This window comes from Nuphar pumila, chromosome 15 (assembly GCF_984573655.1).
Source record: "Nuphar pumila chromosome 15, dmNupPumi1.hap1.1, whole genome shotgun sequence".
Lineage (NCBI taxonomy): Eukaryota > Viridiplantae > Streptophyta > Magnoliopsida > Nymphaeales > Nymphaeaceae > Nuphar > Nuphar pumila.
The window spans coordinates 71,106,274-71,178,362 of NC_143263.1; positions in this window are offsets into that span (position 1 = coordinate 71,106,274).

A 72,089-nucleotide genomic window follows, 5' to 3' on the forward strand; every position below is an offset into this window, starting at 1 on the left:
AGAGTTTATTCCATCTGATTTCTATAAGGCACAAAAATTCTTTTTATCAATGATTTTCCATAAATTCTTCAGAAAATATTTTCTCATATTGCATTCATGCATCATCTAGGTTATATTGCATCATAAAAAGAGTTTTTCACAGGGTTACACGCCCATTCTCATGATCAATTCAAGATTTTAAAACTCAGAAAAAATGATTTTCTCAAAAATCTTCAAAGTTTATTCAAAAATTGATTTTCTCAAAACATCAGGATTTCTTCAGAAATCGATTTTCCTTTTCTTCAAAATATTTTTCCAATGTGATTCATGATTTTTAAAGTGTCTCTCTTCCAATAATTTTCCAATATTCGAAGCATACATCATGTTTTCAATCTGCACATGCCTGATTGTTTGTACATTTAGGAATATAACACCGATTTAAACAAGTTGAGCAAAGCAAAGCACTAGATTGATCATTGGTTTGATTACCCCTGGTTATGGTGCCAGAAACGGTTGAAACTCGTACTGACAAGCGAGTCTCATTCTTCAGAATTATCGTGCATTTTAAAACGGAGGCCAGTTATTTGCAAAATCTTTTTCAAAGGTCAGTTTGACTTGTAAAAGTAAAATTTTGCAATGATAACAGACATGAAACTCATTAACAAAAATAAAAACACAACCTAAATAAATCTACAAATCCTAAAGACAAATCTAATAATATACAACATATGGGTTGCCTCTCATAAAGCACTAAGTTTCACATCCTCAGCCAGACGGATCTTTGGGAAACCTTCATCATTCATGAGATCAATGGACATGAAGTCATGCTCAATCAGGCTCTCTGAGAAAAAGAGTGTCATCTGTGACATTACGCACTGTGTTTCTGCCCACTCTACCCTTATAAGTGATATCATGACTCTCGACGCTGGATGACAGGAGGTTAGTCTCCTCTTGGAGAGTACTCTCAAAAGGAGAGTCAAGAACCGATCAACTATCACAATATCAAGCAAGGGAGAGATGTGATCTTGCTTGACTAGGTCAAGCATCTCGTGAATGTATGCCTCTTGCTTGCTAAAAACAATCAGTTGCCCTAAGGTTTGGGAAACAGGGGCTCGGGAAGTATATGATGAAAACTCAAGCTACGGGCCTTGCCCATTCTCCTGGGGCTTGGTGGAGAAGATCGACTGGTCAGTAGGTATGACAATAGGATCATCAGTCGATTCCTAAATGGGGTGATATGCCTTCCCACTCCAAAGGGATATAACAGATTTGACCTGCTCATGGTGAGAATCTAGGGTATGCAGGCCAAATGACATGGGATCCTTTCCCTTTGGGTTGACAACAGTCTGACTAGGTAGGCTCTCCTTGTTACGCTTGCTCAAGGCCTCAACCAATTGTCTCATTTGAGTCTCTAGCTTCGCTATTGATTGCGTGTGGGAATAAAGAGTGGCCTTAATATCAGAAAAGGCCTCTAACATCTTCTCCTAAAATGATGTGCTCGAAGTGGGCTTGTGAAGAGAAGGCAAACTAAACTGGGGGTGGACCTATGGAAATATGGGACACGTGTAACCTTGTGAAAAGTTACTTTGTCTATGCTATGTCTGGGAGGACTGATGGGGTGGTTTTGCCATCCTGGGTTATATGTAGGTGTAAAAGGATCGTGCACGGGTCTAGCAAAACCTTGGGCAGCATTCTCCTGCTCCTGAATGAATTCAGGATATAGCGGTGATGTCGGGCACTCAAAAACAAAGTGTATAGGGTTAGCGCATAGCTCACACATTTTTTCTACTGGACTTCTCAAAGATGAATTGACTAAGAATTGATCTAACTTCCTAGTCAACATGTCAACTTTGGTTTGCAATTTGCGCTCGGAGCCTACTTTAGAAATCCCAACTTTCCTAGGACCACTAGGCACAGATGTGGTCCTATCGAGTCGTGAAGACAAGGCATGATGCATGATATTTTCACTCAAAGTCTCAAATAAAGTCCATGTCTCATCCTCACTCTTGAGCATGAATGTTCCCCCACACGACGAATCAACAATTTGCATGTCCTTCTCAGTCAGGCCATCATAAAAATACTGCACCAATTGCCAATGGGGCACCTGGGGGTGGGGGCACTTGCGGAGAATATCTTTCATCCTCTCCCAAGTTTCATGGAATTGTTCTCTATCAATCTGAGAAAAACTGGTTATTGCTTTAAGAAACCAATTTGTCTTACCAATTGGGAAATACTTTTTGAGGAACTCGCATTGCATTCCTTCCCAAGTGGTAATCTAAATCGTATCGAGGGCCTTTAGTCAGTGCTTGACTTTATCTTTGAGGGAGAACAAAAACAATGTTAACCTCAATGCATCATCTCCAAAATTATTGATCCGCACTATAGAGCAGATCTCGATAAACTCATCGAGATGATGGTAGGGGTCTTCGTTGCTAAGGCTATAGAAAGATGATAACATTTGGATTACACTGTCCTTGATCTCAAACTGGTTCGCTCCTACATCAGGTCTTGTGATGCAGGAGGCGAGAGTATACTGATTTGGCATGAAATACTCTCTAAGAGGATGAATCAAATGCTGATCATCGGCCACAGTGATGGGATGATGGGCTCTCCTAACGAGAGACTCGAGATCCTCAATAGGCTCAACAAGCTCGGGGTCGAGCGATCCTCGCTCTTGCATGCACCAATAGAGTAGACCGGTGCGGCAAACATCCTAAATTTGGTTTTTCTACCTAACTAATGCACTAAGTGGGTAAACCACGCAACCACAAAGCAAGTAAAATAAAAAGCAATAATTAAAAGCTCAAAACAAACAAAACACCACACAGTTGCACTCAGTAGGGAATTTGCAAAAAATAAACTATAAGCATAGTACCAATCGTGCATAGTCACCTCTAAGGGTATCCTAATAGGTGGGATATGTAGGAAAAGTAAACTGGTCTCTACATTATGCAAACACGTGGTTCTAATCTTAAGTACGAAAAGCAAACTAAGCAATCATAATTAATCAACAAGAAAACAAACTAAGCAATCCTAATTAATGAACTGAAAGTAAACTAACAACCTAAAATATGAGAACAAACACAAGACAATAAAGTGAATACTCGTATTTCACCGTTCCTCGACAACGATGCCAAAATTTGGTGTAAGTTTTGGAAAACCCGTTTTAAAACGATAATTTTCAATTGAAATACAGTGAAAGCGAGACACCAAAAATAAAAACCGGCTCTCATGAGTGATGGAGTCCGTGTTGAACTCAAAGAATGGGTAATACTATGTATTCAACACTCAACTAACTACGCTTTATTGCCAAAATTATAAAAGTATAAGAAAATAACTACTTAACTATTATATCAAATTTTACCCTATATAGGCAGAGGGTTTAAAATGGTTTTATTATAACCCAAAAATTAAATAAAGATCAAATTACTGATTCTAAAAGAAAAGCAATTGTCTTCCGCTTGTATCCTCATGTCGCATATCGAATGCACGCCACCATGTGTCTCGCTTGCTTGCCTCCTGCTCCATGCTTTTCCTGTAAAACACGAAACACACAACAACAACGACAATAGCACTACACTAACAAAATGAAAATGCAAAAATGAAATGAATGCATAAATGTCAAAACAAAATGTGAAATGAAATGCGAAATGCGAATTCACGAAGGGAAAATAAGAAAAGCAAATTGCACGATATAGAAAGAAAACACAAAACTAAAATGCTTATGCAATTGCGTAGCGGAAAAATTTAGAAACAAAAGGGACGGAAATACAATGTAATGCAAGAAAGGAAAACCGCACAAGTAAGAAAATACAGTAGAACGTAATTGAAAAGAGCATAATGGATAATAATAAACAAATGCGCACAGAGTCAAAATCTGTTGCAGGAATGAAATTTGAAATGCAGGAAGTCAATGAAATGCTGGAAATGAAATAAAGAATATGAAACTCAAAAACACAGATTGCAACAACAAATGTAGAGGAAAAAAAACTAATAAATCAAATCGCGAAAATTGCAGCAAATAAGAAAAATCACAAAATTGGAAAATGCTGCAGAAAGTTGTTGAAATCAAAATTTTCAAATGATGCAACACGATGCAAATGAAATGAGCTACTGATTGGAATGAAGATGCAGAATGAGTTTGATGCTGATGATAACAAATACAGAGGTGACGATGATGTGGGAAACCAAAAATTTAAGATGTAAACTCAGAAACGCTAAAAACTAAACCGTAACAATGAAGATCAGAAAAATCTAAAACGCAGAATGAAAACTTAATCTAATTTTTTCGTTTTTATTTTCAATTAGTCAAATCAACTAATCTAACAAGAAATGAAAGGAAGAAAAACCTTACTGGATTGGCTGGAGGGGTTGGGAAGAGAAGGCGATCTCTAGCCCTTCCACCGCCATCGGATCGTGTTTCTCTATCAGAGATGAAGGAGAAGGGAAAGAGAAGAAGAGAGGAGGTGAAAAGAGAGGGAAGAAGGAGAAGAAGAGGAAGAAGGACTTACCAAATTGCTGGAGGGGTTGAAAGGAGTGAAGGGGCCTCTCCCTTGCATCGATGGCACCCAGTGAGAAGATTCAGGACCTCCGGTGGGAAAGAGTTAGAAGAAGAAAGGAGGAAGAAGGAAGGAGAAGAAAAGAGGAGGAAGAAGATAGGGGTTGAGAAGAAGAGGGGTGCGTGTGAGCAAAGAAGGGCCCCTCTCTCAAATCCCTACGTAGGGTATTTAAAGAGGAGGAGTTTTCTACTAACTCCTATTAATTTCTATAAATTCCAAAAAGAGTTTTTCTACAAAAACAAAATGTTTTCTAAAAAACTACATTTTGCCTAAACTATTTCAACTTCTTAAAAACTATAGCGTCGAGTTATTTTTTGGAATCTAATTTAATTAAAAATCTAAATCCTAAAGAAAAATATGAATACTAATTTCTAAACAACCTAATTCACAAAATTAACTTGCAATTTATGCTTTTTTTGAATTTTATCTTTTTCACGCATTTTCTTGAAACTAACGATAAATTTTGGATTTGTATTGGATCATGCATGAATTAATATGAATTAAATGCTAAAATAAATGCATGATCAATACCTCCAAAGCACAACAACAACAAACAACAACAACTACAACTACGCCTTCATCCCAAAACAATTGGGGTCGGCGATATGAACCAAAAAAGAAAATCATTATGGGTCTTCCACATGAATCCTTCTCCTCCAATCATTTCTATCCAATGCCATGTCCTCGGTGAGGTTCAAAGCATTCATATCCTTTCCTATCACCTCCATCCATGTCTTCCTAGGCCGACCCCTACTTCTTTTAACTAATATATTTTTCCATTTCTCCATCCTTCTAACTGGAGCATCATTAGGCCTTCGCCGAATATGTCCAAACCACCGTAAACGATTCTCTCTCATCTTATTTTCAATGGGTGCAACGCCTACCTTCTTACGTATCTCCTCGTTCAGAATCTTATCTTTTATTGTATTTCCACACATCCATCTCAGCATACGCATCTCAGCTACACTTATTTTTTGAATATGATGTCTCTTGGCAGTCCAACACAAAATAATACAATACCAAATTATCTACTTGCCCCTCTCACAAGGAGAGAACGCTACAGCTGCACACACACACACACAACGACCAACTTATTGTCACCCAAACAGACCTTTACGATTGGAGGATACATGTCAGAGGCCCGACGAGATGGATGGAACTTGACTAGTATACGATTGCTCACCGCTACTCCCGCACGAAGAAGGGCAGAAAAGAAAAAGAGGAAGAAAAAAAACACAAAGAAGGGCCAATAAGGAATCCGGTACTGGCCGATGAGAACCGCGATAGTGGAGGGCCTCTGGGTCGGCACTCGTCAGAGAGACGAAGTGCGTCTCGACGACAGCGATGGTGCAGGGTGGATAAAAGAAAATAGGGGAAGAAAAGAGGGGATGGGAGGTCGGCGATGGTCGGCCTGCGACGGATTGGGCGAGACTTGGGGAGGGGGAGGAAGAAGAGGAGGTCGACGATGGCACCGCTCCGGCGGCCTGCAAATGGGGAAGGAAAGAGGTAAAGAGAGGACTCGGGGAGGGGGAGGAAGAAGAGGAGGTTGGCACACGGCAGTGGCACACGGCGGTGAGAGAGATGGAGTGAGGGAAGAAGGAGGAGGTGATGGAGAGAAATCAGGCGGCGGGCGACAATGGCACACTACGGTGGTTGGCGGTGGCACACGGCGACGAGAGAGGAGTGAGGGAAGAAGGAGGAGGTGATAGGCGACAGGCGACGGGCGCCGATGGCACACGGCAATGGCACATGGTGATGAGAGAGGAGTGAGGGAAGAAGGAGGAGGTGACAGGCGGCGGGCAATGTGTGAGGGATGAAACAGTAAGGGAAAGAAAGGGGATCACATTAGGGTTTTACAGAAGAAATTAGTGACAACTTAGCGATGGAAAATTTTCATCTCAAAATCCGTCGCCAATTAGAATGAAGTATCAACAAAAAAATTAGGTCGCTCATCCGTTGCGAAGTTGCGATGGAGTTTGAGCCGGATTACATTTCGTCGCTAATTAGCGACGGATTTTGAGACAGAATTTTCCTGTCACAAATTTTGCAACTAATTCTAATTTTCGGGATGACTAATTTTATCTCGCTAATCCGTCGCAATATTGGGATGGATTATTTCAGTCGTAAATGTCCATCGCTAATTAACATTTTTCTTGTAATGAAATGATATTAAAGAAAAACACAATAGAGAAGAAGTATTCCTTTGTTTTTTATTGATCTTTTACAAATTACAAATATATGTAGTCCAAAATAAGAGATAATAATAACAAGTCACTGACCTCTATCATATCCTTAACTCAAGGGATTTGTGATAATCCTTCTTCTGTCTCCTTAAAATATGTAATCCGAAAATGAAACTTAAGTTAAAAATGAAAAATTATATTTTTTACATTTATCATGTCATATATAGAAAACATAGCAAATAAAATAAATTTAACAAATCTAATAATAAATAAATAATATATAATATATATTCTGATTATACATATATATTATATGCATATATATCTAGCCCAACCCGTCCGGATTCCATGAGATTAGGATTTCTCAATGGGCCGGCCCCAACTAGGACTTAGACTTAGCTCATCAATTGACGGGCCAGGCTTTGACCAGGCTGACCCGGTTGGCCGGTCCATTAGCTGGCCGGGCCAACCCGTTGCCCACCCCTAGGTGGAGACATTTTTTGACATGTTTGATAGCCCCCATGGGACACATCAAAATGGAACAAAAAATCCCCGGAGCATTTTATCCCTGCTATCAAACACACCCTAACTGTTAAACCATAAAATTAACCCAAACTTGATAAACCCTATCATATCTCTAACAAATGCTTTCAACAATTTCTAAACTATTACATTTTATACTAAGCTTTGTTTGACATGACAAAGTGTAAACTATGCCACAGGAACAAGTTATATGCCTCCAGTGTCTACTAACACAAACATGACAAACGTAGATGCCATGTGACACATCATGACATATCCTACATTATTCTAATATTATTTAAATAATTCAATAATAAATACCAAGATTTTTAACTACTAAAATATCAAAAATATACTTTTTTATCAATAAAAATTAAAAATCTATGTCATCTTGTCCAACTTTTCAAAAAAATTGCATATTCATGTCTCACATTCATTTCTAGTCTATGTACATGTCCATGTCCATGTGATATGGTGTAAATAAGTGTTGGTGGCAGTGGGACAAAAGATCTAGTCACACTGAATACATTGTAACAATATCGGCTATTTATCACACAAAAAACTCCATATAGAGTGATATAGAATAAAACTTAGCTGTTACAAAATTCATAGGCAAAAGCTAGTTATCATAAAATATCATTATATACTTTAAAAATAAATCTCTTGCTTTTACCATTTTTTGCTTAGGTTGCTTTATTTTAAGTGCCATGTTATCCAATCTCTTATAGGAATTTTAGTTTAGAAACATATAAAGAAAAGCAACTTTTCAAGTGTCACTAGACTTTGACTCTCATGGTAAGTGAATTCAAACTATGTTTTTCATGGAAATGCTACTTCACTTTTGCATTTGTTATTTTCCCTTGTCAATTTTCAATAGACATTTTTAGACTTGTTACTCTTAAAAAAAAGATCAAGATGAAGAAGAAGCCTCCATATGCATTAAAAACATACATTTTTGGCATGCTTCAACAAAAACAAAAAAAAATTGTTTTGATTCTATATATATTCCTTGTTTTTTAGAGGAACCATAAATTTCTAGCTTCAATTTGAGTCATTGATACGAAAAAGTGAGAGATAAGTGCAAAAATGCATAAATCAAATTACCTTAATAATTTATTATAATTTTGCATCAAATGATATTAAAATATCATAATTAATAGTAGTTGAAGAAGTTTAAAAAAATATGACATAAGGACATAGATTTCCTAATTTATAATAAAAATCAATTTTTTATTTTAAAATGTCCTTATGTCCTATTTTCCAAAAAAAATGCAATCTTGCCAGTCAAACCCACATCACAAGTTCTCGTTTCAACGTCTCATGGTGACATAGAGTGCATTTTTTTGTATTTTTTGAAAGACTGGCTGGGCTTAGGCAGACCCCTACCAGATGTCTCTTAAACCCCATGTGGCAGAGGAATTTAAACCTGGGCCTTCAGCTTGGCACGGGACCCTGCTTACCATATGGGATACCACCTCGATGGTGAGTGCATTTCCTTTTACTCATTGAAAGGAGGCATATTTAAAAAACATAGAAATTTCATACGAGGTGATCATAATTTTTAATATTGTTATAATCACATATGTTAGATTTTTGGCTCAAAACTACCTAAGTATAACCTCTATCTTTCCATTTTTTCCTAAGTATGTGGGTATAGGTTCCCTAGTAAAGTTTAGTCCTATATTGAAAGTTGTAGAAACTTTCTTTGTCCTTATATAGGAGGGTGATGTGTTAGAGGGCATTAGATTTTGGGCTTGAACAAACCTTGGATCTTGGATTACAAACAATTTATATTTAGATTTGGGTTTGCCCTCAAGTATATTTTTGACCTTTGACCAACCATTAAATGGAATTTGACTTTGCTTTTGGATCTTTTTAGATCTTATCCAGATCCATTTTGAACTTTGCTCAACATTTTTGCATAAGCATTAAGAGTCCAAACGATCCATAGCCACCCAACCATGTTACCGTTGACTTATAATCCTATCTTGGATGATCTTGTAACTGGCAGAGTCCTTTCAGATCCTATTCATATCACTTTGGTCTATTTTGGACGCCCCTCTCTGGCTAGCCATTTAGGCCTTTATGGTCGACCATTTGGCCAGCCCAGGCTCATTATGGCTAACCATTTGAGCTCTCTTAATGGCCACTATGATGGTTGGTGGGCTGAGGCCTATATAAACCCAGCTCCCCCTCCTCATTTTTTATCCCTCTAATCTTTGCTTTCTATCTCGAGCTATGCTCTCCTCTCTCTCTAGCTAAAGTTTTGCTCTCTCTAATTTTGGTGCTTCTCTCTCTCTCTCTTGGGTTAGACCCAAATTCAGGTAGAGATCCGATTCTTTTAGAGAGATCTAGATCTAGTTTAGCCCAGATCCAGCATTGGTTTGAATCCATATCTATTTCTTGATCCAATCCAGATTCAATTATAGTTTAGATCCCTATCTAGGATCTAGATCTATTATAGTTTGGATCCCTATCCAAAATCCAAATCTGGTTGCTGATCAAACCTATATCAAGTTATAGTTTGGATTTGACCCAATTACTGTTAGGATCTAGATCCAAACCCAAGATCCAAATCTAATTCAACCTTAGTCAAGAGGTTGTTCAAGGTGGTCTGTGTCGAGGTTGTTAGGCTCACTCAGTGTAGGGCATGGTTCTATCATTCGCGAAAGCTTGATTATATTCTGAAAGCGTAGTTGCATGAATATCCATTGCACTGAGGACTTGATCCTAAGTGGAGCAACTATCGCTTGAAAGATAACACATTTACACATGCCTCTCAGCTCACTGGTTCACTCTCAGTTGCCTGACTCACTAACTAAGGTATAATTTTCAATAATTTTTAAGCGATAATTCTGCAAATAATGACTGTAAAGATTAGAAACCAAGAACTACCCAAGTTGTCCTAGTTCGATGACACCAATTTTAAATGATGGCAACAAAAGGTGTTCATCTTCTTCACGATTGCAAAAGTGGCATATGTGCTCACGGAGGACTATCCAGAAGAACGAGAGGACAAAACTATTGCTAAAACTTGCAGGAGACTAAAGTAGAAACATGATGACTTTGTGTGTCGCCGATACATATTGAATGCACTCTTCAACACCCTGTTCGACCTCTACTTAGAAGTTATCACTACAAAGAAGTTGTGGGAAGCTCTTGAAAGTAAATACAAAATAAAGGATGTAATAAATCATAAGTTTTTGGTTAATAAGTTTATGGATTTCAATTTCTTTGATGATAATCCATTGCTACCTCAAATCCATGAGATACAGATCTTGGCTAATTAGATCAAGTCTACGAGTATGAACCTTGATGAATTATTACAAGTGGTTGCAATCATTGAGAGAGTGCCCCATCTTGGAAAGGTTATCGAAATGAATTAAAACATAAGAATGCAGAGTTTATATTAGAACAACTTCTTTAACATCCTAGAATCGAGGAGGAAGCTCGATCTCGAGATAAGAAAGATGATATAAAAGAAGTTCGAGCTAAGATAAATATGGTTGAACCTAAACCAAGGTTCAAATCCGAACTTAAAAAGAACAATAAATCCAAATTCGATGCTAAAAAGATAACGATTGTTTCCTGCTATACTTGTGAAAAACCAGGTCACTATGCTAGTAAACCCGATAATGACTTAATGGATGTAGTTAGTCAGATATTTATTATTAATTTAAATAAAAAATAATACATAAATTCTGGATCAATAATCCATTCATGCAATAATAGAAGTATGATCAAAACATACAAAACCGTAGGGAAAGACCATATTATATATATGGGAGAAAAACATGAAGATAAAGTTCATGAAAAAGTGCGTGTGAAACTTTACTTCACCTCTAAGAAATGTCTAACCCTAGAAAATATGTATCACGTACCTACCGTCATGAAAAATCTTGTATCTGCCTATCTGCTTACAACTCATGTTCTCAAAGTTGTATTGAAATCTGACAATATTATATTGTCGAAGAACCACAAGTTTGTAGGCAAAGGATACACCACCAATAGATTGTTCAAACTCAATTTGAGTAATAAAGTTGTTTCTTCTTCTGTTTATATGCTTGACTCATGATTTATGACATGCTAGATTAAGACATGTAAATTATAAATCTTTGAGAAACATGGGTAACTTAAGACTTATTCCTAAATGCAAATATGAACATCTTAGAAAATGTGATGTTTGCATTAAAACAAAGTTTGCGAAAAAACTATTTCAGAGTGTTGAAAGAACTTTTAAATTACTAGAGTTAGTACACTGTGATGTATGCGATTAAAAAAAATACTCCAACGCGTGGGGGTACCAATTATTTTATAACCTTTATTGATGATTTAACAAAATATGTTTATGTCTATCTTATGAAAACAAAAAATGAATCATTTGAAAAATTAAAGATTTCTAAAGCAGCGGTTGAAAACTTTCATAATAGCAAAATAAAGTCTTTTAGATCTGATAGAGGTGGTGAATATCTTTCAAATGAGTTCATTGAGTTTTGTAAAATTTGTATAATATATAAACAAAATACTGGTCCATATACTCCTTGTCATAATTGTGTAGCTGAAAGTAAAAGTAGGACTCTATTTGACATGGTTAATCCAATGCTTATTAGTTCTAGTATAGATTATAACCTGTGGGTTGATACATCACTTAGTTTATGTCATATCTTAAATAGAGTTCCATATTCTAAGTCAAACACTACACCTTATGAATTTTGAAAAGGGAGAAAACTAAATTTACGTTATTTAAAAGTTTGGGATTGTATTGCTTTTGTAAAGCTTACTGAATCAAAATTAACCAAACTAGGTAAAAAAAAATTAGAACATTTGTTATCATTGAATATTCTCAAAATAGTAAGATATATAGATTTGTGGATATTGAAACCAAAGTGATTTTAGAAAATATCTAAGCCAAATTTAGAGAAGATTTAAATTTAAAATCACTTGAAACTCTAAAAGTTTTGAAAATAATTCAAGAAAAAAAATTTATGAGACTGAAAATATTGAAATTTGAAGAAGTAAAAGATTGAGAAAACCTAAAGATTTTGGCCCTGATTTTTATCTCTATATAATACAGATTATGTTTCTTTTTTAGAAGCGATGACCTCTTCTGATGCTCCTTCTTGGAAGAAAGCTATATAGAGTGGATTAGATTCTATCATAAAAAATAAAACTTAATTTTTTGTTAATTTATCTGGTTTTAAACCTTTGGGATGCAAATGAATTTTCAAAAAGGGAGCTTTGAACCGATGGCTCTATTGAAAATTTTAAAGCTAGACTATTAGCTAAAGGTTTCAAACAAAAACCCAAACTTGATTGTTTTAATACCTATGCTTATGTACGTAGGAGTGCATATATTAGAACTATGGTTACTTCGACATCATTTATAATTTTGAAATTCATCAAATGGATGCCAAAATTGCCTTTTTGAATGGTGTCTTAGAAGAAGAAATTTATATGTAAAAATCTGAGTGTTATATCACACCAGGTCAACAAAAGAAAGTTTGTAAACTGTTAAGGTCATTATATAATTTAAAATAATCACCTAAACAATGGCATAAAAAATTGATGAAGTAATCATTTTATGTGGTTTTAGAATTCACGTCTTTGATAAATGCATATATAACAAAGTAGAAGATAATCATGTTATAATTGTTTGTCTCTATGTAGATGATATGCTAATCATGAGTAATAATATAGAATGCATAAATAATACCAAAAGTTTTCTTTCATCTAAATTTGACATGAAAGACATGAGATTAGTTGATGTTATAGTTGGTATTAAACTTATTAAACATAAAAATGGTTATGCATTAATTCAATCCCACAACATTAAGAAAATAAAATCATTATAATTGTAAGCCCATTGCTACTCTAATTGATCCTAGTGTTAAGCTATCAATTAACACTGGAAGAAATATATCTCAATTAGACTATATAGGTATTATTGACAGTCTCATATATGCTATGAATGAAACTAGACCAGATAGAGCGTTCAACATGAGCAAGTTAAGCCGATATACAAATAATCCAGGATAAGAACATTGAGATGCAATATATTGAGTCTTGAAGTATTTGAGAGCAACTTTAGAGTTTGAGATATTCTATGAAAGAGAACCCAATGTACTTGAAGGGTACAATGATGCAAACTGAACTTCTCATTTCAATGAATCATTATCCACAAGTGGATATATATTTACCCTTGGATCTAGAGCAATTGCTTGAAGATCCAAGAAGCATACTGTGCTAACCCATTCTATAATGAAAGAAGAGTTGATAGCACTAGCATCAACTAGTATGAAAGTTGAATGACTAAAGAATTTCTTAATGGTGATACCATTAGGCGATAAGCTAGTATCCCTGATAACTATGTGTTGTGATAGTCAAGCAACTATATACAAAGCACAAAGTACTATTTATAGTGAAAAATCTAGACATATCAGTCTAAAGCATAATTTTATGAATAATTTACTCAAACAAGGAGTAATCTCAATTGAATACATGAAATCTTATCAAAACTTAGCGTATCCGTTGATAAAGATACTTTTTCAAGATTGAGGAGAATAATGTTAAAGTCTATAAAAGTAATCACTGCTGACAGAAACCCAACCACATGATAAGGGTCAAACCATGTCGAGTGATTCAATGGGAAGAACAAGTCTCTGAGTGATTGAATTGAGCACTTAATAATTTTTTCATTCTTGATGTCAAGTGCTTGAAACATGTGTACAAAAGTTGAGTTTGAATTAAACTCTTAATAAGATCTATAGGCCTTATGATTGGGGTGTTTCAAACAGGTTTACATCCTTGATGGACTTAACTATGTGAGTGCGAATGTGGGGGTTGTCTTCTATGAGACTTAGACTTTGTATCTAACGTTCTCATGAAACTGAGATACAATACATGACCCTTAATATGTAACTTTTATATATTGGTAGACACACTATGACCACTAAAGTGAAAGTGTGTGTTACGGTATTTGAAAGGTCAATTAAGATTCTCAATTTAAAGCTAATACTATTGAGGTCTCAGACTGACTAAGACTAAGTAACACTAACGTGGGGGTTCAAACCCAAACAATACCTTCACCTATGCACTGAATCTTCGTGAACAACCACTTGAGTTCTCTTCTTATAGTTTTGACCCACATGGGAGATTGTTGGATTTTTTGCTCAAAACTACCTAAATATAACCTCTATCTTTTTATTTTTTCTTAAGTATATAGGTATAGGGTTTCCTACAAAAGTTTAGTCCCATATTGAAAGTTGTAAAACTTTCTTTGTCCTTATATAGAAAGGTGGTGCCTTAGAGGGCATGGCCCTCAAGGGCATTAGATCTTAGATTACAAACAATATATTATATTTATATTTAGATTTGAATTTGGGTTTGGGTTTGAGTTTATGGTTTGTGGTTTCAGATTCGGATTCAGACAAAAACTGGTTTGGTTCAGTTTGATTCGGTTTGGTCTTTGACTTTCTTTTGAATACCTAGGATGGTTTTAATCCTCAAGTATATTTTTGACCTTTAACCAACCATTCAATGGACTTTGACTTTGCTTTAAAACATTCTTGGATCTTTTTGAACTTTGCTCAACGTTTTTGTATGAGAATTAAGAGTCCAAATGATCCATAGCTACCCAACTATGTTGACCATTGACTTAGCCATTTAGGCTCCCTTAATGGCCATTATGATGGCTGGTGGGGCTGGGGCCTGTATAAACCGAGCTCCCCCTCCTCATTTCTCATCCCTCTCTACTCTCTTCTCTTTATCTCGAGCTTTGCTCTCCTCTCTTGCTAGCTGAAGTTTCTCTCTCTCTCTAATTTTGGTGTTTCTCTCTCATGGGTTAGACCCAAATTCAAGTAGAGATCTGATTCTTTCATAGAGATTCAGATTTAGTGTAGCCCAGATCCAGCCTCAATTCGGCTCCAGATTCACTTTCAGATTTAATCAAGATTCGAATATAGTTTGGATCTCTATCCAGAATCTAGATCTGAATATAGTTTGGATCTCTATCCAGAATCTAGATTCGTTATAGTTTGGATATCTATCCAGAATCCAGATTCATTATAGTTTAGATTTCTATCCAACATCCAGATCTGGTTGCTGATCAGACTCATATCCGATTGTAGTTTAGATCTGACCTAGTTACTGTTAAGGTCTATATCCAAACTTAGGATCCATATCTGATTCAACCCTAATCAAGAGGTTGTTTAAGGTAGTTCGTGTTGAGGTTGTTGGGCTCACCCAGTGCAAGACATGGTCCGATCATTTGCAAGAAGGTAAAAGCTCAGTTATATCCTGGGAGCGTAGTTGCATGAATACCCATTGCACCGAGGACTTGATCCTAAGTGGGGCAACTATCGCTTGAAAGATAACGTATTTACACGTGCATCGAGCTCACTGGTTCAATTTGAGTTGCCTGACCCACTAAAGTAAAATTTCTATCAACATCAACATGAGTTTAGAATATGTAAAAGTCAGTGTAGCAAAATTCATGGAATAAATTGAAAATTTGATTTGTCTTATGGTTTTATCAGCAATGATAGTATCATGATATTTTGGCCATTTAAGTAAAATATTATATTTTTTAAAATTTTTGTTCAGAATATCACCGATATTTGTCATTGTCACTATGATTAGAGTACCATGGCATTCTCCAGAAGTCTAGAGGCAAAAACTTTGGAGAAGCAAAAACTTTGGAGAACCTGTTGACTTCAAGTACAAGAGCACATGCACCTGCTCTTGTGTGTGTAAATATGAACCACATAGACGCTCGAGCACACACACACATGTACATGGAGGCGCTTACGTGCACGAACATTAGATGCCACGAGTTTTCATGAAACAGTGAACTTTGCGTTTGCAAAGCTTGCCTTTAGGAGGTAAGACTGAAGTCACATTAATGTTTCGACAATCTTTTCTCTTTCTCTGATTCCTTAAGAGGAAGCAGTTGTCACAGCTTCTCAAAAGTTGCATTTAGGCATAGCTGCAATTGAACATATAGTTTGTGGCTAGAATTTATGCATGAGGCACCAGATTTTGCTGTCATAGTCTTTCATTGTCAATGTGCCCTTAGATTTAAGGTGGGAAAGAGAAGACCCTCCAAGCTCAATCATTAATACCATGAGCTTCCATCTTTAACTATATAGCCCTACTGAAATATCGTTTATTATTAAGAGTTTCTACAGATAGGTAATCATGGATAGTACCTAAAGAAATTTTTTATTGCCAATAAGGTAATGTCTTTAATGTTTCAAAAGAAAATCTGCATAGATTAGTTATAAGAGCAACCTTTTTTTTTGGAAAATTTTCAAATACCCCCCAACATTTCAGCCTAATTCATTCGCACACCAAACATTTTCGGACTTTGCAAATACCCACCAAAGTTTTTACTTGGGTTAATCAAATGACCTCAATCATAAACTAACATTGGGTTGTTCTTGGGTTAACCTAACTCATGTTGTGAAGTTACTATTTTACCTATGTAACTAGAAAAATAAAATTATTGGTTTATCCTTACTCTAAAAGGATGAGCAAAGTAAGTTTGACTGTGTAGGGCTGTCAATTAAATGTATTTAGCAAAAAATTATTGCCTACAATGATAGGTTGATCTCCCTAACAAAAACCACAACTCTAACCACAACACCATAAAGCTTGTTGTTGGTTATTTTTTAAAACAAAATCTATATATTTAGATTGTGATAAGCCAATCAACCCAACATTTACTCGACCCACTAAAATCTGATCATATAGATGTGATCTACATGCTTAATTATATAGGAATAGACTCTTGAATCTTCCGAACGTAGTTAGGTTTTTATAAGATTTAAAAATCAACGGTCTATAATTTTCAAAAATAGTCAATGCTTAAAAATTCATGTTTTTAATCAAAAAATATGATCCAAGTGTCATTTTTAGCAAATCAACCATGCTGAAGGCATCTATAAGGTCTTATTTGAAAATAAATAACATGAAACCCTTATTTACTGGTGATAAGCTTGTGATAGGCTCAAAAAGTGATAGGTAGCTACTACTTTTCCCAAATTTATATAGGCTTAAAATAAAGTGGATTAATTTGTCATATCTAAATGAAAACCTTAAAACTTGCATAGTTACTATCATAGCAATAGCTAATTGATCTTGATTCTTGAATTAGTAAAACTTTTGTCAATTATATATATAACCACATCAGCTTTTGGGTTAAATGAAAGTGCATTTACTTTATCTTCAGATATTTATCGGATCAACTGTTGAGGAACCAAACGGACCCAATTGTGTTATAGTGGGTTGAGCAATTGTTGGGTTGATTGACTTATCACAATCTAAATATATAATTTCTTTTTTTAGAAAATAGCCAACAATAAGCTTTATTGTGTAGTGGTTAGAGTTGTGGTTTTTTTTAAGGAGGGCAATGGTTCATATATCATTGTAGGTAATAATTTTTTTGCTAAATACATTCAGTTGACAAACTTATTTTGCTCATCCTTCTAGAGTAAGGGTGAACTAATAATTTTATTTATCTAATTACAGCGGTAAAATGGTAATTTCACAACATGAGTTACCTTAATCCGATAACAACCCAATGATAGTTTATGATTGAGGTCATTTGATAAAACCAAGTAAAAACTTTAGTGGGCATTTGCAAAGTCTGAAATGTTTGTTGTGCAAATGAATTAGGCCAAAATATTTGGGGGGTATTTGAAGATTTCTCTCTTCTTTTTTTTTTACCGATGACATGCGTATCGTCATTAATCACTAAAGATATTGACCTTTGATTAAGTTAGGTTTTGGATTTGCTTCTGAGTTACATTGAGGGCTTGAAGTACGAGACACATGAATAATCTTTGGTGATTAAAGCAGAGATTGGAGGAAATGAAGCTGCATATTTCAATTCCCGCGTGATGAGAAATGCTTAACAGTGACACATTATATATATAAGCTAATATTTTATATATTTTATTAGCATATGTCTATTAGTGATGGCTTAAGCTGTCATTAATGATCTTCTTTACTTTTTTCTTAATGAAACACCTTTAGCCACAGTCTAAGCTGTCACTATTGATTAAAGAGATCTTGCGACGATGATTAAAGTTGACGCTAAAGGTAACAACTAGTAGCAATAGAAAGTATGCAGATTGAATCTTTTTCAAAGGAACAGTAGGCACTTGGGGAATGTGGGTCTTTACAGATAATGCTTTGTGCAACAGCCAACTGCCACAATCGAAAACTGCACGTTTTGATGTTGAAATTTAAAGTCGGCACAACACTGACGATGGGAAAAATCACGATATGTGGTATGAATTTGGACAGTGATTGTCGATTAACAGAAAGTAGGCCAAACTGTTTCTTGTATGTTATGCACATCAGTCAAAATTGATAGCATGACATTGCTTAGCTTTTTAAATGATAAACCAATTAAGAGGGTTTCATGTGGTTGAAATTAAAGTGGGAAATCCCTCTTGCATATACAACCGCTCTCCCCTCATGCTTTCATCTCATTTTTCAAACTTTTGCTCTATCATTGAAAGATTTTCAGGGTAAAACAAAGAATTGCATATTGTAGATAAATTTCTTGCACATCTGAATTAAAGTACCAAGAAGATAAAACAAAAGAGAGAAAACCGTGTATATATATATATATATATATATATATATATATATATATATATATATATATATATATATATATATATATATATATATATATATATATATATATATATATATATATATATCGTTGCTACCTCTGTAACAAATATCATGAGATTTATAAAAATCTTGTGATAATATCGGGAGAAATTGCCTGAAAGTTTAAAACACAATTTCTCGCAAGATTTTCAAACTGTGTCAAATATTGCGATATTTACAGTTTTAGCAGATATTTATCGCGAGTTTTTTTATTTTTAAATGTGTTTTATTTATATTTTCTTATAATTTTTTTTTTTAATTTATTTCTTATTGCCGAGATTTTGCCCAAAAAAATGCAAGATTTATGAAAAATTTTAAAATCTCCCAAGTTTTTGACTCCGGAGATTTTGCCTTTTTTAACTTTTGTCACTATGGTTGCTACCCTCGTAAGAAATCCTCTAATAAAAAATATAATGTTTTTTATTTTAATGTTTTTTGCATATCTGACCCTCCAAATGTGATCTACATGTTTGGGTTAGTAGCAATTAGTCCTTGGATCATGCTATTCCAATGTATATGTAAGATTTTGCTGGGGTTAAAAAATCAATGGCTTATAATGTATTGACTTTTTAAATCTCATAAAATTTTATTTTTATGTCAAAAATATGATTCACGAGTCTATTACTACTATTTTGACCATGTTGAATACGTTTGTGGGGTTAGATTTGATCAAAATAACCTCTCAAGGTTTCTTACCCATGAGGGTGACCAATACTCTCCCATGGGTAAGGAACTCATGGGATATATCTATGTACTTGGCATTGCAGGCTATGTCATTAGTATCTGTGCATCAATACACTACAAGCCCGAATTGGCTATTTTTTAATAAATATGAAAATACTAAAAATATTATTTTAAGATTAAATAAATGGTTTTAACACATGCCATGTTATGATTGACACATAATAACTTGTTTTATTATTTTTATGCCGATATAGAATGATATGGATAACGGTCCAGCTGTATCTTTAGAAAACCATGTAAACTACATATGTACAGCTTCTTTTACCATATTTCATTTGATTGAACAATCAAAGGTGGGTGCACATCAAAACCTAGAGCACCTCTCTCTCTATGTAGTTGTACAGTACGTCAACAGCATTTTTTTCACTCTATCTAAATACGATAGATGTGTTCAGCATAGTTTTTTTGTTGGGGATCACATGTCGATCATAGAAGAAAAATTCTGATTCACTCTAGTCAAATTTTTTTCTTATTAATGTAGAAGTTTATCTTATTTATTTATTTTTTATTTGTTTGATAGAAAAAAAGAGAGTAATATGATTGTGTATGTTCCCTTGTGACCTAATTTGTACAGGTGTGTCTAGAGTCTATTTTGATTTGGTTGAGTCATGATGTAAGTGTTGAGTCACTTGTAACTTTCTTCGGGCCACTCTTGTACTTTGGTTCAGGTTGATTAATACCTCAAAGGGTTAGCTCGTAGATCTAAATTGTAATGAGCCTGCGGGCAAAATAGTGAATGAATGCAAATGCGTTGAGCTTTCTTTGTTTACCCTCGTTGTGATTACCTTCAAGTGATTTTAATTTCTCTCTCTCTTTTCTTTTGCTCTCTTGCACTCTATATACTCAAAGCTTCTGCAGCGACAAGCGAGCGATCGAAAAAGCTTGTGGCGGTAAAAAATGATTATTGTACTGCACTGGTGTGAACACCTCAAAATTTTCAAAGCTTTTGTAAATATGACCCTTTTGCCCCTGACTCCATCTTCTGAGAAAATCAAAGCGATTTCAAAGATAAATTTAAGTTATTCTTCAGATTTTCTGAATTAAATTCCATATTGATGTATTCAAATTCAATTCCGGATCCGAATCCAGTGTTTTAAATCCGTATTCTCTCAAAACCCGGATCCTAAACTCATTTTCTGAAGAAATTTTCTCAAAAATCGCCTTGAATTGTCAGAAAAACTCCTTTTGTAAATATTTTTGCAAAAACATAAAAAAAAATTTATTATTAGTGTTAATCTTTGTTTTTTTCACAAAATTTAGGATTTTATTCCAAAAATACAAAAAAATAGAGAAATAACATAAAAAACCAAAAAAATGAGAAAAGCTACAAGGAAAACGAATGATTTTCAAGCTTTTGAAGCCATTTTTTACCAAAAACCTCATCTTAAACCACTTTTCAAAAATCTTTCTAAAAGAGGACCACCTTTTTTAAATAGGGAAAAATGCTAACGGATTCTCTCCCGTGCCTATCTCATTCTCTCTCCATCGCACATCTATAACAAAAACCTGGATTCCCCTCCATCCATCTTCAACTGATTTTCCTCTCGAACCCTCTATTTTCCCCTTAAGAAGAGGCCCCCGAGCTTCTGAAAAGGCATCCATTGTCTACTCCTCTTCTAAAGGATTCACTCTCTCGCATCGATTTTCATCCATCACTTCCCCTTTTGCTTCCCTCTTCCGGAGTCCCTGCGAGCAAAGTGAAGCCACTAGACTTCTCTCTGGTTCCCCCTGAAGAAGAATCGACCTCCTCCTTCCTTCAGAAACTCCTGCAAACAAAGAATCGGATTCACTCTCTCCCTCAGAATTCCAGCAATCCTGCTCCCTCTGGGCATGGACTCTTCTCTCAGTGAGGAAATCCCTACAGCAGAAAGAGGGGAAACCTCTCTCTCTCTACAAAAAAAAAGCTCCAGCAAGCACGAGAAATCAACAGAACTGCCCTTCGGGTTCCACTGAAAGAGCATCAACATCCTTCTGCAAAATCTTTGCAGCTCATTGGGCTTCATATCAAGCATTCGTTCCCTTCCTCCAGCATCCCTCGATATCTCTCCACTGTAAAAGGCTGGTAAGAGTCCCTTGCTCACCTCCAACTTTCTGCATTGCTACACTTTGCTTTCCTTCTCCCATTTCCTGGCTTCTGCATTTTGTCTTGTCTTGATTATGCCCCATTGATGCATCATCGAACGTGACGGCTTGCTTGTAGTAATGCCGACCTCTCGTATGCAAAATTAACAGGGATCATGGTGTCCCAACATTCGATTTCTTTTTTTTATTTTCACTCAGATTTTAGTTTATGTCTTAATCTTCGACTGGCATCTGTTTCCTGAGTTTTATTTCCAGTTCTTACTTGCATTCTATTTTTAACTTATCTCGATTTCTATTGCTTTATTCCTATTTTGATTCTATTTTTTTTTTTGGATTTATTTCGAGTTATGCTGAGTTTATTTGTCTCATTTTAACACCCTCTGTAACGCCGAACTGTTTATGGCAGCCTCGACTTATAGGGGTAACATCTGTGGAATTTTCATATTCCCATATCTTCTTCACTGTGGCTCTGCAATTCAGCATAGAACTGCTTTGCTCATGCATAAGTGAACTTTTGTTCACGCGTAATTCCCTCTGAAAGGATGACGGATCCATTGATCTTGACTCCTATCCTCATTCCGTCATATTGTGATTTTCATTTTTATTGGAGGCATAGGAATTCCCTGCATTCGATCGAATAGCCATGCAATGTCTAATCAAGCGAACTTCCAGTAATTAAATACTAGAGGCCCTCCTCTCACTAGTGTTGAACTAGTATTCGGTAAACCCCACCATATCTGGTTGCTCACCTATACCCTCAAAATATCGGTAGGTTAACCCCTATCATTATTTTTTTTTTAGTATTTACCCTTGATCCTTTTTCTTAATATCTGGCTATCATTCTTTTTTTCTCTCTCGATGGTGCTATGTACCCATCAAAATTATGGTGACTATCGCTGAATGTTCAACAGGATTTTGGGTTCTGAAGGTGCTATCGCACTATTACTTTTCTTTTAATTTTTGTTTTTTGGTTTCTATTTTGTTTGATTGTTCTAGTCTTGCCATCACCTTATAACTTTTACATATTTTCTCTTGTATTGTGCCTCTATGTTAGTATGGATTGTAATTTATCCAATGCCTATGTAGTATTAAGCTGTAGTTTTACCCATAATCCTCTGCTCTATATCCCTTTAGTCATGATATGTTCGATTAGGCTTTTCCCCATGGCGTACATCCACCTGGCTCGACATCATTTGTATATCCTTTCGGCAATATGTATTTGATGTTTTGTTCAATTTATCTCTTTCGATTTAGTTCTGAGCTTTATCTGTATATGTTAATCTTCCTTACTGAACTCATCTGAATGTTATCGCTAGGATTTTCTCATTATTTTCTTTAAATCTTGCGTAAACTGTCATTTCCATTTTAACTAATTATCATGTTTGCTTTTATCTGGATATCTCTCGTTTCATCCATTCATTGGTGATCTTTTATCATCAGTATTCTCTTGATGTATATTTCAAAGTTGAGAAGCTTTGTATTTCCCCTTTGGAAGTAAGCCGCCAATATGCTGGTGTAGTCATGCTCTGGAGTGGCTGTCTAATTTGCCTTCAGCTCGGGCCCCTTTGCAGCAGGGTGAAATCCTTCTTGAACACATAAAAAAAAAAGAGAGAAGTCGAATCCCCTTACAGACCTTCCGCTACATGGTTGACCTACCCGCTGGTATAAATATGCATCACGAAGCTGACAAATTTTTTTTTAGCATGTTCAGGGGAAAAGGGAGGTGTTTTGACAGTATCTGATTATTCGATCCAGTTCAAGTGAGAGGTCTAGGCCTGTCCAATCCATTCAAATCAGTTTCTTTTAAAATGCTCATAAGTAGAAAGGATTGATGGTGAGCTTTTAAAAGCTGGGCTAGAGGTTAGAGATAATTTTTGAGATCGATCAAGTAGCAGAGGAAGCCTATGTGCCTGTGATGCGCTGTCAGCAATCTCAATGACATTTAGATGCAATCAACATTACAGGGATGAAGAGATCAAATTGGCATCATATATATTAATAAATTTTTTTTTTTGGTCCTGTTAGCTTGGCATCTCATAGGCACTACTCACCTACAAATAGCACAAGCTTCAATACTTGCACGCCATACACCTCTGTATATCCACTTGTGAAAAGAACACATTTTTTTTTCAACTCCCTGTCTTCATCATACCCCTGTTGCTATAATCTCATTTGCAGCAGCAGGTATATTGTTTTATTATTATGCATACCTTGGCATGGCTACCACCTATCCCACTATCCTCATCATCTGCCGCCGTCAGCATCTTGCAAAAGACTATCTTCTGCTGAAATATCCCTCATCTATACATATCATTTGACCCCTCATGCACAGTATATGTTCAACACTCACCATTTGCATTCTCTGTAAAGTTTACTATTCATCTTTCACTCACAACAATACTCATCATTTTCCATTATACAGTCACCATCTTCCATCTTTGCTCATTGTCACCTTTATAACGCACATGTGTTGCATTGTCTCGAACAGTTCTATGAGCTGATGCGCTTCTGTAAAAATTCTCCTGTCACTCAGCATCTCCGGCTGTAACATCTGCAGCACCATCTGAATACCAAATCCTACTTATTGCCTTCACAATGCATTCATACTTATAGTTGCAACTTTAATTGTTAGCTCATATTTTGTCTTGTAATATCATTTGTATCTGCATAACATTCATGACCCCCCCTGCTGTTGTATTATATACTGTTTTCTTTCTACCATTTCTCGTCTTGTTATGTCTTGCATATTGTCACATGAGTCCATGATAGATCATTACATCTTTTGCCCACATTTATTGACACCTTATCATTTCACTACATATCCAGACATACCACTAGGCTTCCCTTAGATTAAGTATCATCCTTTCAGGTATCTTCCCATTGCAGTTTAGGTTTTACATATATGTTTTCCAATCAGTCTAAGTTTATCACTCCGGTTATGCATATGTATATTTCTAGATTAGCCTAAACATGCCACTCAAGTTTTATGAATATACCTCTCCTATTGTTCACAAGTATCATCCTTAGGCACAATCGTGTATTAGGAGTTTGATATGATATCTTCAACTTTTGCTCATATCTTATATCTTCGTTACCTTGTGCTAAATCCTTGTTTTGCAGGAAATATGTGGAAGATATCATTACTTGGGGTTGTAAAACTGATCTTACATGTTGTAATAGCTAGATCTAAATTGAGAAGTTACATTCTCTGTTTTAGGTAGAATGAATGAGTATTGTAAACATCAGGAATTGCTCATTTTCATGCATTCCTTTCCTTTATTTCTCAAATTCTCACAAATGGCAACACGAATGGCACGTGCACCATTTCGTAAGAGGTAATTAATCCTAAGTTGATGATTTACATCAACGACCATAGTCAGGATGTAAACAAAACTTAGTATTTTTATCTTTTATGAAATAACACTGGATCCACACTGGATCCTTTTCCAAAAATCATCATATTTTCAAATATTTAATCTTTTATCAGAGTTTAACTTAGAATTAATTCAATATATATACCAATGGCCATAGTCAGGGTACATTGAGAGTTAATTTCATTTTAAACTCTATAAAAGCACAAAAAAATATGTTTCATTCTTCACCCGAATTTAAATATAGATTATTATATAATACATTCAATGACCATAGTCAAGGATGTATTATATCTTTAATCTTATTTTAATTCATTTAAAGAATGGAATAGCTTTTCAAAATCCAATTTCAAGTTATTTAAATTCATTCATCATTTAGGATAGAATTGCATCAATATTTCCAAAACATCATTTCAAAAACCCAAGTGATTTTGAAACATCTTTCCTCAAGCTTCTATTTCTATTCCAATTATATCTCAAATTCAAAGTCCAATTTGACTTTGGAATTTCAAAACCATTTTATTCAAACTCCAAAATTCCAATTCAAATCAAAAATTCAATTTCAAAGTTCCATTTAAACTTTGAAATTCTTGATTCATTCTCAAAATCAAGTTCATCTTCTTATCTTCAAAATTCAAAAACCACAGTTTGAGATTGATTCTGAATCTCAAAAACATGACCTTTCCTAAATTTTAAATTCAATCTGGGTTTTCAAAACCCAGATCCATATTCAAAAGTCCCATTTGGACTTTCAAAGCCCAAATTCGAAGTTAAATCTCAACTTGGATCCAGATTTCCAAGTATAAATCCAATTTCCCCTTTGGATCTAAGACCTCGGATCCATATTTCATCTTGGATTCCAAATCTCAGATCCAAATCCATTCTAGGATCCAGAACCCAATTTCACCTTGGATCTCAAATTTTAGATCCGATTCCACCTTAGGATCTAGAACCCAATTCTACTTTGGATCTCAGGCTTCAGATCCAAATCCATTCTAGGATCCAGAACCCAATTCTACTTTGGATCTCAGGCTTCAGATCCAAATCCATTTAGGATCCAGATCCCCATTCTACTTGGGATCTCAACTTACAGATCCAAATTCCATTTAGGATCCAGATTTCCATTTTACTTTGGATCTCAGACTTTAGATACAATTTCATCTTAGGGTCCGGGGTCCAATTCTACCTTGGATCTCAGATTTCAGATCCAAATTCCATCTTAGATTCCAAATCTTGAATCCAATTCCATTCAAAATTTCAGATCCAAATTCCATCTTGGATCCCGATTCTAAAATCCAAATCCATTTCACCCCAAAATTCAAGTTGCCCCATTTTCAAATCCAGAATTCAAAATTTTGATCTCGATTTAAAATCAAACTTTGGATTCAAATTCTACCTTGAATTCACAATTTTCAAATCAATCTTACTTCTCAAATCTACTTTGATTTCTCACGTTTTATTCTAATTTCAAAGCTTCAAAAGCTAGAATTCAATTCAATTTTCAAATATTCACCCAAAATTCTAAATTCAAAGTCTATTTATGACCTTGAAAATCCCTTTCTCCTTTCTTCTCAAACTTCCAAAATCATCTCTTTCTAAATCCAGATTTATTTTCCCGGAGTTCTTGATTATTCTAAAAAATTAGAATTTTAAATCTTAGGTTCTAAGTTAAAAATCATTTCTTCACTTTATCAGATTCATCTCAGAAACACTTGGAAATTCTTCAAAACACTTTCAAAAAAAGCATACATCTTTGCATTTGCACAAGCATGATTCTTTGTGCATTTAGACTTAGGATAAATTCTTAGATAATTTCTTAGCAAAAACAAAAGGCATAAATTCAACCCTTGGTTCGATTACCCCTGGTAAAGGCGCCAGGAACGGTCGAACTTCGTATCGACGAGCGGATCCCGTCTCCCAGTATTCCCGCAAACATTTCAAAAACGGAGGGGAGTTATTTTCTTAAACATTTTTTTTTCAAAATTAAGGTCAAGTGAGACCCCGAAAGAGAATTCCTCTTCTTTCCTTTTCTCTTTCTTTCTGCCCTTTTTATTTTCTCCCTTCAAAAAGGAGGAAATAGAGGTTAGAAAGGAAAAGAGAAAGAAGTGAGAGAATATTTATGAACACCCCAAAATTTTCAAAAACTTTTAAATATTCCCTTTTTGCCCCTAATATCATTTTCTGAGCAAATGGGTCATTTCAAATCTAAATTCCAGTCCATTTCTCTAGTTTTATTGAAATTAAATTCATTTCATATGTTTAAATTGATTTTGGATCTGGATCCATTGTCCAGATCCAAATCTGAGCCTCGTTGTCCAAATTTTAAATTAAAATTACAGAAAATACCAAAAATAGTTTTTAAATAAGCTTGGACAGTTCCTCCGACATCTGTTTTGATCCGTTGCATTATATTCCTCGATTCGAGTGTCAAAACTCGAACATTTTCTCAAAAACTGGGTCCAAACCCACTCTTCTGAAGAAATTTCCCCGAAATGGTCGGAAATTCTCAGAAAAATACTTTTGTAAATATTTCCCACAAAAATACAAAAAAATTAATGTTTAGTCTTAGTTTTCTCGTAAAATCTTAGATTTCTACTCCAAAAATACAAAAAAAATAAAAATAAAACACAAAAAAAAACCAAAAAATTCGGAAAGACTACAAAGAAAAATGAAGGATTTTAAGCTTTTTTGAAACCTTTTTGCCAAAAACCTCATTTCTTAACCATTTTTTTAAAAATTTCCTAAAAAGGAAACCTCTTTTTGGAAAAAGGGAAAATCCACAACGGATCATCTCCCGCGCACTCCTCCCTCTATTTTCCACCATCGATCTCCAACCATCTCCTGGATTTTCCTCCCTCCATCTCCAACAAATCCCCTCTCGAAGGCTCTTCTTCATCTTTAAGAGGAGTTCACGCAGGGGAAGAAAAGGGTCGTCTTCTATCCCTCCACTTTCTTTTCCTTCACGGACTCGTCTCCTGCCATTGTCATCCATCTTCATCCCTCCTGGCTCAGCCAACATCAGTTCGTCTTCTACAACACCATCAAATTTCTACTTATTCCTCGGTAGTTGCCTTCAACTCCTCCCTCACAACGCTTCTTCCCTAGAACCCCTGCAAACTACAAGTAAGTGCTCTTTCTTCCTTCTGTAATTTCTCTTTCTTTCTTCTGTTTTTTTTTTATTTTTATTTATTTTATTTTTTTTTATTTTTATCTGTTTTCAGTCTCCTTCACGCATTAGTGGTGGTGTTGAATTGCTCCTGCAATATCCACCCACCTCCATGCAACATCGATGGAATCATTCGATTCCAACATATTTTTCGATATCTTTCTTTTACATTTTTTGTTTCATTTACGATTTAGTCTGTAGCCAATTTTACTTTCCAATTTTCTGCCCATTCTGATTTTAATTCACGTCTTAATTTCCTATTTACATTCATTTCCTTTTCTTTGAGTTGTTTCTTTCATGTTGTAGTTTATTTTCAATCTCTGCTTGATGCTCTATTTTAAATTCATTTAGGCTTTTGTTCCATTCTTATTTTGATCTATGCTTTTGCTTCTTGTTTCAAATCATATTTTGCTTCTTAGTTATTTTTCTTACTTCTGTTTTGACTTCTGTTTGCCTTCTGATTTTTATTCCTATTAGTCTTGATTCCTACTGGTAATCTCTCGTTGATTTCCTAATTTTTTTCAATTCATAGCATTTCAAGTTTCTATTTCAGTTTGTTAGATCGTTGTTTATCCTGCAACTACAATACCATCAGTTCTCATTTCGATCCTCTGTATGCATTTTTTCTTTACTTTTCTCCTTCTTTGTATTGCACATCGGTACCACAGTTTAATTCACGACATCAACCCTTTGTCCTTCATATTGGGCTACATTCCTCTCCGTTCATACCTCACACCCAAGTGTAATTGGGCATCCCAATGGATCCAAGGCCATCAAGTTTGTATAAAAGACATCTTAGCATCCAATTTGGGTATACAATATCTTCCAAAACCTCTTGCCTGAAAATAACATTTAGTGAATCCATTTCCGAATAGTGGTTCTGGTGAACTAAGTTCAGCACAGGGTTTACCTTGGTGATGATCTATGAGGGAGTCTTGGAAGATATTGGTGCAGAAGTGACATTCCAGAACTTCGAACCTGTTATCAAAAGTGATGAGGTAAAAGAAATAAAGGAAGAAAAGGCAAGCTTATGTTCTGCAGAGGTATTGTCAATTCCTGGAAAGAAACTGTCTGCTAGTAAATTCTAATTCACAGCAATCCGTCCCTCATAGTGTCACACATGACACCTTAGGACACTTGGTTTCTGCACCTCCATCTATAGGTACGTTTTTTTTTTTTTTTTCTCTTTCCAGTCTAAACTGTGTATTTCGTTTTCATATTTATGTAAAAACTTGCTATTAGGACTTGTCATGGCATTTATCCCCGGTATATACCCAGTTTATTGTCTTCATCCCTAGCTCAAACTCCATCGCATTCACTTCATCCATGTTCTGCACTTTCATTTACTCACAACCATGATGCCTATATCATTTACCCACCACAGCCTACACTAAGCTTCCACCATGGCACAACCACTCTCCAGTATATCCATTATACACAGGAAGCTTTGCTTTTTCCCCTCTTCAATTGAAGCCTTACAATCTGGTGGTGCTGGATCATTAAAGGCTACATTGAAGAAGAGGAAAAGCTCTGTAATGAGCAAACCACTGTCTCCCATCTAAGAGGTTTCAACTCGAAGCTCACAGAGTTTTCAAAGAACGTGTTTAAGACATTGCAGATGAGAAGGGCATCAAATTATAGTTCTGCAGCCTTAAGGGATGCGTAAATGCTCCTGACAACCCTTGCATGAACATATGTGCTGAGCTTGGCTGACCACAAGGTGTTCCGTCTATCTATCCTCATGACCTCCCCAACAAGGCAAAGGTTGAATTTCTGTAAGTATATGGATTTGGCTGGGCCACCTCACGAGACATGGAGTTAAGTTTGATAAAAAAAATAAAAAATAAAACTGGACAGGCTATGTCAAACTGCAGCTAATTGAAGCAATCATGGTAAGCTTTGATATTTCCAGCCTGTGAGCTGACAAAACAGGGTGAGGAACTTGATCTCATGAATCCTCAAGCAGACCACAGTTGGCAGCCCACTATGTCTTATTCCCACTCCTCACTGCTTGTCATCACTATCAGCATATTAAGACCACTTTGTGACCAATCATCTCCCAGCCCTTAATAGCACAACACCTTATGCTCCATCCTTACATTACATATTATTACAACCTCTTCCATATATCCTCCCATTGCATGTATTCTTCTTCATTCCACACTCACGTCTTATCACTGCACTACAGCACCACCACTTCAGCCCTCTCTCAATTATGAGTTTTACAGTAAGCTTACAGCTGCTGTAATTTACCTTTTCAACCACCCAAGTGCTGCCCACTATGGTCACCCTTCGCGGCTAGCTTCCCCTTCAATCCACTTCATAACATCAGTCCCAGCCATTCCCTTAAAATCCACTGTTTTCAGCCACCTTGTAAATGTCTACATCATGGTCATGACAGGAATCGGTTCATTTTCTGTCTCAATCTTCCATCTCATTTTTTGGGTTCATCATATTGTTAAATTATTTAGATAGTGTTATCTGTTGACTCAATACCATTTAAATCTTTATGTTTATTCCTTGGATACACGATTGACATCATCACTCCATGTATCCTTTTCATCAGCGTCCTTACTTACCTGTTGCCACAACCTTCTTATCTTTCATAAACCTTCCTTACTGATGTGCAGTTCATGCTAAAACCCTATCTTCACTTGTTGTTGTTATAACCCCATCCTTCATTACACTACAGCCATCTCCATGATGATCCCAGCTACACTTCCACCTTATCCACCCAACATTGACATAGTTACTTGTTAGAACTATATATACCATTTTTTTTTTTTACCACCTGTACATTTGCTCCCTTAAGTCCCAGCAGTAAGATTCATGTGTGCTCTGCATGTGTCCTTTTCTTCTTACAGTTTAAAACCTTACACTTTTAGTTATTATTCATACCCTTTCTGGTTGCATACTGCCAGATACTCACCATGGTTCATCATAACCTTAACATCAGTCATCTAGTAAATGTGCCCAAACAGTCAATATGTCTTCCATTAGTTATTTTTGTGGACTCACCGTAGTACCCCTGCTGTCATCTATGACATTTCCTACTATCATCTGATGCTCATACGATTCTCTCTTTCTTTATATTACTGTCATGCTGCACAGCAATAAGATACATACCATTCCAGCACCTTCATCTTCCACAGTACATCACCAACACCAGTCACCATGACACTATACATTGTGCTTCATTTTTTATCACCTTACATCCATGCATTTACCTTGGTCGCTTCTCTGCATATTGCACCCCACTCACTTCATCACCTAAACACCTTACAGTGCACTGCATTTTCATAGTGCTTATAACGGTGATAAGCATTGTTGTGGTAACAAAGCCCGACTTCTGCTATGACTTCCTATATCAAACTGCATAGCCTCTCAGTTCACCTCTACATTTTTACCTGAATTACCACTTCATCCACATCTAGCTATGAGGTTAGTGGAGTTTTGCTATAAAACTGGGATTCATCGGTTTGTATGTTAGTTTCTGGATAAAACAAGAAGCAGTTGGTATGCTAATTCAAAATCAGTATTTGATTTGCTGCAAAAGGTGTAATCTTGGTCCAATATTTCACATGATATCATTGTCTATGCCTTCTCAAATTAGGTTTCTTTAGTTTTAGAGTGTATATACGTTCATGTATAGATCTTCTCATATCTATTTTCTCATTAAATTAGGATATTAGGCATGCATTTTAGCATCCATTTTCCTTCTTAGTTTAAAGTATCCCTTAGGTACTCAGATATATGATCTCTCATCAGCATGATATATTATATTTCTTTAACATAAGGCATATGCATGAATATTTTATCATTTGGTGTTTGCAATATCTTTTTATAGTTGTTTGTTGTATTTGGCTAACTCTGCCCTTTTTGCAGGAAATATGTGGAACATATCATCATTAGGAGTTATAAATTCAATTTTGGTGTGTTGTAATAGTTAGAGCTTAATGAAAATTTATATTTCCAGTTTTAGCTAGAATGAATGAGCATTGAAGATATCATGAATTACTCGTTTTTCATGAATCTTTACCTTTATTTTTCAAAATTCTCACAATGGTGAAACACGAATGGCACGTGCACCGTTTCGTAAGAGGTAAATCAATCCTAAGTTGATGATCCACATCAATGGCCATAGTCAGGGTGTGGACAAAACTTAGGATTTTTATCTTTTACGAAATAACACCGGATCCACACTGGATCTATTTTCAAAATTCATCATATTTCCTTAAATATTTTCTCCTTTTATTAGAATTTAACTTAAAATTAATTCAAAATATATACCAATGGCCATAGTCAGGGTATATTGAGAGTTAATTTCATTTTAAATTCTATAAAAGCACCAAATGTATTTTATTCTTCACTTGAATTTAAATATAGATTATTATATAATACATTCAATGACCATAGTCGGGGATGTATTATATCTTTAATCTTATTTTAATTCATTTAAAGAATGGAATAGCTTTTCAAAATCCAATTTCAAAGATTCTTTAAATTCATTCATCACATAGGATAGAATTGCATCATATTTTCAAAATTTCCTTTTTAAAATTCCAAGTGATTCTTCTCCTTCATTTCTCAGGTCAAGTCTTATTCAAATCCAATTCTATCTCATTTCAAGATTCAAAATTCCAATTTCAAAGTCCAATTTGACTTTGAAATTCCAAAAATCATTTTTTATATTCAAACTTCAAAGTTCCAACTCAAATTCAAATCAGATTTCAAAGTTCAAATTGACTTTGAAGTTCCAAATTCATTTTATATTCAAAACTCCAATCAAAATCAAAGTTCAATTTAACTTTGAGATTCTCTTTATCTTCTAAATTTCAAAATTCAAAACATCAAATTCAAAGTCCAATTTGACTTCGAAATTCATTTGTATATTCGAGAATCAAAATCAAAATCTCATTTTCCAAAGTTCAATTCAAACTTGGAAATTCTTGATTCATCTTCTGAATTTAACTCCAAATACATTTTTAGGATCCGGGATTCAACATTCATATTGGATCTCAGACTTCAGATCTGATTCACCTTAGGATCCAGAATTCAATTCTACTTTGGATCTCAGATTTCAGATCTAATTTCCTTATAGGATCCAGAATCCAATTTCACCTTGGATCTCAGACTTCAGATCCAAAATTTCCTTTAGGATATAGGGTCCAATTTCACTTTGGATCTCAGACTTCAAATCCAAAATTTCCTTTAGGGTCCAGAGTCCAACTCCACTTTTGGATCTAAGACTTCAGATCCAAATCCACTTTAGGATCTAGAATCCAATTCTACTCTGGATCTCAAACTTTAGATCCAAATCCATCCTAGGATCCAGAACCCAATTTTACATCGGACCTCAGATCCCAGATTTTAAATCCATTATCCAATTCCATTCCCAATTCTAAATTTCAAATCCAATTCCATTTTCAGATCTCATATGAACTCCCTAAATCCATTTCTATTCTTAAATACCATTTGAGTTTCTCAATCCATTCCAATTTCAAACTTCAAAATCTAAATTCAATTCCAGCTCAAGTATTCATTTTCTTTCTTAAATTCAAATTCAAAATTCAAAATCCATTTCTGACTTTGAAACTTCATTTCCTTTCATTTCAAAGCTTCAAATCATTCTTTCTCAAAATCAAGATTTTATTTTCCAACTCTGATTTATTTCAAAGACCTAGAATTTCTCTGATCTATCTCAAGTTTTAAAGTTAGATTCAATCATTTTCTTCACTCCCTTATCAAAGTTCATCTCAGAATACTTGGAAATTTCCAAAACATCTTTCAAAAGGAGCATACATTCTTGCATTGCACAAGCATGATTCTATATGCATTTAGATCTTTTAGGATAAATTCTTAGATTATATTTAGGCAAAGCAAAAAGGCATAGATTCGATCCTTGGTTCGATTACCCCTGGTAAAGGCGCCAGGAACGGTCGAACCTCGTACCGACGAGCGAATCCCGTCTCCCCTTTTTCCGCAAATATTTTCAAAACAGAGGCGAGTTAAATTTCTAAATTCTTTTCAAATCAAGGTCAAGTGAAAACCGCGCAAAATAGTTCCACTTCTCTCTTTTTTTCTTTCTTTTCTCTTCTCTCTTTCTTTTCTTTCTTTTATTTCACTCCCTTCAAAAAGGAGGAGAATAGAGGTTAGAAAAGGAAAAGAGAAGGAAGAAAGGGAAACCAACGGGAGAGGAAAAATTTTTGCGATGATCACAGTTTTGGTGACCGTGATGGGACTTCGTCTTCGTCCGGTCGAATTTGTGCCTTTGCTTTGCTTTTATATAATCTAAGTCTTTATTCTAACATATGTCAGCTACATTTTCATGCAAACCTTAGGAGCTTAAACTCTGTCCTAAAGCTGACATCATTGCATATAGGATCTAAGTATGGTTTGGTAGGACCATATTGAGGAGAATATTCCATGTTCACATTAGACTTAGGTCTTAAATACAACTCTCCTCAATTTTAGGGATTGAATGTAAACAATGTATGCAAGTGTATGCTTCTTTTCATTTAAATCTATCTCTTTAGGACTTGCATTAGAGCCTTCTGATTTTATTGCATGTTGATCATATTTTGAAAACATCCCTACCTATATTGTCCCGGTCTTCACGTTGCTGGGCTGTCTCACTGAACCATAGTTCGGGAGAGAGTCTCACAACTGGACCACTTATTTGGGCTCGCGCCCTCCTACCACGTACCTAAGGGACATAGTCCGAGGTATATCGGTAGGTGCTCAAGGATGTTGGAAAGCCATTACCTTAGAACCGAAGAGATATCTTATATGCCACGTACTTCGAGCTTCAGCTTGAGTATATCGGCGTACCTCGATTGGAATCAAATGATATAAATCTTAGAGTTAGGATTAAGGTCCTATCAGCTATTTCAAATATTGCATATAGAGTCAGCTTTAGGGAGTGTTGTTTGTATATCTGTGATTATATGATATTTTATATATATATCTTCCTTATATTTTCCAAAACCCTAGGTATATATTATTCAAAATTTCCTCTTTTAAAAACCCAGGTGTATTGCCTTTTCTTTCTGATTTCTTCAAAATCTTTTGATCCTGCTTGCTATTTTTCAAACATTTTAAATCCTTGTCATCTATTTTCAAAATTTGTTTTCCTCCATCATGAGAGAAATGATATTGCCTATGAGGATTTTCAAAATCATAAAATCTCAAAAGTTTCTGCAAAAGTCTTCAAAAGTTCAAATATTTTGATCTAAATCCCTTTTAAATAAACTAACATGTTGATTTTTCCTTTTTCAAATTAGGTTTCATCACCTAATTAAGAAGAACCATTTTCATCACCTCATGTTTGTCTTCTCTTTCAAAATTGGTTTTTTAAACCACTATCTTCGAAATCAAACCTCATGATGATCTCTCATGATGATTCTCCTTTTTAAAAGGATCAGATCTCGCACTGATCGTTCTTCTTACAAATGAATTTTCTTCCCAAAAATGACTTCTCACTTATCTTTTAAATAAACATTTTTTTTTTCAAGATTCCATATGCAGGCAGGATCAGAAAAACTCCTTTTCTCAAATCTTGTAATTTTGATACCTTTATCAGTTTCATTCATTTTATTCATATTTTTATCAAGTTTACATCAATTTTTTCAAGTTTTATCAAGTTTATCAATATTTCCTCAATTCTATTAAAAATTTTATCGATTCTTTTGCCCTTTCAGGTTAAGGGATAAACTTGACCCTCGTTGTTCGAGGTGTTCCCGCTCAGGTTAAGGGATAAACCTGACCCTCATTGTCCGAGGTGCTCCCATTTCAGTTTAAGGGAAAATCCTGAAACCCCTCGTAGGAGCAATAACGCTACCTATGAGGATTCTTTTGTAAATACAAGTTTTTTTCAATCTTTGTTAATTTTCTAGATTTATATCAATTTCCCATCATTAAATTTTCTTAAATTCTATTCTTCTCCCATTCAGTATAAGGGAAAATCCTGAGACCCCTTGTAGGAGCAACAACGCTACCTATGAGGATTCTTTTGTAAATACAAGTTTTGTTAATCTTTATTGATTTTCTAGATTTTTATCAATTTGCCTTCGCTAAATTTTCTTAAATTCTATTCTTTTCCCATTCAGGATAAGGGAAAATCCTGAAACCCCTCGTAGGAGCAATAATGCTACCTACGAGAATTCTTTTTGTAAATACAAGTTTTGTCAACCTTTATTGATTTTCTGAATATCAATTTTTCTTCACCTTCTTAAATTCTATTCTTTTTCCCATTCAGGATAAGGGATAATCCTGAAACCCCTCGTAGTTACCACAACGCTACCTATGAGGATTCTTTTGTAAATACAAGTTTTGTCAATCTTTGTTGATTTTCTAGATTTATATCAATCTTCCTTCATTAAATATCTTTAAATTCTATTCTTTTTCCCATTTCAGGATAAGGGATAATCCTGAGATCACTCATAGGGGCAATCATGCCACCTGTGAGAATTTTTTTTACAAAAATAAATCAATTCCCTCAAATGTTCTACATTTTTTTCAAAGTTCTATATCCTTTTGTTTTCTCAAAGTTTATTCTTTTTATATTCCATGTCATATACCTGGTCCATCTAAATCATAGATCATAAATTCTAAATCTTGTCATATCCCTTCTAAATTCAAGTTTCAAGTTATCTCGTCACAAAATCTTCCATTTATCCTTTAGGTTAAGGGATAAACCTGAATCATTCTTTTTCTAAATTCTCTTTAAAATGCCTATTCTATTTTCCCTTTCAGGATAAGGGATAATCCTGAAACCCCGGCCATTCTTCTTGCCTCGATCTCTAAATATCTTAAATAGGCCAATCTCCTTCCCGACTCTCAGTGGGAAAACCTAGTGTTCGCATTGGTTATTTTGCTAAATTTTCAAATCTAAAAGATCAAGTTCAGTCCTCGTGCTGTTTGTCCCTCAGAAAGTCTCAATCTTAGATCAAATCATTAAATCAAGGGTCGTTAAATGAAATGTCCCAGCTACTTCGCTGGTCGTTAAATGATTAAATGAAATGTCCCAGCTACTTCGCTGGTCGCTAAATGAAATGTCCCAGCTACTTCGCTGGTCGTTAAATGAAATGTCCCAGCTACTTCGTTGGTCGTTAAATGAAATGTTCCAGCTACTTCGCTGGTCGCTAAATGAAATGTCCCAGCTACTTCGCTGGTCGCTAAATCAAATGTCCCAGCTACTTCGCTGGTCGCTAAATGAAATGTCCCAGCTACTTCGCTGGTCGCTAAATGAAATGTTCCAGCTACTTCGCTGGTCGCTAAATGAAATGTCCCAGCTACTTCGCTGGTCGCTAAATGAAATGTCCCAGCTACTTCGCTGGTCGCTAAATGAAATGTTCCAGCTACTTCGCTGGTCGCTAAATGAAATGTCCCAGCTACTTCGCTGGTCGCTAAATGAAATGTCCCAGCTACTTCGCTGGTCGCTAAATGAAATGTCCCAGCTACTTCGCTGGTCGTTAAATGAAATGTCCCAGCTACTTCGCTGGTCGCTAAATGAAATGTCCCAGCTACTTCGTTGGTCGTTAAATGAAATGTTCCAGCTACTTCGCTGGTCGCTAAATGAAATGTTCCAGCTACTTCGCTGGTCGCTAAATGAAATGTTCCAGCTACTTCGCTGGTCGCTAAATGAAATGTCCCAGCTACTTTGCTGGTCGTTAAATGAAATGTCCCAGTTTTCACTGGTCATTAAATGAAATGTCCCAGCTACTTCGCTGGTCGTTAAATGAAATGTTCCAAATCATAAATTGCAACTAAAGGTCGTATCAAAATCTATATTGAGTGATTATTTCACAAAGAATTCATGGAAAACTTTACCAATTTGATAAAAATATTTGTTGATTCCAATATTCTTAAAGGCACAAAAAGAATCACCTCAGATTACCTCTAGTATTTTTTTCCAAAAGGTGAAACTTTTTGTAAAAAGAGGTAAAATTCAAATCTTTTTCCTGTTGATCAACCAAAAGGATGAAAGAAATATCCTTGGTATGATTAGTGAAATAAATATTCAATGATGTTGAAAAGCCGGAAGCGAATTGATATTGATCATAGTTATGACGCATGTTTTAAAATGACTTTCTGGCAATTAGGCAGTGGAAATATCCTGAGCGATAAAAAAGAATTCACTCAATTCATATCTCCTTATCCATTTTAAAGCTGTAATCAAATATCCACAAAAGGGATCTCTCGATTGTCGTCAAGATGAAGGCGAATTAAGCGAGTAGACCCTCGGGGCCAAAGAAGATTTGGATCATCTACCAAGATGAAGGAGTTTGTGAAGGATCCTTCCAGGGAAAGTTCAGATCACCGTCGAGATGATGGCGAGTGTGATGGACCTACCGACAAACCCTAAATGATATTTGATTTCTGCTATCACCTAAAGACCTTCTGAGCCAACACCATCATACATAATTCCTGAGAAAATGAAGGATCGGAACATCTCCAAGATGAAGGAGTTTGTGACGTACCCATCCCCGAAAAAAGAGAGAAAAGTCAGGACACATCCAAATGAAGGATGATGTAAAAAGCCCGAAAAAGTTCAATGACTCAAAAAGAGTGCAAAAAGATCATCATGGGAAAAACACCTAGATATCAAACTGCCGAAATGGTCAGAAGTCGTCTTTTCTTATGCGAAATTCTTTTATCAATATCTTTTCACTACTTGCTTTTATGAAATTGAGAATATTTCTTCTCTTCTCATATCAGGGAAATAGATAGCTTCCTTGAAGAAAGTCATCATCGCTAAAATTTTGAATTTGACTCTTAAAACCGAGGAGTTAACCTCGTTGGGGGAAATACTCTAGGTAAAAAAAGGGGGAATATCTTTGCACACATGTGCACATTTTTCAAGCGTTGAAGTCAACTATAAATTTATCTTATTGGCAAAATTTTCTAGACATTCTATGAAATAAATATTCAACATCCATTTGGATACAACCTAGAGTTGTTTACATTCTCCGTCTTTCGTTTTGTCGAGAGACTTGCCTTCTCCTTGATAAAAGGATTGCCTTCCCCGTCTTTCGCTTTGTCAAAAGACTTGCTTTCTCCTTGATAAAAGGATTGCCTTCCCCGTCTTTCGCTTTGTCAAAAGATTTGCCTTTCTCCTTGATTAAAAGGATTGCCTTCTTCGTCTTTCGCTTTGTCGAGAGACTTGCCTTATCCTTAATAAAAGGATTGCCTTCTCCGTCTTTCTCTCCGTCGAGAGATTTGCCTTCTCCTTGATAAAAGGATCGCCTTCCTTGTCTTTTTGCGTTGTCAAAAGATTTGCCTTTCTCCTTGATTAAATGATTGCCTTCTTCGTTTTTCGCTCTGTCAAGAGACTTGCCTTCTCCTTGTTAAAAGGATTGCCTTCTTCATATCTTACATTTTGCCTTCTCCTTACCAAAAGGATTGCCTTCTTCGTATCTTACATTTTACATTCTCCTTGTTAAAAGGATTGCCTTCTTCATATTTCACATCTTACATTCTCCTTGTTAAAAGGATTGCCTTCTTCATATCTTACATTTTGCCCTCTCCTTACCAAAAGGATTGCCTTCTTCATATCTTACATTTTACATTCTCCTTGTTAAAAGGATTACCTTCTTCATATTTCACATCTTACATTCTCCTTGTTAAAAGGATTGCCTTCTTCATATTTCACATCTTACATTCTCCTTGTTAAAAGGATTGCCTTCTTCATATTTCACATCTTACATTCTCCTTGTTAAAAGGATTACCTTCTTCATATTTCACATCTTACATTCTCCTTGTTAAAACGATTGCCTTCTTCATATTTCACATCTTACATTCTCCTTGTTAAAAGGATTGCCTTCTTCATATTTCACATCTTACATTCTCCTTGTCAAAAGGATTGCCTCCTTCATATTTCATATCTTGCCCTCTCCTTGTTAAAATGATTGCCTTCTTCTTATTTCACATTTCGCCTTTTTCTTACTATTGCCATCTTCATATCTTCATATTTTACCTTCTCCTTGCTAAAAGGATTGCCATCTTCATCGCCATCTTCATATTCTCGCTCTCACCTTCTCCTGTCCAAAGGATTTGTCCTCTTCTATCTTTTTGCTTTGTCAATAGATTCATCTTCTTGATAAAAAGTTCGCCTTATTCATCTTTCACCCCGTCGAAAGATTCACCTCCTGTTACCTTATTCATCCTTCATTTTTTCTCACATCTCCTTACTTTCCATTTCTCACATTTTCCGGAAGAGTTACCCCATTCAGTTGAAGTATCTCTCCTGTCCCATCACGGTTTCGAGAAATCCGTATGGTTGTTCCCACTCAGGTTAAGGGTCAAAACCTGTACTCCCTGCGAGAGGTCATTAAATTCAAATGCTGATTTAGTCTCAGCAATGAGACGCCCAAGTTCATCCCTTTTTCAAAGCTTTAGGGAACCCCATTTCCGTCCTCCTTTCGCAAACCCCTTTCGGATTTGTTCGTCCAAACTCCGAAGGTCCCATCATGGTCTCTTCACTCGAGGATTCTATATGGTCGTCCCCTTCAGGTTAAGGGTTAAGCCTGAACCTCGCCCGTGCATCGAGGTATTTTCCTTTTCCAGGTTTGGGTTAAACCTGAGTCTTGTTTCGACGAGGTGTTTTCTTCCAGTCCCATCATGGTTTCCCCCCCCACAAAGGAATCCATGCTCTTTGTATATTCATCCAGGATAGGACCCTACTCGAGCTTCATCTCACAAGGCCTTCTCTCATAAATGTCCCATCAAAGTCCTCATATATTCCTTTCCCCATTCAGGTTATTTTGATATATCTTCGTCCCATCCAGGTTAAGGGCAAAACCTGAGTCATTTCAAAAGATTGATCTTGTCTCGCCCACGAGACTTGATCTAAATTCTTACCTTTCATCATTTCGGGATCTTCACCCAAAGTCCCACCACGATTTCCTCATCTCTATCATTCAATCATATCATTTTCGAGGATTTCGTCCTCCCAAAGCCATTCAAGGATAAAGTTTTAAACCTGAAAAACCATGTCTTTTAAATAAATTCTTCCACACCCAGTTCAGATCTACTGACTGGGGCATTTTTCAAATTTTGGAGTGTTTCTTTGCCACTAAGCTCGGCTTTCAACCGGCTTAGTAGCAAAGAGGGGCATCTGTGAACACCCCAAAATTTTCAAAATCTTTTAAATATTCCCTTTTTGCCCATAATATCATTTTCTGAGCAAATGGGTCATTTCAAATCTAAATTCCAGTCCATTTCTCTAGTTTTATTGAAATTAAATTCATTTCATATGTTTAAATTGATTTTGGATCTGGATCCATTGTCTAGATCCAAATATGAGCCTCGTTGTCCAAATTTTAAATTAAAATTACAGAAAATACCAAAAATAGTTTTTAAATAAGCTTGGACAGTTCCTCCGACATCTGTTTTGATCCATTGCATTGTATTCCTCGATTTGAGTGTCAAAACTCGAACATTTTCTCAAAACCTGGGTCCAAACCCACTCTTTTGAAGAAATTTCCCCGAAATGGTCGGAAATTCTCAGAAAAATACTTTTGTAAATATTTCCCACAAAAATACAAAAAAATTAATGTTTAGTCTTAGTTTTCTCGTAAAATCTTAGATTTCTACTCCAAAAATACAAAAAAAATAAAAATAAAACACAAAAAAATAAAAAAATTCGGAAAGACTACAAAGAAAAATGAAGGATTTTAAGCTTTTTTGAAACCTTTTTGCCAAAAACCTCATTTCTTAACCATTTTTTTAAAAATTTCCTAAAAAGGAAACCTCTTTTTGGAAAAAGGGAAAATCCACAACGGATCATCTCCCGCGCACTCCTCCCTCTATTTTCCACCATCGATCTCCAACCATCTCCTGGATTTTCCTCCCTCCATCTCCAACAAATCCCCTCTCGAAGGCGCTTCTTCATCTTTAAGAGGAGTTCACGCAGGGGAAGAAAAGGGTCGTCTTCTATCCCTCCACTTTCTTTTCCTTCACGGACTCGTCTCCTGCCATTGTCATCTGTCTTCATCCCTCCTGGCTCAGCCAACATCAGTCCGTCTTCTACAACACCATCAAATTTCTACTTATTCCTCGGTAGTTGCCTTCAACTCCTCCCTCACAGCGCTTCTTCCCTAGAACCCCTGCAAACTACAAGTAAGTGCTCTTTCTTCCTTCTGTAATTTCTCTTTCTTTCTTCTATTTTTTTTTTTTATTTATTTTATTTTATTTTTATTTTTATCTGTTTTCAGTCTCCTTCACGCATTAGTGGTGGTGTTGAATTGCTCCTGCAATATCCACTCACCTCCATGCAACATCGATGGAATCATTCGATTCCAACATATTTTTCGATATCTTTCTTTTACATTTTTGTTTCATTTACGATTTAGTTTGTAGCCAATTTTACTTTCCAATTTTCTGCCCATTCTGATTTTAATTCACGTCTTAATTTCCTATTTACATTCATTTCCTTTTCTTTGAGTTGTTTCTTTCCTGTTGTAGTTTATTTTCAATCTCTGCTTGATGCTCTATTTTAAATTCATTTAGGCTTTTGTTCCATTCTTATTTTGATCTATGCTTTTGCTTCCTGTTTCAAATCATATTTTGCTTCTTAGTTATTTTTCTTACTTCTGTTTTGACTTCTGTTTGCCTTCTGATTTTTATTCCTATTAGTCTTGATTCCTACTGGTAATCTCTCGTTGATTTCCTAATTTTTTTCAATTCATAGCATTTCAAGTTTCTATTTCAGTTTGTTAGATCGTTGTTTATCCTGCAACTACAATACCATCAGTTCTCATTTCGATCCTCTGTATGCATTTTTTCTTTACTTTTCTCCTTCTTTGTATTGCACATCGGTACCACAGTTTGATTCACGACATCAACCCTTTGTCCTTCATATTGGGCTACATTCCTCTCTGTTCATACCTCACACCCAAGTGTAATTGGGCGTCCCAATGGATCCAAGGCCATCAAGTTTGTATAAAAGACATCTTAGCATCCAATTTGGGTATACAATATCTTCCAAAACCTCTTGCCTAAAAATAACATTTAGTGAATCCATTTCCGAATAGTGGTTCTGGTGAACTAAGTTCAGCACAGGGTTTACCTTGGTGATGATCTATGAGGGAGTCTTGGAAGATATTGGTGCAGGAGTGACATTCCAGAACTTCAAACCTGTTATCAAAAGGGATGAGGTAAAAGAAATAAAGGAAGAAAAGGCAAGCTTATGTACTGCAGAGGTATTGTCAATTCCTGGAAAGAAACTGTCTGCTAGTAAATTCTAATTCACAGCAATCCGTCCCTCATAGTGTCACACATGACACCTTAGGACATTTGGTTTCTGCACCTCCATCTACAGGTACGTTTTTTTTTTTTCTCTTTCCAGTCTAAACTGTGTATTTCGTTTTCATATTTATGTAAAAACTTGCTATTAGGACTTGTCATGGCATTTATCCCCGGTATATACCCAGTTTATTGTCTTCATCCCTAGCTCAAACTCCATCGCATTCACTTCATCCATGTTCTGCACTTTCATTTACTCACAACCATGATGCCTATATCATTTACCTACCACAGCCTACACTAAGCTTCCACCATGGCACAACCACTCTCCAATATATCCATTATACACAGGAAGCTTTGCTTTTTCCCCTCTTCAATTGAAGCCTTACAATCTGGTGGTGCTGGATCATTAAAGGCTACATTAAAGAAGAGGAAAAGCTCTGTAATGAGAAAACCACTGTCTCCCATCTAAGAGGTTTCAACTCGAAGCTCAGAGAGTTTTCAAAGAACGTGTTTAAGACATTGCAGATGAGAAGGGCATCAAATTACAGTTCTGCAGCCTTAAGGGATGCGTAAATGCTCCTGACAACCCTTGCATGAACATATGTGCTGAGCTTGGCTGACCACAAGGTGTTCCGTCTATCTATCCTCATGACCTCCCCAACAAGGCAAAGGTCGAATTTCTGTAAGTATATGGATTTGTCTGGGCCACCTCACGAGACATGGAGTTAAGTTTGATAAAAAAATAAAAAAATAAAACTGGACAGGCTATGTCAAACTGCAGCTAATTGAAGCAATCATGGTAAGCTTTGATATTTCCAGCCTGTGAGCTGATAAAACAGGGTGAGGAACTTGATCTCATGAATCCTCAAGCAGACCACAGTTGGCAGCCCACTATGTCTTATTCCCACTCCTCACTGCTTGTCATCACTATCAGCATATTAAGACCACTTTGTGACCAATCATCTCCCAACCCTTAATAGCACAACACCTTATGCTCCATCCTTACATTACATATTATTACAACCTCTTCCATATATCCTCCCATTGCATGTATTCTCCTTCATTGCACACTCACGTCTTATCACTGCACTACAGCACCACCACTTCAGCCCTCTCTCAATTATGAGTTTTACAGTAAGCTTACAGCTGCTGTAATTTACCTTTTCAACCACCCAAGTGCTGCCCACTATGGTCACCCTTCGCGGCTAGCTTCCCCTTCAATCCACTTCATAACATCAGTCCCAGCCATTCCCCTAAAATCCACTGTTTTCAGCCACCTTGTAAATGTCTACATCATGGTCATGACAGGAATCGGTTCATTTTCTGTCTAAATCTTCCATCTCATTTTTTGGGTTCATCATATTGTTAAATTATTTAGATAGTGTTATCTGTTGACTCAATACCATTTAAATCTTTATGTTTATTCCTTGGATACACGATTGACATCATCACTCCATGTATCCTTTTCATCAGCGTCCCTACTTACCTGTTGCCACAACCTTCTTATCTTTCATAAACCTTCCTTACTGATGTGCAGTTCATGCTAAAACCCTATCTTCACTTGTTGCTGTTATAACCCCATCCTTCATTACACTACAGCCATCTCCATGATGATCCCAGCTACACTTCCACCTTATCCACCCAACATTGACATAGTTACTTGTTTGAAGTATATATACCATTTTTTTTTTACCACCTGTACATTTGCTCCCTTAAGTCCCAGCAGTAAGATTCATGTGTGCTCTGCATGTGTCTTTTTCTTCTTACAGTTTAAAACCTTACACTTTTAGTTATTGCCAGATACTCACCATGGTTCATCATAACCTTAACATCAGTCATCTAGTAAATGTGCCCAAACAGTCAATATGTCTTCCATTTATATTACTGTCATGCTGCACAGCAATAAGATACATACCATTCCAGCACCTTCATCTTCGACAGTACATCACCAACACCAGTCACCATGACACTATACATTGTGCTTCATTTTTTATCACCTTACATCCATGCATTTACCTTGGTCGCTTCTCTGCATATTGCACCCCACTCACTTCATCACCAAAACACCTTACAGTGCACTACATCTTCATAGTGCTTATAACGGTGATAAGCATTGTTGTGGTAACAGAGCCCGACTTCTGCTATGACTTCCTATATCAAACTGCATAGCCTCTTAGTTCACCTCTACATTTTTACCTGAATTACCACTTCATCCACATCTAGCTATGAGGTTAGTGGAGTTTTGCTATAAAACTGAGATTCATCGGTTTGTATGTTAGTTTCTGGATAAAACAGGAAGCAGTTGGTATGCTAATTCAAAATCAGTATTTGATTTGCTGCAAAAGGTGTAATCTTGGTCCAATATTTCACATGATATCATTGTCTATGCCTTCTCAAATTAGGTTTCTTTAGTTTTAGCGTGTATATACGTTCATGTATAGATCTTCTCATATCTAATTTCTCATTAAATTAGGATATTAGGCATGCATTTTAGCATCCATTTTCCTTCTTAGTTTAAAGTATCCCTTAGGTACTTAGATATATGATCTCTCATCAGCATGATATATTATATTTTTTTAACATAAGGCATATGCATGAATATTTTATCATTTGGTGTTTGCAATATCTTTTTATAGTTGTTTGTTGTATTTGGCTAACTCTGCCCTTTTTGCAGGAAATATGTGGAACATATCATCATTAGGAGTTATAAATTCAATTTTGGTGTGTTGTAATAGTTAGAGCTTAATGAAAATTTATATTTCTAGTTTTAGTTAGAATGAATGAGCATTGTAGATATCATGAATTACTCATTTTTCATGAATCTTTACCTTTATTTTTCAAAATTCTCACAATGGTGAAACACGAATGGCACGTGCACCGTTTCGTAAGAGGTAAATCAATCCTAAGTTGATGATCCACATCAATGGCCATAGTCAGGGTGTGGACAAAACTTAGGATTTTTATCTTTTACGAAATAACACCGGATCCACACTGGATCTATTTTCAAAATTCATCATATTTCCTTAAATATTTTCTCCTTTTATTAGAATTTAACTTAAAATTAATTCAAAATATATACCAATGGCCATAGTCAGGGTATATTGAGAGTTAATTTCATTTTAAATTCTATAAAAGCACCAAATGTATTTTATTCTTCACTTGAATTTAAATATAGATTATTATATAATACATTCAATGACCATAGTCGGGGATGTATTATATCTTTAATCTTATTTTAATTCATTTAAAGAATGGAATAGCTTTTCAAAATCCAATTTCAAAGATTCTTTAAATTCATTCATCACATAGGATACAATTGCATCATATTTTCAAAATTTCCTTTTTAAAATTCCAAGTGATTCTTCTCCTTCATTTCTCAGGTCAAGTCTTATTCAAATCCAATTTTATCTCATTTCAAGATTCAAAATTCCAATTTCAAAGTCCAATTTGACTTTGAAATTCCAAAAATCATTTTTTATATTCGAACTTCAAAGTTCCAACTCAAATTCAAATCAGATTTCAAAGTTCAAATTGACTTTGAAGTTCCAAATTCATTTTATATTCAAATCTCCAATCAAAATCAAAGTTCAATTTAACTTTGAGATTCTCTTCATCTTCTAAATTTCAAAATTCAAAACTTCAAATTCAAAGTCCAATTTGACTTCGAAATTCATTTGTATATTCGAGAATCAAAATCAAAATCTCATTTTCCAAAGTTCAATTCAAACTTGTAAATTCTTGATTCATCTTCTGAATTTAACTCCAAATACATTTTTAGGATCCGGGATTCAACATTCATATTGGATCTCAGACTTCAGATCTGATTCACCTTAGGATCCAGAATTCAATTCTACTTTGGATCTCAGATTTCAGGTCTAATTTCCTTATAGGATCCAGAATCCAATTTCACCTTGGATCTCAGACTTCAGATCCAAAATTTCCTTTAGGATATAGGGTCCAATTTCACTTTGGATCTCAGACTTCAAATCCAAAATTTCCTTTAGGCTCCAGAGTCCAACTCCACTTTTGGATCTAAGACTTCAGATCCAAATCCACTTTAGGATCTAGAATCCAATTCTACTCTGGATCTCAGACTTTAGATCCAAATCCATCCTAGGATCCAGAACCCAATTTTACATCGGACCTCAGATCCCAGATTTTAAATCCATTATCCAATTCCATTCCCAATTCTAAATTTCAAATCCAATTCCATTTTCAGATCTCATCTGAACTCCCTAAATCCATTTCTATTCTTAAATACCATTTGAGTTTCTCAATCCATTCCAATTTCAAACTTCAAAATCTAAATTCAATTCCAGCTCAAGTATTCATTTTCTTTCTTAAATTCAAATTCAAAATTCAAAATCCATTTCTGACTTTGAAACTTCATTTCCTTTTATTTCAAAGCTTCAAATCATTCTTTCTCAAAATCAAGATTTTATTTTCCAACTCTGATTTATTTCAAAGACCTAGAACTTCTCTGATCTATCTCAAGTTTTAAAGTTAGATTCAATCATTTTCTTCACTTCCTTATCAAAGTTCATCTCAGAATACTTGAAAATTTCCAAAACATCTTTCAAAAGGAGCATACATTCTTGCATTGCACAAGCATGATTCTTTATGCATTTAGATCTTTTAGGGTAAATTCTTAGATTATATTTAGGCAAAGCAAAAAGGCATAGATTCGATCCTTGGTTCGATTACCCCTGGTAAAGGCGCCAGGAACGGTCGAACCTCGTACCGACGAGCGAATCCCGTCTCCCCTTTTCCCGCAAATATTTTCAAAACAGAGGCGAGTTAAATTTCTAAATTCTTTTCAAATCAAGGTCAAGTGAAAACCGCGCAAAATAGTTCCACTTCTCTCTTTCTTTCTTTCTTTTCTCTTCTCTCTTTCTTTTCTTTCTTTTATTCCACTCCCTTCAAAAAGGAGGAGAATAGAGGTTAGAAAAGGAAAAGAGAAGGAAGAGAGAGAAACCAACGGGAGAGGAAAATTTTTTGCGATGATCACAGTTTTGGCGACCGTGATGGGACTTCGTCTTCGTCCGATCAAATTTGTGCCTTTGCTTTGCTTTTATATAATCTAAGTCTTTATTCTAACATATGTCAGCTACATTTTCATGCAAACCTTAGGAGCTTAAACTCTGTCCTAAAGCTGACATCATTGCATATAGGATCTAAGTATGGTTTGGTAGGACCATATTGAGGAGAATATTCCATGTTCACATTAGACTTATTGCTTAAATACAACTCTCCTCAATTTTAGGGATTGAATGTAAACAATGTATGCAAGTGTATGCTTCTTTTCATTTAAATCTATCTCTTTAGGACTTGCATTAGAGCCTTCTGATTTTATTGCATGTTGATCATATTTTGAAAACATCCCTACCTATATTGTCCCGGTCTTCACGTTGCTGGGCTGTCTCACTGAACCATAGTTCGGGAGAGAGCCTCACAACTGGACCACTTATTTGGGCTCGCGCCCCCCTACCACGTACCTAAGGGCCATAGTCCGAGGTATATCGGTAGGTGCTCAAGGATGTTGGAAAACCATTACCTTAGAACCAAAGAGATATCTTATATGCCACGTACTTCGAGCTTCGGCTTGAGTATATCGGCGTACCTCGATTGGAATCAGATGATATAAATCTTAGAGTTAGGATTAAGGTCCTATCAGCTATTTCAAATATTGCATATAGAGTCAGCTTTAGGGAGTGTTGTTTGTATATCTGTGATTATATGATATTTTATATATATATCTTCCTTATATTTTCCAAAACTCTGGGTATATATTATTCAAAACTTCCTCTTTTAAAAACCCAGGTGTATTGCCTTTTCTTTCTGATTTCTTCAAAATCTTTTGATCCTGTTTGCTATTTTTCAAAATTTTTAAATCCTTGTCATCTATTTTCAAAATTTGTTTTCCTCCATCATGAGAGAAATGATATTGCCTATGAGGATTTTCAAAATCATAAAATCTCAAAAGTTTCTGCAAAAGTCTTCAAAAGTTCAAATATTTTGATCTAAATCCCTTTTAAATAAACTAACATGTTGATTTTTTCTTTTTCAAATTAGGTTTCATCACCTAATTAAGAAGAACCATTTTCATCACCTCATGTTTGTCTTCTCTTTCAAAATTGGTTTTTTAAACCACTATCTTCGAAATCAAACCTCATGATGATCTCTCATGATGATTCTCCTTTTTAAAAGGATCAGATCTCGCACTGATCGTTCTTCTTACAAATGAATTTTCTTCCCAAAAATGACTTCTCACTTATCTTTTAAATAAACATTTTTTTTTTCAAGATTCCATATGCAGGCAGGATCAGAAAAACTCCTTTTCTCAAATCTTGTAATTTTGATACCTTTATCAGTTTCATTCATTTTATTCATATTTTTATCAAGTTTACATCAATTTTTTCAAGTTTTATCAAGTTTATCAATATTTCCTCAATTCTATTAAAAATTTTATCGATTCTTTTGCCCTTTCAGGTTAAGGGATAAACTTGACCCTCGTTGTCCGAGGTGTTTCCGCTCAGGTTAAGGGATAAACCTGACCCTCGTTGTCCGAGGTGCTCCCATTTCAGTTTAAGGGAAAATCCTGAAACCCCTCGTAGGAGCAATAACGCTACCTATGAGGATTCTTTTGTAAATACAAGTTTTTTTCAATCTTTGTTAATTTTCTAGATTTATATCAATTTCCCATCATTAAATTTTCTTAAATTCTATTCTTCTCCCATTCAGGATAAGGGAAAATCCTGAGACCCCTTGTAGGAGCAACAGCGCTACCTATGAGGATTCTTTTGTAAATACAAGTTTTGTTAATCTTTATTGATTTTCTAGATTTTTATCAATTTGCCTTCGCTAAATTTTCTTAAATTCTATTCTTTTCCCATTCAGGATAAGGGAAAATCCTGAAACCCCTCGTAGGAGCAATAATGCTACCTACGAGAATTCTTTTTGTAAATACAAGTTTTGTCAACCTTTATTGATTTTCTGAATATCAATTTTTCTTCACCTTCTTAAATTCTATTCTTTTTCCCATTCAGGATAAGGGATAATCCTGAAACCCCTCGTAGGAACCACAACGCTACCTATGAGGATTCTTTTGTAAATACAAGTTTTGTCAATCTTTGTTGATTTTTTAGATTTATATCAATCTCCCTTCATTAAATATCTTTAAATTCTATTCTTTTTCCCATTTCAGGATAAGGGATAATCCTGAGATCACTCATAGGGGCAATCATGCCACCTGTGAGAATTCTTTTTACAAAAATAAATCAATTCCCTCAAATGTTCTACATTTTTTCAAAGTTCTATATCCTTTTGTTTTCTCAAAGTTTATTCTTTTTATATTCCCCCTCACATACCTGGTCCATCTAAATCATAGATCATAAATTCTAAATCTTGTCATATCCATTCTAAATTCAAGTTTCAAGTTATCTTGTCACAAAATCTTCCATTTCTCCTTCAGGTTAAGGGATAAACCTGAATCATTCTTTTTCTAAATTCTCTTCAAAATGCCTATTCTATTTTCCCTTCAGGATAAGGGATAATCCTAAAACCCTGACCATTTTTCTTGCCTCGATCTCTAAATATCTTAAATAGGCTGATCTCCTTCCCGACTCTCAGTGGAAAAACCTAGTGTTCGCATTGGTTATTTTGCTAAATTTTCAAATCTAAAAGATCAAGTTCAGTCCTCGTGCTGTTTGTCCCTCAGAAAGTCTCAATCTTAGATCAAATCATTAAATCAAGGGTCGTTAAATGAAATGTCCCAGCTACTTCGCTGGTCGCTAAATGAAATGTCCCAGCTACTTCGCTGGTCACTAAATGAAATGTCCCAGCTACTTCGCTGGTCGTTAAATGAAATGTCCCAGCTACTTCGCTGGTCGTTAAATGAAATGTTCCAGCTACTTCGCTGGTCGCTAAATGAAATGTCCCAGCTACTTCGCTGGTCGCTAAATGAAATGTCCCAGCTACTTCGCTGGTCGCTAAATGAAATGTCCCAGCTACTTCGCTGGTCGCTAAATGAAATGTCCCAGCTACTTCGCTGGTCACTAAATGAAATGTTCCAGCTACTTCACTGGTCGCTAAATGAAATGTCCCAGCTACTTCGCTGGTCACTAAATGAAATGTCCCAGCTACTTCGCTGGTCGCTAAATGAAATGTCCCAGCTACTTCGTTGGTCGCAAAATGAAATGTCCCAGCTACTTCGTTGGTTGTTAAATGAAATGTCCCAGCTACTTCGCTGGTCGCTAAATGAAATGTCCCAGCTACTTCGCTGGTCGTTAAATGAAATGTTTCAGCTACTTCGCTGGCCGCTAAATAAAATGTTCCAGCTACTTCGCTGGTCGCTAAATGAAATGTTCTAGCTACTTCGCTGGTCGCTAAATGAAATGTCCCAGCTACTTTGCTGGTCGTTAAATGAAATGTCCCAATTTTCACTGGTGATTAAATGAAATGTCCCAGCTACTTCGCTGGTCGTTAAATGAAATGTTCCAAATCATAAATTGCAACTAAAGGTCGTATCAAAATCTATATTGAGTGATTATTTCATAAAGAATTCATGGAAAACTGTACCAATTTGATAAAAATATTTGTTGATTCCAATATTCTTAAAGGCACAAAAAGAATCACCTCAGATTACCTCTAGTATTTTTTTCCAAAAGGTGAAACTTTTTGTAAAAAGAGGTAAAATTCAAATCTTTTTCCTGTTGATCAACCAAAAGGATGAAAGAAATATCCTTGGTATGATTAGTGAAATAAATATTCAATGATGTTGAAAAGCCGGAAGCGAATTGATATTGATCATAGTTATGACGCATGTTTTAAAATGATTTTCTGGCAATTAGGCAGTGGAAATATCCTGAGCGATAAAAAAGAATCCACTCAATTCATATCTCCTTATCCATTTTAAAGTTGTAATCAAATATCCGCAAAAGGGATCTCTCGATTGTCGTCAAGATGAAGGCGAATTAAGCGAGTAGACCCCCGGGGCCAAAGAAGATTTGGATCATCTACCAAGATGAAGGAGTTTCTGAAGGATCCTTCCAGGGAAAGTTCAGATCACCGTCGAGATGAAGGCGAGTGTGATGGACATATCGACAAACCCTAAATGATATTCGATTTTTGCTATCACCTAAAGACCTTCTGAGCCAACACCATCATACATAATCCCTGAGAAAATGAAGGATCAGAACATCTCCAAGATGAAGGAGTTTGTGACGTACCCGTCCCTGAAAAAAGAGAGAAAAGTCAGGACACATCCAAATGAAGGATGATGTAAAAAGCCCGAAAAAGTTCAATGACTCAAAAAGAGTGCAAAAAGATCATCATGGGAAAAACACCTAGATATCAAACTGCCGAAATGGCCAGAAGTCATCTTTTCTTATGCGAAATTCTTTTATCAATATCTTTTCACTACTTGCTTTTATGAAATTGAGAATATTTCTTCTCTTCTCATATCAGGGAAATAGATAGCTTCTTTGAAGAAAGTCATCAGCGCTAAAATTTTGAATTTGACTCTTAAAACCGAGGAGTTAACCTCGTTGGGGGAAATACTCAAGGTAAAAAAAGGGGGAATATCTTTGCACACATGTGCACATTTTTCAAGCGTTGAAGTCAACTATAAATTTATCTTATTGGCAAAATTTTCTAGACATTCTATGAAATAAATATTCAACATCCATTTGGATACAACCTAGAGTTGTTTACATTCTCCGTCTTTCGCTTTGTCGAGAGACTTGCCTTCTCCTTGATAAAAGGATTGCCTTCCCCGTCTTTCGCTTTGTCAAGAGACTTGCCTTCTCCTTGATAAAAGGATTGCCTTCCCCGTCTTTCGCTTTGTCAAAAGATTTGCCTTTCTCCTTGATTAAAAAGATTGCCTTCTTCGTCTTTCGCTTTGTAGAGAGACTTGCCTTCTCCTTGATAAAAGGATTGCCTTCTCCGTCTTTCTCTCCATCGAGAGATTTGCCTTCTCCTTGATAAAAGGATCGCCTTCCCTGTCTTTTTGCGTTGTCAAAAGATTTGCCTTTCTCCTTGATTAAATGATTGCCTTCTTCGTTTTTCGCTCTGTCAAGAGACTTGCCTTCTCCTTGTTAAAAGGATTGCCTTCTTCATATCTTACATTTTGCCTTCTCCTTACCAAAAGGATTGCCTTCTTCATATCTTACATTTTACATTCTCCTTGTTAAAAGGATTGCCTTCTTCATATTTCACATCTTACATTCTCCTTGTTAAAAGGATTGCCTTCTTCATATCTTACATTTTGCCTTCTCCTTACCAAAAGGATTGCCTTCTTCATATCTTACATTTTACATTCTCCTTGTTAAAAGGATTACCTTCTTCATATTTCACATCTTACATTCTCCTTGTTAAAAGGATTGCCTTCTTCATATTTCACATCTTACATTCTCCTTGTTAAAAGGATTGCCTTCTTCATATTTCACATCTTACATTCTCCTTGTTAAAAGGATTACCTTCTTCATATTTCACATCTTACATTCTCCTTGTTAAAAGAATTACCTTCTTCATATTTCACATCTTACATTCTCCTTGTTAAAAGGATTGCCTTCTTCATATTTCACATCTTACATTCTCCTTGTCAAAAGGATTGCCTCCTTCATATTTCATATCTTGCCCTCTCCTTGTTAAAATGATTGCCTTCTTCTTATTTCACATTTCGCCTTTTTCTTACTATTGCCATCTTCATATCTTCATATTTTACCTTCTCCTTGCTAAAAGGATTGCCATCTTCATTGCCATCTTCATATTCTCGCTCTCACCTTCTCCTGTCCAAAGGATTTGTCCTCTTCTATCTTTTTGCTTTGTCAATACATTCATCTTCTTGATAAAAAGTTCGCCTTATTCATCTTTCACCCCGTCGAAAGATTCACCTCCTGTTACCTTATTCATCCTTCATTTTTTCTCACATCTCCTTACTTTCCATTTCAAACATTTTCCGGAAGAGTTACCTCATTCAGTTGAAGTATCTCTCCTGTCCCATCACGGTTTCGAGAAATCCGTATGGTTGTTCCCACTCAGGTTAAGGGTCAAAACCTGTACTTCCTGCGAGAGGTCATTAAATTCAAAAGCTGATTTAGTCTCAGCAATGAGACGCCCAAGTTCATCCCTTTTTCAAAGCTTTAGGGAACCCCATTTCCGTCCTCCTTTCGCAAACCCCTTTCGGATTTGTTCGTCCAAACTCCGAAGGTCCCATCATGGTCTCTTCACTCGAGGATTCTATATGGTCGTCCCCTTCAGGTTAAGGGTTAAGCCTGAACCTCGCCCGTGCATCGAGGTATTTTCCTTTTTCAGGTTTGGGTTAAACCTGAGTCTTGTTTCGACGAGGTGTTTTCTTCCAGTCCCATCATGGTTTTCCCCCCCACAAAGGAATCCATGCTCTTTGTATATTCATCCAGGATAGGACCCTACTCGAGCTTCATCTCACAAGGCCTTCTCTCATAAATGTCCCATCAAAGTCCTCATATATTCCTTTCCCCATTCAGGTTATTTTGATATATCTTCGTCCCATCCAGGTTAAGGGCAAAACCTGAGTCATTTCAAAAGATTGATCTTGTCTCGCCCACGAGACTTGATCTAAATTCTTACCTTTCATCATTTCGGGATCTTCACCCAAAGTCCCACCATGATTTCCTCATCTCTATCATTCAATCATATCATTTTCGAGGATTTCGTCCTCCCAAAGCCATTCAAGGATAAAGTTTTAAACCTGAAAAACCATGTCTTTTAAATAAATTCTTCCACACCCAGTTCAGATCTGCTGACTGGGGCATTTTTCAAAATTTGGAGTGTTTCTTTGCCACTAAGCTCGGCTTTCAATCGGCTTAGTAGCAAAGAGGGTGTTATCATCGCAAAATTTTAACTTTTGCAAATCAAATTGACCTTTGAAAAAGTTTTTGAAAATAACTCGCCTCCGTTTTTTAAAATGCGGGAAAATTCCGAAGAATGGGACTCGCCTGTCGGTACGAGGTTCAACCGTTCCTGCCACCTTTAACAGGGGTAATTGAACCAAGGATCAATCTTATGCTCTACTCTATTCAACTTGTCTAAATCATATTCTAATTTCTAAATGCACATAGAATCAGGCATGTGCTATGAATTTTCAGAAAATGCACATTTGAAAACATGATGTTTGCTTTGAATGATTGAAATATTCAGAAAATGTAAATCTTGGAAATGATATCACATGAGAAATCGTGAATTGGGATTTGAAATATACTTCTGAGAGAAATAAAAATCGATTTTGAGAAATCCTTGACATTTAGTGAAAATCGATTCTGAGAGACTTGGTTTCTCTGAATTCAAACTTGGAAATTGAAATTCTAACTTAGAAAATTTGAATTTGGAACTTGGGAAATACTTGAAATATCCTTTGAAATTCAATGCCTTTGGGAAAATCGATTTTGCTATAAGACTTAGGAAATTTTGAGAAAATGAACTTCTTTGAATTGAAATTTTGAATTGGAATTGGCAAATGCATGAAATTAATGAATATGATTTTGAGGAATTGAGAAATAATTTTTTGTATTTTTGAGAAATGCAGTGCATTTTTGAAGTTAGCCTAAGAGTGTAGGCTGAATGTGGCTAATGTGAAGATTATAAATCTGAGTATCATTCGTATTCTGACTATGGCCATAAATACAAATTCCACCAAGTTTATAAACTTCATATAAGCTAGTGCATGTGTCATTCGTGTAAACCATGGTGAGTTTGAATATGCATGAATCATCATCCATCACACATTAACATTATTAAAAAAAATAAACTATATGCAATGCAACCTAAGCTAAGCAGGAAAGGTAAATTCTTATTCCAAAGTTTAATTACAAATTACATCACTATTGAAATTTAAATACATGAAAAATAAAGTCTTCAATGTACCTGCAAAACTAGAAAACTTGGTTAATGAATATATGTTGGCTTTTCTAGATTTATCCAACAATATCAGGAAATTGTTGGATTTTGCTAGATATAAGCCTCTTCCTTGATTCCCTTAAATAAAAATGATAAAGTATGAAATAAAATGGAATAAATATGAAAGAGAAGATACGGAATTTCGAAATTGGGGTCAAAATGACCAAAATACCCTTAATAACAAGACTATGGCCTTGAAATTAGGGTTTTTAGAAAGATATTTTGATAAAATGCAAATTTTGAAATTTTAATGGAATAAACTCAAACCAAATATGCTATGACATGATTAAAAATATGAAATTAGGGCTAGGGATTTCGAAATTTAGGTCAAATGACCAAATTGCCCCCGATAGCAAGACTATGGCCTTGAAATCACGGTTTTTAGAAATAGATTTTTGGTAAAAACTTAGGTTTTATGCACTAAATGAAATCAAATGAGCATCAAATTAAACCTAAAGCATCCTAATATGATTATAAACATGATTAAACCCTAAAAATATATGCTTATGCACGAAAATCCAACAATATCACAAAAACTGTGATTTTAGCAGTGTTTTGGATCTTTCAGAAACCCGGTTTTGCAATTTGCTTAATTCAGCCATCAAATGGATTCCAAAATCCATAAAAATTGGTACCTGCACTTGTTATAACCCTAATATCGAATTGGAATTATAAAAATAATTTTTTGACATTAAATTAATCCGAAAATTGCATTAAACCCTAAAATATGCTATTTTTGACCTAATTCACCAACCAGTCTCAGTCCAAAACCTGAACCAGGGGTCAAATCTCCATGGAAATTTATGAAATTTTACAGAGACTAACTAAGACGGAAAACAGAGATTTCCCAATTTACAGATCGGAAAAATCATCTCCGGTTAGGGAGAAACCCTAACGAGATTTAAATTTAAAAACAGATTCTCTAAAAGGAGAATAATACTAAACAGTGATCAAAAAATCCAAAAATTTCACAGCAGACAGATCTATTCAATGTTAATCCATAGCACTTTACAGATCTAAAATCGGATATAAGATGAGAGAAATATCATCACAGCAAGTTACCTTCTTGATTTTAACCACGATTTTAAAGCTTTAAAAACCCGATTTGATGTCTGATTTTTTTGACAGGGTTCCCGAGATCCAAAACCTCTGATTTTTCTACAGTAACTCAATAATCATGTATGCACCACATATAAAAAAATCAAAACTAAACAATGAGAACATCAATCCGAAATAACATTATCTTTACTGTTCTAAACCTAAAACACACAGAAATTTAAGAAACTTGACAAACCATGCATTAACTAATGTAAATAAATAAAATAAACCATAAAACAGTAAATAAAAATTATTTTTATGCTGTAGAACGTAAAACAAACATGAATAAACCATGAAAATAAATTAAAAACAGGGAATCAATGGCTGGAATTTGATATCACCTTTAAAACATAGATTTAACCCATTAAAAAGGGTAAATCATATATTTTATTGGTTAATAATGCAAAGAATCATGTTAAAATCAATTCTAATGGATTAAAATCTCTGTAAATCATCCAAAACAGGGTTAGATCACCTTCTTGGAGTGTTCTTGCTGATTCTTGATGGTTCTTGAGGTTGAATCCATGGTTTAATCCATGAAGGGGATGACACCAATGGCTAAAATTGATTTAAAACATGAAAAAGTATTAAATAAAACTAAAAAATATTAAAAATATTACCTTGGTGCTTGCAGCTGCAATGGAGGAAGGTGGAGGTGCTGGAGAGGAGAGAGAGGCCACGAAAATTTGAGAGAAAAGAGCCCTCCTTTTGGCCCTCTTTAGGTCCCTTTTTATAGTTTTTCAAAAGTCACTTAATTAGGGTTAATTAAGAGGTTTTTCATTTTTTAGGACTCTTTCTAATAAATCCACTAAAGGCAACGGTTTTTGTGGTTTTCTAACCTAGGTGGAACTCTAATTAATCCCTAATTAGCCCCTAACTAAACCTAGAAAACCCCCAAATGTGATGCCACTTGGCATCTTTCACATTTGGGTTTTTAAAACACCTTTAAAAACATTTAAAAACACTAGTTTTAAAAACTAATTTTCAAAATGAGTTTTCAAAATGGTTTTGACTCTTCTAAACCTCTAACACTAACCAAGACATCAACTAACCCTAGTCTAGCCCTGACTTACTCGAATATGGCGCCACCCCGAGTGGGCCCTACTTGAGTTTTTCAAAAAGTGATTTTAAAACTTGAAATTGAAGGAGTTTTCAAAAGATTTTCAAAAGTAAACTTAAAATTAGGATTTTTGAAATGGCATAAGGTCCTAACTGAGTTAGAATTCCTCTGGATATGGTGCCAACTGAGTGGGCCCACATCGAATTTTGAACAATTTTGAAATAAACACTGAAAATGGCTTTGAAAAGGGGTTAAAATTGACATTTGAAATTCAAGATCTTTGAAAATAGGGTCTCAAGCGAACTGGAACTCTGAGTTAGAGTCCTGAACCCTTAGGACTCTGAGATTTTAGATTTTAAAAGCCAAATGAAAGAATTTTCAAAAGATTTTATCAAGAAATGATGAAATAAGTCAGAAAATACAGTCAGGGTTAGACTCCTAACTCGACCGAACTCTAAAATAGAATCCTGAACTAACTAGACTCTGTAAAATGACCTAAATTTCGAAAACAAACGAAAAAGATTAAAAATGGAAGTAAAACAGACTTCAAAACAGACTCCTGACTGGATTAGGACTCTAAGACAGAGTCCTAATCGGACTGAAACTTTCAAAAATTTGAGAAATTTAATGAATAGAGGAATTCAGAAGCGACACCACCACAATGGGTATCATATGTGAATTGAAATCGATTAAAATTTGAATTTGAAATGAATCCAGATTGTTTCCTTGAGAAAATATTTCGAAATATAAAGTCCTCGGGTTGGAAAATGACAGAGTATTAAATAAAAACCCAGATTTTGAAATTGATTTTGAAATAAAGCTTTAAAATTCAAATCTGGATTGAATGTTTTGAAAACAGGAGTGTTGGATCTCGAAAATGAGATGCAATGACATGCAATGCTATGCAATGACATGCAATGCTATGCAGAATACATGCAATGATCTGTAGTGACTTATAAAATGGACAAACACTGGATGAGGGTGAAAATTTGGGGTGTTTACAGATGCCCCTCTTTGCTGCTAAGCCGGTTGAAAGCCGAGCTTAGTGGCAAAGAAAACACACCAAATTTGGACTATAAAAATGCCCCAGTTAGATGAATCTGACTGGGTATGAAAGAATTAGTTCAAATGATGATGATAGATATGAAATGAAGAATATGGAGAAAATTTTATTTCAAAAAGAAGTGAGATTCAGGTTTTGCCCTTAACCTGGATGGGACAAGAAATACCTCGTATGGAACGAAGCTCAGGCTTAACCCTTAACCTGAAAGAGGACAATACCTCGTGGAAAAACGATGCTTAGGCTTAACCCTCAACCTGAAAGGGGACGATACCTCGTGGAAAAACGAGGCTCAGGCTTAACCCTTAACCTGAAAGGGGACGATACCTCGTGGAAAAACGAGGCTCAGGCTTAACCCTTAACCTGAAAGGGGACGATACCTCATGGAAAAATGAGGCTCAGGCTTAACCCTTAACCTGAAAGGGGACGATATACGGAGTCCTCGAATGAAGAAACCATGATGGGACCTTCGAATTCTGCACAATAAATCCGAGAGGGGTTTGCAAAAGGAAGAAAGGGGGTTCCCTAAAGCTTGAAAAGGGATTGATCTTGGACGTCTCATTGCTAAGACTGAATGGCTTTTAAGACAGATGACCTTTTGCGGAAAATTCAGATTTAACCCTTAACCTGAACGGGAACTGTCTATGGTGGGACAGTGGGGAGCACAGGGAAGTGTGCGAATCTGAGAGCCCAGGCACTCAGATCAAAACAAGAAGGGAAGGATCTTGGATAACTCCCATCATCCGATCCTAAAAGGGATAACAACAACGCCTGGATACATCAAAATAAACATCAAGTTCTCACTTCATGTCAGGATAACTTAAAAAGATTGCCAATAAGATAAAAAAAATTGTAGTTAATTCAAGAATGATAAGCACATATATATATGAAAAATATTCCCTCTTTTCTACCTGAAGTATTACCTCCGACTGGGCTTAACTCCGTAGAATCAAGATTCGAATTCAAATTACTTGCAATTGACTTTCCTTCAAGGAGGCTATCAATTTCATTGATATGGACGGAAAAGAATGTATTCTTGATATTGCGAGAGCTATTAGCGAAAGGATATTGATAAAAGAATTTCACAAAATTAAAGAAGATTCTTGATAGATTCGGCAGTCTGATATCCTGGGATTCTTTTCTCATGATGATCTTTCTGCACTATTTTTTGACAGAATTGGAGCTCTCTTGGATTTTTTGGGAATTACATCATCCTTCATTTTGGAGATGTCCTGGCTTTTCTCTCTTTATTTTTTTTGGAAGGGTACGTCACAAACTCCTTCATCTCAGAGATGTTCCGATCCTTCTTCTCTCTCAGGGATTATATTGACGGTTATTAGCTCATTGGTTGGGAATCTCTTGATGATAGCAGAAATTAAATATCTTTTAGGGTTTGTCGGTAGGCTCATCACACTCGCCTTCATCTCGACAGTGATCTGAACTTTCCCTGGAAGGATCCGTCACAAACTTCGTCATCTTGGAGATGATCCAAATCTTCTTTGGCCCCGGGGGTCGACTCGTCTAATTCGCCTTCATCTTGACGACAGTTGAGAGATCCCTTTTGCAGATATTTAATTGCAGCTTAGGTGATTGAGGAGACATGGAGATTGAGTGGATTTTTCTGTATCACTCAGGATATTTCGACTGCTTTTATTTTCCAAGAATGATCTTAAAAAGTGTGCCATTGACTGCGATCAATATCAATCACTCATGGCTTTGCAACAACATTGAATTTTCTTTGCTGGCCATATCGCGGATTTATTCTTCATCCTTTTGGTTGGCCAATAGAAAGATTTTGAATTTTGAATCTTTTTTTCACAAAAGCTTTGTCCTTTCGGAAGTAATACTAAAGGTATTCTGAGGTACAATTTTATGCAGTAAAGATTTTGAGATCAACAACTATTTTTCATGACAAATTGGCAAAATATTCCTGAAATCCTTGGTGAAAGAAATCACTTGAGATCTAAATGACACATCCGTGGCTAGATTCTCCTCTCCTTTCCCCAAAGGAGAGACTCAGAAATTGGAAATAGGATATTGGATGACCTGGAGATCAAAATTGTGATTTGGTCTACTGGAAGCGACATGGGTTCTGTAGGGATTCATCCTAAGAATGACATTGGTTCAATTGAGAATGATATTGGTTCACTGGGAACAACATGAGTTCGATAGGTATTCAGCCTAAGAACGACATTGGTTCAATTGAGAACGACATTGGTTCACTGGGAACGACATGGGTTCTGTAGGGATTCAGCCTAAGAACGACATTGGTTCAATTGAGAACGACATTGGTTCACTGGGAACAACATGGGTTCTGTAGGAATTCAGCCTAAGAACGACATTGGTTCACTGGGAACGACATTGGTTCACTGGGAACGACATGGGTTTTGTAGGAATTCAGCCTAAGAACGACATTGGTTCACTGGGAACGACATGGGTTCTGTAGGAATTCAGCCTAAGAACGACATTGGTTCAATTGAGAACGACATTGGTTCACTGGGAACGACATGGGTTCTGTAGGAATTCAGCCTAAGAACGACATTGGTTCACTGGGAACGACATGGGTTCAATAGGGATTCAGCCTAAGAACGACATTGGTTCAATTGAGAACGGCATTGGTTCACTAGGAACGACATGGGTTCTGTAGGGATTTAGCCTAAGAACGACATTGGTTCAATTGAGAACGACATTGGTTCACTGGGAACAACATGGGTTCAATAGGGATTCAGCCTAAGAACGTGGATCAGGAGGACTTCAACCTACAAATCATATATCTAAAAAAAACCAATCCAAAAGGAGTTCGACCTAAGGACTGTAAAGAATATTGGATCAGGAGGACTTCAACCTACAGATCGAAATTTTTGAGAACGAGATTGGTTCGAAAGGGGTTCAACCTATGAGCCGTATTGGTTTGACAGGCGTTCAACCTACAAATCACATTGACTCTGCAGGGGTTCGACCTACGAACTATCAATTCCATAGGGATTTAACCTAAGGATCACAATTTAAGAAAGAAGGGTTCAACTTATGGGTTTTGAATTTGGAAAAAAAATAAAAATTCTTGGTTCATGATTTGAATGGACCATCATAGTTAGCTTTTCAAAGCCTGTTTTCAGGATTAACCCCTTCTCCTGAGCGAGGAAGCTTGATGCAAATGCAGATGAATGCGAATGAATGCCTGCAAATGCAAATGAATGCAAATGTATGTAAAATGATATAAATGGGTGCACATGTGTGCAAAATGAGAGATTTGTTTGATCCTGCCTGCATACAGGATGTTTTGAAGACAATTTCCAAAGTAATGCCTCAGTGTAATGGGGGAATAAGAAAGGATAAGTAATTGATATTTGATGAGAATTCTCTGAGGATAACGAGATAAAACTGACAATGAGCTTCTTGGTTGATCGGAGAGGCACTTTGAAAAAGGTTACCCCTTATAAGAAGACATTTAAACATTTGCAAATGTAGAATATAAAAGATGACGCCAGGCCATAAGGAAGATTGACAAATTTATTAATGCATTGAAGAAGGAAATAACAAATTGATAGAAGAACTGAGACTACATTGTTGCTTCAAAATGACAAAATGATGAAAGTGACATAGTCTCGACATTGTCAATTTTTAGAAAACTTGCTCAGGATGGTCGACTGGTATTTTCCTCATCTTCAATAAGGGTATTCTTGTCGATGCAATCTTGAATGATATTTTTCAGGACGAAACAATTCTCAGTGTCATGCCCTACTGCCCGATGAAATTTGCAAAATCTTTCTTTGAATCTACCCATGATTGTTGCGGGATCAGCTGCTTTAGGTAAACGGATCATATCTTTTGCAAGCATGTATTCCAGAACACTCTCTAGTGTTTGGTCCAGAGGGGTGAACTTTCGATCCGTACTCCAATCCTTGCCCTTTGGCTTTTCTTGATCTTTCTCTTTATGCTGAGGACTAGATTGAAGAGGCCTATCATTGTTGGAGAACTTTTCTTTTTGGCCCTTGGATCCCTCTGAATAGTGATCATGATTTTTCTTGTTGCTTTTGCTATCATTGGCAGAAAGAGTGAAGTGAGCCTTCTTCTTCTGCTCACTCTGATTGTTACCTTGTGTAAAGATGAAGCCTTCATAAACTCCATTTTCCATGCTTAGCTCGAGCCACTTGGCTCGTTCTGTCAGTTCGATGAAGGTTTTTGACGGTACCGTGGAAATGAGACCTTTCAAGGGTTGTGAAAAATTATTCAAGATTAGTGACAATGCATGCCCTTCTGATATCGGGTCTCTCATCTTATTGCAAGCTGACCTCCATCGGTGGATAAAATCTCGGGCCTTCTCGCTTTCTTTCTGCTTGAGGCCGCAAAGATGACTGAGAGTCGGGAGTGCTTCAGCATTGAATAGAAAGCGCTCAATAAATAAATTGACCACTTTATCGAACTCTTTCAGCTCTATCGGGTTGATATGCTCTGAATACCACTTTGCCGCAATACCCTCCAAGCTGCGAGGGAAGCAGAGAAATAAGGCACGATTGTTCCTCTTGAACCTGGAACATTCTGCGAAGAATAGGGCGAGATGTGCTTTTGGGTCACCTGAACCATCAAACTTGATAAATTTCTTGGGGAGATTATCAAGATCATCATCCCCATCCAGTCCATCATAGAAGTCTTCACTTGTAAAGACCCTTTTGCCCTTGTCACGAGTTTGAAGATCCTTAACTATTTTCATCACATCTTTGAGTTGTGACTGCGTAGGGTCGTCAACAGACTGATTCTTGGATTTGTAGGCCGACCCCTGCCCCTGAGTCAACCTTTTGAATTCTTGTTTGTTTTCATACTCTTTGTCAGTATCATCTGCTGATTCTGACTCATCAGACATCTCCTCATGACGATTCTGCCTTTTACTGATCTTCACATTCTTGATGGCATGACCCTTATCTTTCTGTTTAGTCTGAGTCTGTTCAGCACTGGCTTCAGCTTGTTCTGCTAGCATCTTGGTCATAATCTTTTTGAACATGACGTATATTTGGGGATCGATGCCATCATCCGCCTGCTGACCCTGACTCTGGATTGATCGAGGTGAGTCCATCTCTTCTTCTGAAGCTACTGAGTACGCGACGCCTTCAACTGATGCGGCTTTCTTTCTGGATCTTGTATCAACCATCGGGTATCGCAAATGTTCTCTTGAATATTACTGATGCTCTCTGCAGGGCAGAACTGATGGTTAGGTTTCTGAAGGAAATTTGGTTTGGAGGAAAATATTTGTTGAGAATTTTGGTAGACAATTGAAATAATATCCCATTACTAGGGATTGAGTCGTCGCTGGGATTACGACAATTGCGTTGCTATTCTTTGCAAGATAAACAACTGAAAATATGCCTTGTTACCTAGGCGAGGTCGTCAAACCAAAGTGAAATGTAAAAGAATTTTATTGAGGGGAAAAACATGATTTTATCAATAATACACTTGACAGAGGGGAGGGGGACGAACAATTTTCCACCACTCTACAAAATCAGAAGACACACGAGGACCAGGAAAAATAGTAAGACTGACAAAGGAATCCCAGCCATGTCTGGCAGAATGGTATGCTCCGGACCACTGATCTGATGCGAGATCGAATTCTGGCAGAACCCCCGCTAGTGGACGAATCTCTACGCGCTTCTGCCTCTGAGAGAACTGCCTGACACACCGCTCGGGATGATAGTATGCGCAGAAAAACGGGCCAAGTAGTCTGAATCGCTTGCCATAAGTATAAGTATATCTGGGAGGTGATTCCTGGCGATCAAAGTAGTCCCATACGACCTCTTCCTCCTGAAGGTTGTCGATCAAGAACCGGTATCGCGCAACTGGAAGAAGCTTTTCACCATTGTATCTGAATGAACTAGCTCGGGTTGGTACATGTCGGAGGAACCAAGACTGCAAGGCATAGGTGCGCCCTTCGACTAGAATCGATTCTCCGAGTGCGAAACGAGTCAACCCTCGGTATAGAAAGGCGAGTGCGGCCATGGCTATTGAGAGGTGGCTGGTCTGTCGACTTCCCCATCTCCTCATAAGCTGAACAATTCTGATATCCATGTAATTCCGTCCATCGGGAAAGAAAGCTAATCCCACCGTGCACAGAACCATCGAGTGCTGAATTCTCTCTCGAGCTGTCCTGGACAACGAGCTGACTTCCACAAATGTCCCATGCTGTCTGTAGATTTCGAGCAGGTCCACATATTCGTTTCCATCCTCCTCTATCAATGGCCAAGACTTGCGTCCTGTCATGCGAGCTAAGGCATCCTTAGGGTCCAGACCCTTAACATTAATCAGAAACTGTTTCTCCAATGGATCTCCAGGCTGATCGGCTGGCTCGGGCAATCCCATAATCTCTGAAAATTTATCCATCAGTACTGTCATCTCGCCCCACGGGAACCAGAAGGTAGAAGTGCTCGGATTCCACCACTCTGCTAGTGCATGAATCAAGTTGCCATTGACTGTCTGCTTTCCCACTGCGGACGCCAGTTCCAATCCACACTCGTTCAGATGGTCCGGAAACATACGAGAGAAGTTCTTGAACCATGAATAATACCACCGGGGAAAGAAGGATCCGGTGCTGAGGACTCGATGTTCGGGAAGACTTTATCGCACCTCGTAGGAGATGTGACCCTTAAGGAAGACTGAATCAAGCTGACTGGATGCCATCAGACTGGAAAACATGGAAAATTGGAATAAGACTTGGGAAAATACAGGAAATTTGAGAAAAATGTAGGCAGGATAAAAATAAAGCAGGAAATTCGAGATCCAGAAGACAGGAAAGATGGGAAATCACCTGGAGTTTTGAAGGAAATTAAGGGAAATTTGGAGAATCGTCCAGGGTTTGATGAAAAATGGAAAATGAAGTATTTGAAAAATTGTCCAAGGTTTTAAAACATGGACAGTACATGGACATAGATTGGGGAATTTTGAGAAAATCGTCCAGTATTTTAGAAAATTGGGGAAAATATGGAAAATAAAAGGAGATGACTATAACATATTCAATCATATTCTGCACAAACAAGTATGCACAAACATCATTCTCTAAAAGCTGACTTTAGATGCACAAATTTTGAAATGGCTGTGGGACCTTAATCCAAACTCTAAGGTTCAGATCATCTGTATCCAATCCAGTTATGCCTATATACTCAAGCCAAGGCTCGATGTACGTGGCATAAAATCAATTTCTCCGGTTCTAGGTTCAAGTTTTCCAACATCCTTGAGCACCTGCCGATATACGTTGGACTATGGCCCTTGGTACGTGGCAGGGGGGTTTTCACCCAAATAAGTGGCCCAGTTGTGAGGCTCTGTCCCGAACTATGGTTCTGAAAGAGAGCCCAGCAACGTGAAGACCGGGACAATATAGGTGGGGTGATTTTTGAAAAACATGAGCACATGCAATCAAACAGAAGGCTCTAAGTCCTAAAGAGATAGATTTTTGAAATATTTGAAGAAGCAAACATTGTTTTCATACAATTCCTAAATTGAGGAGTGTTGTATTAGACTTAAGTCTATATGAGCATGAATAATTCTCCTCAATATGGTCCTACCAAACCATACCTAGTCTATATGCATTCCATGTCAGCTGGGTTTAAGTCTAGGCTCCTAGGTTCACATGATATCATAAAGCAAAGCTGACATTCCATGGAAATCGATTTTGACAATTTGAACTAAGTAGAGCATTAGATTGATCAGGCAAAGACAGGTCCCATCACGGTCGCCAAACCTGTTATCATCGCAAAATTTTAACTTTTGCAAATCAAACTGACCTTTGAAAAAGTTTTTGAAAATAACTCGCCTCCGTTTTTTAAAATGCGGGAAAATTCCGAAGAATGGGACTCGCCTGTCGGTACGAGGTTCAACCGTTCCTGCCACCTTTAACAGGGGTAATTGAACCAAGGATCAATCTTATGTTCTACTCTATTCAACTTGTCTAAATCATATTCTAATTTCTAAATGCACATAGAATCAGGCATGTGCTATGAATTTTCAGAAAATGCACATTTGAAAACATGATGTTTGCTTTGAATGATTGAAATATTCAGAAAATGTAAATCTTGGAAATGATATCACATGAGAAATCGTGAATTGGGATTTGAAATATACTTCTGAGAGAAATAAAAATCGATTTTGAGAAATCCTTGACATTTAGTGAAAATCGATTCTGAGAGACTTGGTTTCTCTGAATTCAAACTTGGAAATTGAAATTCTAACTTAGAAAATTTGAATTTGGAACTTGGGAAATACTTGAAATATCCTTTGAAATTCAATGCCTTTGGGAAAATCGATTTTGCTATAAGACTTAGGAGATTTTGAGAAAATGAACTTCTTTGAATTGAAATTTTGAATTGGAATTGGCAAATGCATGAAATTAATGAATATGATTTTGAGGAATTGAGAAATAATTTTTTGTATTTTTGAGAAATGCAGTGCATTTTTGAAGTTAGCCTAAGAGTGTAGGCTGAATGTGGCTAATGTGAAGATTATAAATCTGAGTATCATTCGTATTCTGACTATGGCCATAAATACAAATTCCACCAAGTTTATAAACTTCATATAAGCTAGTGCATGTGTCATTCGTGTAAACCATGGTGAGTTTGAATATGCATGAATCATCATCCATCACACATTAACATTATTAAAAAAAATAAACTATATGCAATGCAACCTAAGCTAAGCAGGAAAGGTAAATTCTTATTCCAAAGTTTAATTACAAATTACATCACTATTGAAATTTAAATACATGAAAAATAAAGTCTTCAATGTACCTGCAAAACTAGAAAACTTGGTTAATGAATATATGTTGGCTTTTCTAGATTTATCCAACAATATCAGAAAATTATTGGATTTTGCTACATATAAGCCTCTTCCTTGATTCCCTTAAATAAAAATGATAAAGTATGAAATAAAATGGAATAAATATGAAAGAGAAGATATGGAATTTCGAAATTGGGGTCAAAATGACCAAAATACCCCTAATAACAAGACTATGGCCTTGAAATTAGGGTTTTTAGAAAGATATTTTGATAAAATGCAAATTTTGAAATTTTAATGGAATAAACTCAAACCAAATATGCTATGACATGATTAAAAATATGAAATTAGGGCTAGGGATTTCGAAATTTAGGTCAAATGACCAAATTGCCCCCGATAGCAAGACTATGGCCTTGAAATCACGGTTTTTAGAAATAGATTTTTGGTAAAAACTTAGGTTTTATGCACTAAATGAAATCAAATGAGCATCAAATTAAACCTAAAGCATCCTAATATGATTATAAACATGATTAAACCCTAAAAATATATGCTTATGCACGAAAATCCAACAATATCACAAAAACTGTGATTTTAGCAGTGTTTTGGATCTTTCAGAAACCCGGTTTTGCAATTTGCTTAATTCAGCCATCAAATGGATTCCAAAATCCATAAAAATTGGTACCTGCACTTGTTATAACCCTAATATCGAATTGGAATTATAAAAATAATTTTTTGACATTAAATTAATCCGAAAATTGCATTAAACCCTAAAATATGCTATTTTTGACCTAATTCACCAACCAGTCTCAGTCCAAAACCTGAACCAGGGGTCAAATCTCCATGGAAATTTATGAAATTTTACAGAGACTAACTAAGACGGAAAACAGAGATTTCCCAATTTACAGATCGGAAAAATCATCTCCGGTTAGGGAGAAACCCTTCCGGCAATCTGAGCTAACATATTTCACTCTTAACAGGGATTAAAACAGCTATTCCAGATTGAAAATACAGACATAAATATCAATTCTAAACAAAAATCTCTGAAATTTTAGTGGTGAACAGTAGACAGAAAAATAACAATACTCATTTTTTACAGATCATGAATCGGATCTGTGGTTTGGGATTTATGACTAACACAAGTCTGATTAGGGTTTTGGTAAACCCTAACGAGATTTAAATTTAAAAACAGATTCTCTAAAAGGAGAAAAATAGTAAACAGTGATCAAAAAATCCGAAAATTTCACAGCAGACATATCTATTCAATGTTAATCCATAGCACTTTACAGATCTAAAATCGGATATAAGATGAGAGAAATATCATCACAGCAAGTTACCTTCTTGATTTTAACCACGATTTTAAAGCTTTAAAAACCCGATTTGATGTCTGATTTTTTTGACAGGGTTCCCGAGATCCAAAACCTCTGATTTTTCTACAGTAACTCAATAATCATGTATGCACCATATATAAAAAAATCAAAACTAAACAATGAGAACTTCAATCCGAAATAACATTATCTTTACTGTTCTAAACCTAAAACACACAGAAATTTAAGAAACTTGACAAACCATGCATTAACTAATGTAAATAAATAAAATAAACCATAAAACAGTAAATAAAAATTATTTTTATGCTGTAGAATGTAAAACAAACATGAATAAACCATGAAAATAAATTAAAAACAGGGAATCAATGGCTGGAATTTGATATCACCTTTAAAACATAGATTTAACCCATTAAAAAGGGTAAATCATATATTTTATTGGTTAATAATGCAAAGAATCATGTTAAAATCAATTCTAATGGATTAAAATCTCTGTAAATCATCCAAAACAGGGTTAGATCACCTTCTTGGAGTGTTCTTGCTGATTCTTGATGGTTCTTGAGGTTGAATCCATGGTTTAATCCATGAAGGGGATGACACCAATGGCTAAAATTGATTTAAAACATGAAAAAGTATTAAATAAAACTAAAAAATATTAAAAATATTACCTTGGTGCTTGCAGCTGCAATGGAGGAAGGTGGAGGTGCTGGAGAGGAGAGAGAGGCCACGAAAATTTGAGAGAAAAGAGCCCTCCTTTTGTCCCCCCTTAGGTCCCTTTTTATAGTTTTTTAAAAGTCACTTAATTAGGGTTAATTAAGAGGTTTTTCATTTTTTAGGACTCTTTCTAATAAATCCACTAAAGGCAACGATTTTTGTGGTTTTCTAACCTAGGTGGGACTCTAATTAATCCCTAATTAGCCCCTAACTAAACCTAGAAAACCCCCAAATGTGATGCCACTTGGCATCTTTCTCATTTGGGTTTTTAAAACACCTTTAAAAACATTTAAAAACACTAGTTTTAAAAACTAATTTTCAAAATGAGTTTTCAAAATGGTTTTGACTCTTCTAAACCTCTAAGACTAACCAAGACATCAACTAACCCTAGTCTAGCCCTGACTTACTCGAATATGGCGCCACCCCGAGTGGGCCCTACTTGAGTTTTTCAAAAAGTGATTTTAAAACTTGAAATTGAAGGAGTTTTCAAAAGATTTTCAAAAGTAAACTTAAAATTAGGATTTTTGAAATGGCATAAGGTCCTAACTGAGTTAGAATTCCTCTAGATATGGTGCCAACTGAGTGGGCCCACATCGAATTTTGAACATTTTTGAAATAAACACTGAAAATGGCTTTGAAAAGGGGTTAAAATTGACATTTGAAATTCAAGATCTTTGAAAATAGGGTCTCAAGCGAACTGGAACTCCGAGTTAGAGTCCTGAACCCTTAGGACTCTGAGATTTTAGATTTTAAAAGCCAAATGAAAGAATTTTCAAAAGATTTTATCAAGAAATGATGAAATAAGTCAGAAAATACAGTCAGGGTTAGACTCCTAACTCGACCGAACTCTAAAATAGAATCCTGAACTAACTGGACTCTGTAAAATGACCTAAATTTCGAAAACAAACAAAAAAGATTAAAAATAGAAGTAAAACAGACTTCAAAACAGACTCCTGACTAGATTAGGACTCTGAGACAGAGTCCTAATCGGACTGAAACTTTCAAAAATTTGAGAAATTTAATGAATAGAGGAATTCAGAAGCGACACCACCACAATGGGTCTCATCTGTGAATTGAAATCGATTAAAATTTTAATTTGAAATGAATCCAGATTGTTTCCTTGAGAAAATATTTCGAAATATAAAGTCCTGGGGTTGGAAAATGACAGAGTATTGAATAAAAACCCAGATTTTGAAATTGATTTTGAAATAAAGCTTTAAAATTCAAATCTGGATTGAATGTTTTGAAAACAGGAGTGTTGGATCTCGAAAATGAGATGCAATGACATGCAATGCTATGCAATGACATGCAATGCTATGCAGAATACATGCAATGATCTGTAGTGACTTATGAAATGGACAAACACTGGATGAGGGTGAAAATTTGGGGTGTTTACAGAGGGGCATCTGTGAACACCCCAAAATTTTCAAAATCTTTTAAATATTCCCTTTTTGCCCCTAATATCATTTTCTGAGCAAATGGGTCATTTCAAATCTAAATTCCAGTCCATTTCTCTAGTTTTATTGAAATTAAATTCATTTCATATGTTTAAATTGATTTTGGATCTGGATCCATTGTCTAGATCCAAATATGAGCCTCGTTGTCCAAATT